Source organism: Grus americana, unplaced genomic scaffold, assembly GCF_028858705.1.
Source record: "Grus americana isolate bGruAme1 unplaced genomic scaffold, bGruAme1.mat scaffold_778, whole genome shotgun sequence".
Classification (NCBI taxonomy): domain Eukaryota; kingdom Metazoa; phylum Chordata; class Aves; order Gruiformes; family Gruidae; genus Grus; species Grus americana.
The window spans coordinates 153,104-207,631 of NW_026561988.1; the positions used below are offsets into that span (position 1 = coordinate 153,104).

At 51.6% G+C, this 54,528-nt stretch overlaps 2 protein-coding genes and 1 pseudogene across 2 annotated transcripts; 2 read left to right on the forward strand and 1 right to left on the reverse strand.

The window, feature by feature from the left end:
* The first annotated feature begins 7,396 nt into the window (after positions 1-7,396).
* Positions 7,397-8,365, forward strand: LOC129201100 (olfactory receptor 14C36-like). Its single transcript, XM_054812265.1, has one exon. It carries the CDS (start codon positions 7,397-7,399, stop codon positions 8,363-8,365), a length of 969 nt encoding a protein of 322 aa, XP_054668240.1.
* Positions 8,366-21,228: 12,863 nt separating this feature from the next.
* LOC129201101 (olfactory receptor 14A16-like) lies at positions 21,229-22,182 on the reverse strand. The gene has a single exon (XM_054812266.1). It carries the CDS (start codon positions 22,180-22,182, stop codon positions 21,229-21,231), a length of 954 nt encoding a protein of 317 aa, XP_054668241.1.
* Positions 22,183-33,268: 11,086 nt separating this feature from the next.
* Positions 33,269-50,460, forward strand: LOC129201102 (olfactory receptor 10AG1-like; annotated as a pseudogene).
* Positions 50,461-54,528: the final 4,068 nt, after the last annotated feature.

Here is a 54,528-nt window from a genome sequence, read left to right on the forward strand (position 1 = left end):
AGGGACGGCACAAAGTCTTTTCCACGTGCCTCCCTCACCTGGCCGTGGTTTCCCTGTTTCTCAGCACTGGCACGTTTGCCTACCTGAAGCCCCCCTCCATCTCCTTCCCATCGTTGGACCTGGTGGTGTCACTTCTGTACTCGGTTGTACCTCCAGCTGTGAACCCCCTCATCTACAGCATGAGGAACAAGGAACTAAAGGATGCCTTGAGGAATCTGTTTGAATACATGCTCCTTCAGCATCCATAAGGTGCCCATCGTCTTCATAGGACTTCCAGGCTATCTCAAGGAAAGCCATGACTATATTTTCTTCATATCTGTAGTTTTTTGCTGTGGATTTTTTTCCTTTGTTTGTACTCCTGATAATATTGTTTCCTTTTCAAGACTTCCATTCCTGGCCTCCTACTTCTTTTCTTCTGACCCAAAGACATCATGTACATGTGGTGTCAGGCTCCCTGTGTAGGCAAACTCAATAAAGAAATCAGCAGAACAATGATTTGTCTCAGCTCCCATCTCTTTTATCTCCTCTGGAGCTGGGGGTGCAGCGCCAATATGCAGGAGGGCTTTTGGAGCCAGGAGCTCAGCTGCTTCATGGAAGAGCAGCCCCAGTGGCCCTTGGGGTTGCTCCTCCCTGCCTCAGTGCACAGACCCTTTCTGCCAGGTGCCAGTCAGGGCTGCTGCTTCCCTGGAGCCACGGCCATGGACAACAGCAGGATGTGATCTTTTCAGTGCGGATCTCTCCTCACTGCCACGTTGTCCTGCTGTGCCCTTGTATTTGTGTTAGCCCTAGAGTCTTGTGTAAGGAGAGACAGTCCTGTTGTCTCCTCAGGGGCATCCCTGTGGCTGCAGGCAGGAGCAGGTAATGTGCACCACTGTGTCAGAGCTGGCGTCCCTACTATCCCCACCGTGACCAGAGGGGCTCCTCAGGGCAGGGTCGGAAGAGCAGGTTCCAAAGCTGGTTCCAGGAATACACCCAAGGAGCTGTTCCCTGAAAAGGCCTCTTCATGTTCTGGGTTTCTTGACAGATACACAAGGACAAACTCAGAGTCCCAGGATGATCTGTTAGGGACCAAGGGCTGGACCCAGAGTTCCCTTCTTGGTGGCACATTGTGCTGGTTTCGCCTGGGGTAGAGTTAATTTTCTCCATAGTAGCTAGGATGGGGCTGTGGTTTGGATTTGTGCTGAAGACAGTGTTGATAATACAGGGATGGTTTTGTTATTGCTGAGCAGGGCTTACATGGAGTCAAGGCCTTTTCTGCTTCTCACACCAGCCCACCAGCGAGTAGGTTGGGGTGCATAAGATGTTGGGAGGGAAGACAGCCGGGACAACTGACCCCGACTGACCAAAGGAATATTCCATATCGTATGACACCATGCTCAACATGTAAACTGGTGGAAGAAGAAGGAGGAAGGGGACATTTGGAGTGATAGTGTTTGTCTTTCCAAGTAACCATTCTGCGTGATGGGGCTCTGCTTTCCTGGAGATGGCTGACCACCTGCCTGCTGATGGGAAGCGGTGAATTAATTCCTTGTTTTGCTTTTCTGGATTGTGCAGCTTTTGCTTTACCTACTAAACTGTCTTTATCTCAACCCACGAGTTTTCTCTTTTACTCTTCATATTGTCTCCCCCATCCCGCCGGGGGAGGTGGGGAGGGAGCAAGCATCTGTATGGGGCTCAGTTGCCGGACAGGGTTAAACCATGGCACACATGCCTAAGCAGACAACAACTGGTCTTCGACTTATCTGCCGGGCACTGTCCCACCTGCAGCGGGGCTGATGGCAGATGCCATCCTGGAGAGGAATCGGGAGCTGCCAGAAGTCAGGGGATCTCCAGGGACAGTGCGTGAGCCTGGGTGGGCAACTCATAAAATGAGTGACCATCCAAGGTAATGTGTCCCACTGGAAAAGGTGAGCCTGAGGAGACCATGGGATGACAAGGGCCCTGCAATGCCAGGAGAGGCTGTGAGGAGCTTGCAGCCAAAGGGACATGGGACTGGAGAGTGGTTCAGGACACTCTCTTGGAAAGCCCATGGGATGGATCTAGTGCAGCCCTCCCCCGCCCTTTGTGCCATTGGAGACACCCACTGGTCCTGCCATCACTTTGGTCAGTTGGGGTCAGCTGTCCCGGCTGTGTCCCCTCCCAAATTCCTCTGCACCCCTAGCCTACCCTCTGGTGGTTTGGTGTGAGAAGCAGAAAAGTCCTTGAATTAATTGCAGAAGAAGAAATCTTGATCTTCCCCTGTACTTGGACTGCCAGTACTTTGTCCGTGATCCTGTGTATTTAATCTCCTGAATCTTGCCACCTCTCCTGACAAAATGACTAGGTCTAAAGGCATTTCTCAGCAGGCTATCTGGACCTATGCCCTTCCTGTTGCTCTCCAGTCTCCCCCTCTCCTTACTCCTTGCTCAGTCAGATCCCTCTCAACTACCCAGGTGCTGCTTTGAGCTTCAGGGAGTTAGAGGCCTGCCCTTGTCTTTCGGCAGTCTAGTTATCTCTTCAGCCCACTCCTTCATTCTCTTTATATCTCTCATTTCGCATCTATCTCTCTAAAATATTTCTCGGGAGGTTACCCCTTTTGGATGATGACCCTCACTGGAGGAGGTTCACCAGGTTGAAGAAACCCACATCCCTCAGCCTCGCCACACAGGGCACATGCTTTAGCCCTGAACCGCAGAAAAGGTTAGGAAAGCCAAAGGCCTGATAGAAATTAGTCTGGCCAGGGACGTCAAGGACAACAAGAAAAGCTTCTATAGGTATGTCAGTGATAAGAGGAGGACGAGGGAAAATGTGGGTCCCCTCCAGAATGAAATGGGTGAACTGGTTACCCAGGATATGGAGAAGGCTGAGGTACCCAACGACTTCTCTGCCTCAGTCTTCACTAGCAAATGCTTGAGCCACACTGCCCAGGTCACAGAAGGCAGGGACTGGGAGAATGAAGAACCACCCACTGTAGGAGAAGATCAGGTTCGAGAATATCTAAGGAACCTGAAGGTGCACAAGTCCATGGGACCTGATGACTTGCATCTTGAGGGAACCGGCAGGTGAAGTGGCCAGGCCACTCTCCCTCATGTTTGAGAAGTCCTGGCAGTCTGGCGAAGTTCCCGCCAACTGGAAGAGGGGCAACATAACCCCCATTTTTAAGAAGGGTAAAGAGGAAGACCCAGAGAACTACAGGCTGGTCAGTCTCATCTCTATGCCTGGCAAGATCATGGAGCAGACCCTCCTGGAGACTATGCTCAGGCACATGGAAAACAAGGAGGTGATTGGTGACAGCCAACATGGCCTTACTAGGGGCAAATTGTGCCTGACAAACTTGGTGACCTTCTATGATGGGGTTACAGCGTCCGTGGATAAGGGAAGGGCAACTGACGTCATCTGCCTGGACTTGGGCAAGGCATTTGACACTGTCCCACACGACATCCTTGTCTCTACATTGGAGAGACACGGATTCGATGGATGGACCACTCGGTGGATAAGGAATTGGCTGGATGGTTGCACTCAAAGAGTTGTGGTCAATGGCTCAATGTCCAAGTGGAGAACGGTGATGAGTGGTGTTCCTCAGGGGTCGGTACTGGGACCGGCACTGTTCAACATCTTTGTCGGTGACATGGACGGTGGGATCGAGTGCACCCTCAACAAGTTTGCGGACGACACCAAGCTGTGTGGTGTGGTCGACACGCTGGAGGGAAGGGATGCCATCCAGAGGGACCTTGACAGGCTGGAGAGATGGGCCCGTGTGAACCGCATGAAGTTCAACAAGGCTAAGGTCCTGCACGTGGGTTGGTGCAATCCCAAGCATGACTATAGGCTGGGCGAGGAATGGATTGAGAGCAGCCCTGAGGAGAAGGACTTGGGGTTGTTGATTGATGAGAAGCTCAACATGAGCCGGCAGTGTGCGCTTGCAGCCCAGAAAGCCAACCGTGTCCTGGGCTGCATCACCAGCAGCGTGACCAGCAGGTCAAGGGAGGTGATCCTGCCCTTCTACTCCGCTCTTGTGAGACCCCACCTGGAGTACTGCGTCCAGCTCTGGGGGCCCCAGTACAGGAGAGACATTGAGCTGTTGGAGTGAGTCCAGAGGAGGGCCACGAAGCTGATCAGAGGGCTGGAGCACCTCTCCTATGAGGACAGGCTGAGAGAGTTGGGATTGTTCAGCCTGGAGAAAAGGCGGCTCCGGGGAGATCTAATTGTGGCTTACCAGGTTCTGAAGGGAGCCTACAGGAAGGATGGTGAGGGACTGTTTATGAGGGAGTGTAGTGACAGGACAAGGGGTAATGGGTTTAAGCTGAAGGAGGGTCGATTTAGATTAGATATTAGAAAGAAATTCTTTACTGTTAGAGTGGTGAGGCACTGGAACAGGTTGCCCAGAGAGGTTGTGGATACCCCATCCCTGGAAGTGTTTAAGACCAGGTTGGATGATGCTTTGGGCAATGTGGTCTAGTGGAGGGTGTCCCTGCCTGCAGCAGGGGGGGTGGAACTAGATGATCTTTGAGGTTCCTTCCAACCCAAACCATGCTATGATTCTATGATTATACTCAGTGGAGATCTAGTAAAGCTGGCTGATGAAAAGGCAGAGAGGAACTTGGCTCTCCCTATGCTACATGACTCCATCTCATCAGAGGAATCCCTGCGTAGGCTGCCCAGGACATAACAAATAGAAACACGTTCTATCATCCTAAACGTGGGCATCTGATGTCATTTCCTTTGGCCAAAGAGATTCCCCTCCAGCCTCCATGATGATGACCCGAGATGCTGCCCTGTCTCTCAGCATGGCCCCACTAGATCTTCCAGCCAGCTCCACGTGTCTTGCACCACCTCTGGCACTTCAAGTGTCACCAGGTCTTTGCCTCTGAACACGTCAGTCCTGGCCTCCGTCCCCATTAATTAGCACGGGAGCTGAGACAAGGAGCTCACAAGCAGGTGCCTATTGTGTGCACTCCTGAACTGAGGCCAGAGGAATCCCACCTCCGGTGGGTTTGTGCTGTGCGTGGGGGGCACCTGGGTCCACTTCTAGCCCCAGGACTAGAAATGTGGAATGGGGACTGAATCCCTTCCCTCGGCAGTGGTGAACGAGATCATTCCCTGTCCCTGCCTGGATGTCCTGTCCAAAGATGGGACAATGAACAGGTGATGCTTGGACATCACTCTTTTTCAGATGGCAGAAATGACACTGCTGGAATGAAGTCTCTCTCCCCAGCTGCAGGAGAGAACATCAGAGATTGCTTCAGCCTGTTTCACAGCAGGTTCCCCTGGAGCCCCAGGGACATTCTCTGAAGGAGCCCAGAGGGGGCAGAGAAAGTGCTGCCTTGGGCTGGTCCTCTGCTGCTGAGCTGGGCTGGGCTCCTGGGATGGAGGGAGCTCATGGCAAGCGGGCAGCGCTGCAGAGAGACAGCTCTGCCCAGGAGCAGGGCTGAGGGCACTGCCTGCAGGCCCCAAGAGGAGACCTGCGAGGCAGAGAGAGCTTAAAGGCAGTTGGGAGCGGGAGGATGCTGAGAGCTCACTGAGGGAGAAATCTTCACAGCCCTCTACGTGGTAAGTCTCTGGCTGCAGGGCAACGCAGCTTCAGTTCCTGGAGGGATCTCCTACAACTGGTACATCTGACAGTTTATGGGCTCTGTCAGGAGGACTCTGTCAGTTTCTCTAATGTAGAGGAGGAGGCTGTGCTCCAGAGCAGGGCTTCCCTGCTGCTCCATCGGAGAGACAGGAGGTAATTGTTGCCTTCTCCTAGGGATGGCTGCAGGGGTGTGAAGCCAGATGTGCAGCCACGGGTGCCCAGGGCTTGGTAGGCTGGTTGGGCAGCAGGAGCCTGGAATTATTTCTCTGTTCTAGAGAGGGCACTGAGACCCCACTTCTTGTTAGCATTTCCTGAGCTGCTCTTTAACAACTGCACACACAGGGATGCCCCTGGGCAGTGCCTGGCTACCAGGAGGTGTCTGCAGGGCAGAGCTGAGCACACAGCCGGTGGCATGGGGACTGTGAGCACTGACAGGGGAGAAGCATGGAGGCAGAGAAGCAGCTCCCAGCAGGGACTACTCCAGGCAGTAGAGAAATGGGCAGGGAGGGAGAGGGAGCTGCTCCCAGAAACACCGTGGGAGGGAGGATTCTGGCACCTCCCTGCCATCCGCTGCAGTGCAGAAGCCTTCACCAGAGAAAACCCTTGCTCTTCTCTCCCACCCAGCATAGCCTCTGCCCTTACAGCCATGGGGACTCCGTCATCTTCTCAATGACCTCAGCCCTGAAGAGGAGAAATTATCACATACCCGACCGTCTGTCCCTGTCCTGCCTCCGTCGGCAGCAGCACTGTGGCATTTGTCCATTTTCCCCCTCCATTCTCTGCTCCTCTTGTTCCTGTCACTGGACTGGGATGGGGGGTGGCATTCAGATGCACCTCAGAGACCAGCCCTGGGGGTCTTGGCACACGGATTTGTCCATGGGAGTACAGTGTCCCAATCCCCTCCTAATCCCCCGGCTCCCAGTGATACAAAAGGGAAAACTCTCCCTTCAGGACACCCCAGCTTCAGGGTTTGTTTCCCTCCTTGTTTCCCTGCTGGGTGGTATCCTGTGCTTGAACAAGGGCACAGCTCTCCTGTGGCAGGTCTGTGTTATGAAGGAGCCCCATGGAGAAGACACCTCAGTGCTAAGGCCATGGGAATGCTGCTGGGCGGTTGTGCACGGGCAGCTGCACTGAGCCCTCTGTGTCCCTGGCCGGGAGGGCAGAGCTGAGATCCTCCTCAGGTACGATGAGACAGGGTGAGGGGTTTGGAGATTGCACTTGGGAACTGGATTCCTCTGCTCTCAGCAACGTCCAGTTCCTGCTCTGGAGAACGTCTGGGGGCAATCATCCCCCAGCTCAAAGAACTGCCCGCACACGGCAGCAGAGACCAGGGCTGATGGACAGACTGACTCTCCTCACTCTGCACAAAGGCACTGTCCCTTTGCCTGCCAAGACCCACAAGATTGCACCTGGAGTGCAGCAGAAGTGGCAGTGCTCACAGGTGCTCCTCAGGTGTGGTGGGGCAACTAGAACAAAATACACAAAGCAAAATCCCCTCAACTCTGCTCTGCGGTCAGGTGAATTGGGAGGGACAATACCGAAAAGTCCTTTGATATCACGAGGGGATTTGATCTTATGTGACCCCGAGTTCCTGTTTAGCTATTGCTGTAGGGATGAACTGATTCCTGCAGAGACCCCAGAAGAGCCCCCAGCTACCTGCGGCACCCTCAGCCAGCACCAACCACAGCTGATGAGAGGGACCTGCCAAAGGTCTTCCTGAAGGAGGGGAGGCAGTTTCAGTGGGCTTTCTATGAGAAATGCACTAGGTTTTGCTCAGAGAAGTCTCATCTAACTTGTCATTGTCTTTTCCCTCTTTAAACAGTTCCCGATTCCCAGAGGAAGCTAATGTCCAACGGCAGCTCCATCATCACTGAGTTCCTCCTCCTGGCATTCGCAGACACACGGGAGCTGCAGCTCTTGCACTTCGGGCTCTTCCTGGGCATCTACCTGGCTGCCCTCCTGGGAAACGGCCTCATCATCACTGCCATAGCCTGTGACCACCACCTCCACACCCCCATGTACTTCTTCCTCCTCAACCTCTCCCTCCTCGACCTGGGCTCCATCTCCACCACTCTCCCCAAAGCCATGGCCAATTCCCTCTGGGACTCCAGGGCCATCTCCCACTCAGGATGTGCTGCACAGGTCATTCTGTTTGTTTTTTTCATTACAGCAGAGTATTTTCTCCTCACCGTCATGGCCTACGACTGCTACGTTGCCATCTGCAAACCCCTGCACTACGGGACCCTCCTGGGCAGCAGAGCTTGTGCCCACATGGCAGCAGCTGCCTGGGGCAGTGGGTTTCTCACTGCTCTGCTGCACACGGCCAATACATTTTCCCTACCCCTCTGCCACGGCAATGCTGTGGACCAGTTCTTCTGTGAAATCCCCCAGATCCTCAAGCTCTCCTGCTCAGATGCCTACCTCAGGGAAGTTGGGCTAATTGTGCTTAGTGTCTGTTTAGCCTTTGGGTGTTTTGTTTTCATTGTGGTGTCCTATGTGCAGATCTTCAGGGCTGTGCTGAGGATCCCCTCTGAGCAGGGACGGCACAAAGTCTTTTCCACGTGCCTCCCTCACCTGGCCGTGGTCTCCCTGTTTCTCAGCACTGCCATGTTTGCCCACCTGAAGCCCCCATCTGTCTCCTCCACAACCCTGAATCTCTTCGTGGCAGTGCTGTACTCAGTGGTGCCTCCAGCCATGAACCCCCTCATCTACAGCATGAGGAACCAGGAGCTCAAGGAAGCCGTGTGGAAACTGATGACTCAATTTTGTCCAGAAGCTGTAAAGTGTCCACCTTCTTCAGCATGTGACTCATAATGTAACTCCTTACAGGCCCAGTCTTTCTGGATTAGTTTTTGTTGTTGTCATTGTTGTTGGGTCAGTTGTTTTCTTTTCTTGCTTTTTTTACTGTGATCATGTTGTCCACAAAGAAACGTGGACACCCCACTTCTACTTATCTACCTCACTCGTGGGACCCAGCAACTGTCTGAACAAGGAGCTCTACTCCTTCTTTAATTATACAAAATACATGTACTTGCAGGGACTTGTCTGTTTGAGACCCAGGCAATGAAAACCAAACCAAATGATCTTCCTTGCAAGTTCCCTGCAAAGTCAGAGAGCAAATGAAGGACCAAAAAACCTCCACAGAGAAAGGGCAATGGGGCAGTCATGGAGTCCCTCATACCTATGGAATGGGGAATGTTCCCAGCCCTTAGACAACTGTCTTCCTCCTCTCTCTCATGACCTGCGTGGTGTTTGTGCCTGGGAAAACCCTCATCATCATGCGGATGGTGGCAAAGCAGCATCTGCACACCCCCATGGGCTTCTTTTTGAGGCATCTGTCTTCCCTGGAGACCTGCTACTGCACCACCCCCCTGCCCCAGCTGATAGCCAGCTTCATGACTGGGCACAGCACCATCTCTGCTCATCACGGTGTTAGTGTACTGTTTTCTGCACCTTTTGCATGTACAGAGTGTTTACTACTGGTGAGCACATCCTACCATCAGTACTGGGCTGTGTGCCACCCCCTGCTCTCTACAAGACTCATGAACTGGCAGGTCTGTCTGCAGAGGGCAGCTGCCCCTTCGCTAGGGTGACTTCTGTCATCTACAGCAAGCAGCTCAGTTGTGTGCCAGATGTAGTTCTGTGGCTGCAGTGGCGCGGACCACTTCTGCTGTGATTTCACCCCCTTGCTGGAGCTCTCACGCAGTGACACTGCGACACTCATGCTCTTTGCTTTCATCGCCTGCTTTTTAGATCCCATCCTTCCCTTCCCGTGTGCACCAGAGCTGCCACCTTGGGGCAGCTCTCCCATCCAACGTGGGCAGCCAGAAAGCCTTCTGCACCTGTTCCTCTCACCTCAATAGTGCCACTGTTTTCTATGAAACTCACTTTCTTGGGTGTGTGATGCCCAGAACAGCCCTCCTGAGACAGTTTGACAAAGCCCTTTTTCTACACCATCCTCACATCCCTGTTCAATCTCTTCATCTACAGCCTGTGGACCAGAGAAGTTGCAGGAGGGAAACACTGAGAAAAACGCTCAGGAAAGCTGTCAGCAGCAGAGAGAACCCATTGGAGTGGTGGGCCTTTAGGAAGAAATCACTTCTGGTTCTCTTTTGAACCCGTCCAGAGGACCTGGACTGGTGTGTGCCATGTCCTGGGAGCTCCCCGGATGTGTTGGCTATGAAGAAGGCTTTTGGTGTGAGAAGGAGCAGAGAGGTGTCATCATGCGGCCTCTCAAGCATCTCGGAAGGTGCAGAGAGATCAGGGAGGTTCCAAGGTCCTCAGAAAAGGCAAATATCAAACCCATCTTCAAGAAGGGCAAGAAGGAGGACTGGGAGTGTTGCAAGTTGGTCAGCTTCACCTCACTTCCTGGGAAGGTGACAGGGCACATGCACTTGCAGCCACCTCCATCACTTGTTGGACAGAAGAGGATTGCTGAGCCCATGTGGGAGGGGAACAAAGGGCATGCTGTGTGCCTGGACTTTTGCACCTCCTTGGATGTGCTTTCCCATAGTCTCCTTAGAGCAGGTTGTTAACATCTGGACTGAAGAAGTGGACGATGCGGTGGGTGGGAAGTTGACTGGCCAGGATCAGGAACAAATTCTGTCAGTGGTAAAAAGTCTGAGGAGGAGCCAGATACTAGCAGCATTGGTCAGCGATCAGTAAAATTTCATAACAAATCATTAAAAGCTGGAAATGAAGACTTTGTCAGCTGTTACATAGATTTCTTTTTCTGCAGAGCCTTCAACTTTTGTCTAACATTTACATTCCGCACTTAATGCAGTTGTCCGCACAGAGGTGGTCACTGCATCCAAGAAGCCCTGTGGTAACTGAAGCACCCCTGTGGGAAAAGTGACGCAGGAACCCTTCGGATGCATGAGCGGGTTTGCAGGCAGGGAACCTCTGGGATGGTGCAGGGCATCACCTTCCCCCAGTGCTGCTGGGTGGGCAGTGAAGAGGCCTCTCAAGCGCAGCAGCACAATGTGCCCCCTTGGATGCTGGCTGTGAGGTCACTTCTGGCTGGTCAGCAGCGGGGAGAGAGATACTCTGAGCTCATGGGTTTCATCAGAAAGAGGCCCCCAACAAGATGACGCATTTGGGGAGGACAGGAGGAGCCTGGGCAAAAGAAATGGGAGACTTGGGGGAAGGAAGACATGCTTGGCCAGTAGACACTAAAGAGTTAAAATAGGTTATGGAGATGTTGCTGTGAAAACATTGACGGTGAAGACATTCATGTTAAGCCCTTCCACTGTGTCTAACCAGTAACCTTAAGCCCTAACTCTACCCCTAAATACTAATCCTCACCCTGACAGTAAACCACTCTTACTGACCTAACTGAGCTTAGGCTATCCCTAACCTCAAACCTAACATCTAACCCAAATCCAAACCCCATAACTCCTTACCCTTACCCTATTGCTTCCCCTAGCCCCTAGCCTCCACCCTTAGCATTTAAACGCTGGCCTTAAGCCTGGCCCTCACCCTAGCCCTAAACAAAACCTTAACCCACAAAGCCAGCCCACAGCCTTCACGCGAACCAGGCACCTTCAGCAGAACACCAAACCCTCTCCCTAAGCCTTTGCCTAATCCCCAGGACTGAAAGGTGAGCTCTAATCCCTAAGCCCGAACCTCAACACCTGACTCCCACAGCCCTCGCTCCTGTGCTCTAAGCCCCTCACCTTCAGCCCCTCCTCACCCTAACTTGCTCTGACTGGCCCCTTGGACAGGGCAGGGATTGAGAGGTCCCAGAAGAGTCGCCTGGTGTTGGAGGAGGAGTGCGAGGTGACCTGTATCTGATGAGCTCATGGGCCACAAAGAGGAGATGGGTGGGAATGCTGTGGTGAGGCCAGCTGTGCTCCAGGATCTCAGGGGCCAGCAGGAGGCACAAGGCTGTGAAGGTGGCTGTGAGGTCACAGCTGGGAGGTCACTTCTGTCTCTGAAGTTGATAGGGCAGCAGCAGGAACATTGCTGGGAAAGGGACCGTGAGGTCACTTCTTTCTGCAGTAGCTGATAGGTCAGCCCCTGACTCATGGCTGGGTTATCTGCTTTTAGGCTCACATCTGCCAGAGTCCCTAGCAGGCCAGCAGAAGGCATGTGGTTGGCAAGTTGATTGTGGAAATCCCTTTCCCTAAGTTGCTGGTAGGCCCATCCAGGAGGAGGGCTTGGATATGGGTTGTCATGTCCTTTCCACCTGAGTACCTGATGGGCCAGCAGCAGGTACGTGGCTTGGCTGCATTTACTGGAGAAGCTGAAAGGCCAGCATCAGGCATGTGGCTTGGAAGATAATGGTGAGGTTCCTTTTGTCTGGTCAGTTGTTAGGCCAAGAGAAGGCTGATGGGTTGGCTATCATTATGACATCAATTATGTCTGAGAAGCTCATATGCCAGCAGGACACACATGGTCATGGAGGTGAGTGTGAGGTCACTGGAACCTCCAGTCACTTGCGGTGACTGGCCATCAGCGGACACATGGCTGTGGTGGTGCCTATGACATCACTTCTGCCTGAGAATCTGACAGCCAGCAGCAGGCATATGACTTGGTCGTTGTTTTGTACCTGGAGGTTCTGGTTTGTTACGTCCCCCATAAGAAAGGCACGCAGACTCGGTGAAGTATCATTTAAAATGCCATTTGATGGAGCAAACATTATAAACAGTGACTGAGGCCAGCTGAACACAGGGCTGTATTAGGAGGACTGTGGCCACCCAGGCAAGGGTGTTATCACCCCCCTTGACGCAGCGCTGGTGTAGCCACATCTGGACTTGTGTGCCTGGGCATGGGGTTGCCAGCCTGGAGGAGTGGGCAAGAACTGGAGCAGCCCCAGAGGACATCTGCCAGGAAAGGGGGTTGGGGCCTCTGTGGAGAAGCTGAGAGACTTGGGTGGAGTGGAGGTTCAGGGCACTACAGTAGCAGCTGAAAACTGCTGGAAGGGTGGTTTCAGAGATGATGGAGCTTTTCTTGGTAGTGGGAAGAGAAGCAAACCGTCACAAAGTGCAGCTTGGAAGGTTCAGACTTGTTGTGTTGAAAAAGAAATGTCACTCAAAGGGTAGCCTTGGGGTGCAAGAGATCACCCAGAGGGTGTCTGGATCAGCCCATGGCTTTGTCTTTCAAGGAAAAGCCAACAAGGCTAGAGAGACATCAGTGAAGGTAACAGAAATGCTGAGGTGAGACCTTGGTGGGAAATAAAGATGGGTGTCTGCAGCCTGAAGGGAAAGAGGTGCAGACATGGAACGTGTAGGACAGACTGCATTAGGGATGGCCAAGGACTCTGGCACAGCTGAAAGGCCCAACAGGACCGAGGTATTTGCCCTCCTGGCTGTGGCAGCTCACTCTGTCACCAGGGCCTACCAGGTAAAACGTTATTTTGATGCTCTGGACTCTGTCTCTTCCTCACCCCTGCCTGGGGAAGCCTGGGGGTGTTGCACAGTTTTCCTACACTGGGCATTGCTCCCCCTTGTAACCGTGGGATAGGGGCCGTGAAACAGAAACTATAGGATCAGGTTGAGATAATTAGTTTGTAACCAAGGTGATAGGTAATGAAGCTAACTGACCGTGGCAAGGTACAATGCTGCTATGTTCCATGCACAGTCCCTACCAAACCAAACAATAGGTTTGGAGATATTAATCTTATGAAGTAAGTTGCTATGGACAGGTGCACCTACAACAAGGATACTGCGCATGCCTGCAAGTAGAGGGTCACCCAGTGGACACGGGTGCGAGACCACTGATGACCACCAGGGACCCTTGAGGACCACCGACTCAAATCACTGAGCATGCGTGACGGGGAGGAGAATATGGAAATGGATTCTAAGAAATGATTATCACAGGACTGCCTTTTCTTGGAAAAATAATGAATATGTATATTTTGATTCTCTACGACTTGTGTGTTGGTGATCACCTGGCATGCACGTTGGGTGGAGCTATCCCCCGTGCATCCAGCACTGCAATAAAGAATGACTGCCTTTTAACACTACATTGGTGTTATGAGGTTTATTCCAGATTTTGGTGACACCCTCACACCCGACTCCCCCCAGGAAGAGCCCTGAGCCACGTGTGAGGGACAGGATCTGCCTTCCCTGGGCCTGGGGGTCAGGCCTTGGCCCTTCTGCTTCATCAAACAAAAGCAGGGCTTTCTCTGCATCTCAGCTGCCTGCACATTACCTTTGCCTACCTGCAGTCGTGGCCTCCAATTATCTGCTCTAACGAGTCCACAGGGAGGCTTTGTCAGTAATGGCCCTCGGTGGGGACCATTAATGCTTCAAGGTACTTTGGGTTTCGCTTCTGACTTTGACTTCTTGAGCAGTCTCTTCAATCTCCTCTCAGTATCTGAGGTTCACAGACTCAACCCCAAATACACCATGGACTCATTAAAATACAGAAAGTCCTAGCAAGCCAATAATCCTCCTGTAATTTTCTTCAAGTCTTCAAGACTTGTACAGGGAATTGTGTAGTTAAGGAGGAAGATTCTAAAGCACTCCTAATAAAAAATACATTTTATTTTAAAGATTGTATTTTATAACTTTTCCGTTTAGAGAAGAGGTGATAGAAGCATTCTGCAATTGATATTGATCCAGATGGTGTCCTCATAAGGTCTGGACACGTAAGATAATCAGTCCCTTGAAGTCTGACACTGTATGGACAGCCTTGTTCCTCATCTCCCCAACCCCTCCGCTTCTCTCATTGTCCCCCTGGGATTTGCGTGACTTTTCCTTACATCAGACTTCTACAGTGCAGTCTCTGCAGCTGGGTGTTACAGCTCCTTTGCACCATCTCCCACCTGTTTTCCTTAGAGAACTGGCCCAGAAGGATTTTTCCTGTTTGCAAGCAAAGCGTGAGAAACGTTCATAAACAGAACACGCTCTGCAAGCATATGCTACGTACAAGTTCTTCTAACGAGGTTGCCTTTCCACAAGGGATAATCTTATGAGAAATGTTGTAGATAGATAGATCCAAAAAGGTAGATATAAACATAATTAAAGAGTTGGCCAAGGAGACAATTAGACTACTGGAAGACAGGCAAACTTTTAACTCCCTGATGACAAAGCAGCAACTGGAGAGGTGACAGGAATCTGAATGAACAAAATGTAAGGGGAAAAGAAACGGGAGAATGGAGGGAAGAGCCAAGCAAAGCAAAGCATGAGAAACGTTCATAAACAGAACATGCTCTGCAAGCGTATGCTACTGACGTGGTTTAGCCCCAGCCGGCAGCTGAGCACCACGCCTCACCCCTCCCTCGGTGGGATGGGGAGGAGAATGGAAAAACAAAGGCAAAGCCTGGTGGGTTGGGATAAGGACAGTTTACTGGGATGGCAAGGGAGAGGGAAACAATCAACAACAGTACTGATAACAGATATTCACAATGGGTGATAACAGATATTCACAATGGGTGATAACAGAAAGCAATTTACTGATCCAACGACCCAACCAACCAGACGCTCAGCCCATCCCAGAGCCACCACGAACCTGCCCCTCCCTGACTAGCCCCTTTTTATGGTGAGCATGATGTCACACGGTACGGAATAGCCCCTGGCCAGCTTGGCTCACCTGTCCTGGCTCCTTGTGAAATTAACTCTATCCTCGCCAGAACCAGGACATTATCCACCCCTTATTCCATACCATCTACGTCATGACCAGATTATTTCACAGATCTCATTCCCTTACTCTACGGGCCATTGCTCTAAAATATCTGTCGAGTTCATTTAGTCCATGGCTTTGGGTTCCATCTGCCATTACAGTCTCTCAGGGCAGGAGCAATGGTGTGTGCTGCTGGATTGTTGCACACTGCATCCGGAGTTTTCATGGCTGGTGTATCTGGTATGGTCCATGCTCACAGTCTGGATGTCAAAGATGTGATTTTCAATGAAGTTCCTGGGCACCAGTTGAAGTCAGTGCTAGTTCCATCATCGTGGCACTTTGTTCAGTTTCAAAGTCCACCCTTCATTAGTTTTGGGTGATTCTTATGGTCATACCATTGATACACTATATAGCTATTAACATCATACAATTTAATTCATTGGCTATTTTCACCCCAAATCAAATCCCCCTGGGGCACACATCGGACTTCCCCATCCTTTCTCATCACCCACCAAGTGCACCCTGGTCCCTGAGCAAAAGCAATCCCGCAGATGGGCTTGCCTTTGCCTGAAGCAGGGATAACCCAAACTGTCTTTCCCAACATATTTTTCATAGGCACTACATAAACTTTATCCCCTTCTACTGGGCGTGGAAATTTTGATTGGGCAGGGCCAGCTCGATTGGCAGATCCCCTAGTGTTAACCAACCAGGTGGCCTTTGCTAAATGTGTGTCCCAGTGTTTGAGGGTCCCACCACCCATTGCTCTCAGGGTAGTTTTTAGCAGTCCATTGTACCTTTCAATTTTCCCAGAGGCTGGTGCATGACAGGGGGTGTGATACACCCACTCAATACCATGCTCTTTGGCCCAGGTGTCTATGAGGTTGTTCCGAAAATGAGTCCCATTGTCTGACTCAATTCTCTCTGGGGTGCCATGTCGCCACAGGACTTGCTTTTCAAGACCCAGGATGGTGTTCCGGGCAGTGGCATGGGGCACAGGATATGTTTCCAGCCATCCAGTGGTTGCTTCCACCATTGTAAGAATGTAACGCTTGCCTTGGTGGGTTTGTGGGAGTGTGATGTAGTCAATTTGCCATGCTTCCCCATATTTATATTTCAATCATTGTCCTCCATACCACAGAGGCTTTACCCACTTGGTTTACCTGATTGCAGCACATGCTTCACATTGATGGATGACCTGTGAGATGGCGTCCATGCTCAAGTCCACCCCTTGATCACGGGCCCATCTATATGTCGCATCTCTTCCTTGATGGCCTGAGGTGTCATGGGCCCACCGAGCTATAAATAATTCACCCTTACGCTGCCAGTCCAAATCCACCTGAGCCACTTCAATCTTGGCAGCCTGATCCACCTGCTGGCTGTTCTGATGTTCCTCAGTGGCCCGACTCTTGGGTACGTGGGCATCTACATGACGTACCTTTACAACCAGCTTCTCTAGCCGGGCAGCGATATCTTGCCACAATGGGGCAGCCCAGATGGGTTTGCCTCTGCGTTGCCAGTTGTTTCACTTCCACTGCTGTACCCACCCCCACAGGGCATTGGCCACCATCCATGAGTCAGTATAGAGGTACGGTGTTGGCCACTTTTCTCTTTCAGCAATATCTAAAGCCAGCTGGACGGCTTTCACCTCTGCAAACTGGCTCGATTCACCTTCTCCTTCAGCAGCTTCTGCAACTCCCCGTGTAGGACTCCATACAGCGGCCTTCCACCTTCGATGCTTTCCCACAATGCGACAGGACCCATCAGTGAAGAGGGCATATGGCTTCTCATCTTCTGTTAGTTTATTATACGGTGGGGCTTCTTCAGCACGTGTCACCTCCTCCTCTGGCGACATTCCAAAATCTTTCCCTTCTGGCCAGTCCATGATCACTTCCAGAATTCCTGGATGATTGGGGTTTCCTGTTCGAGCCCGCTGTGTAATCAGTGCGACCCACTTACTCCACATAGCATCGGTTGCATGGTGTGTAGAGGGGGCCCTCTCTTTGAACATCCAGCCCGGCACTGGCAGTCAGGGTGCCAAGAGGAGCTGTGCTTCAGTGCCAATCACCTCTGAAGCAGCTCGAACCCCTTCATAGGCTGCCAATATCTCCTTTTCCATTGGAGTGTAGCGGGCCTTGGATCCTCTGTATCCCCGACTCCAAAACCCCAGGGGTCGACCTCGAGTCTCCCCTGGTGCTTTCTGCCAGAGGCTCCAGGTAGGGCCATTCTCCCCGGCTGCGGTGTACAGCACATTTTGTACATCTGGTCCTGCCCGGACTGGCCCAAGAGCTACGGCATGAACTATTTCCTGTTTAATTTGTTCAAAAGCTTGTCGTTGCTCAGGGCCCCATTTGAAATCATTCTTCTTCCAGGTTACGTGGTAGAGAGGGCTTACACTCAGACTGTAATTCGGAATGTGCATTCTCCAGAAACCCACAACACCTAACACTGTGTCTCCTTTTTGTTGGTTGGTGGAGACATGGCTGCTATTTTGTTGATAATATCCATTGGGATCTGACGCCACCCATCGTGCCACCTTATTCCTAAAAACTGGATTTCCTGCGCAGGCCCCTTCACCTTACTTTGTTTTATGGCAAAGCCAGCCTGCAGCAGGATTTGGATTATTTTCTTCCCTTTCTCAGAAACTTCCTCTGCTGAGCTGCCCCATACAATGATGTCATCAATGTATTGCAGGTGCTCTGGGGCTTCACCCTTTTCCAGTGCAGTCTGGATCAGTCCATGGCAAATGGTGGGGCTGTGTTTCCACCCCTGGGGCAGTCGATTCCAGGTGTACTGGACACCCCTCCAAGTGAAGGCAAACTGTGGCCTGCACTCTGCTGCCAAAGGGATCGAGAAAAATGCATTAGCTATATCAGTTGTGGCATACCATTTGGCTGCCTTTGACTCCAGTTCGTACTGGAGTTCCAACATGTCTGGCACGGCAGCACTCATCAGTGGTGTGACTTCATTCAGGCCACGATAGTCTACTGTTAGCCTCCACTCTCCATTGGACTTCCGCACTGGCCATATGGGACTGTTAAAGGGTGAGCGGGTTCTGCTGATCACTCCCTGACCCTCCAGTTGACGAATTAGCTCATGGATGGGAACCAGGGAGTCTCTGTTGGTGCGGTATTGCCGCCGGTGCACAGTTGTGGTAGCAATCGGCTCCTGTTGCTCTTCAACCCTCAGCAACCCTACAACAGAAGGTTCCTCCGAGAGGCCGGGCAAACTAGACAATGGTTCAATTTCCTCCGCTTCCAAAGCAGCTATTCCAAAAGCCCACCGGTAGCATGTTGGGTCTTTGAAATACCCTTTCCGGAGGTAATCTATGCCCAGGATGCACAGAGCCTCTGGCCCAGTCACAATGGGGTGCTTTTGCCACTCATTCCCAGTTAGACTTACTTCAGCCTCCAACAGAGTCAACTGTTGGGATCCCCCCGTCACACCAGAAATAGATATCGGTTCCACCCCTTCCTAGCTCGATGGCATTAGGGTACACTGTGCACCAGTGTCCACTAGGGCTTTGTACTCTTGTGGGTCCGATGTGCCAGGCCATCGGATCCACAGTCCAATAAACCCTATTGTCCCTTTCCTCCACCTGGCTGGAGGCAGGGCCCCTCTAATCCTGCTCATCATAGTCACTATTCACCTCTTGCAAAAAGGACTTAGAAGTCCCTTCAAGAGGATCATAAGTGCGATCGGGCCTTTCACTTGGTCTGGGGGGCTGCCGGGTGGAAACTGGAGCGGCATTCTTTCTGGAAGAGTCCCTTTGTACAGCTGTCTTGCCTTGTAACTCATGTACTCGTGCCCGCAGGGTTGAGGTAGGCTTCCCATCCCATTTCCTCATGTCTTCTAAGTGGTCACGCAGATAAAACCACAGGATATCTCGTGGTGTGTATGCTCCATATCCCCTCTCTGGAGCAGAAAAACGCTTACTCCTAACAGCTGCAATACGGGTCTGCACAGGTGGGGAGTAAGATATATCCTCTTTGAGTTGCCGGACGTCCTGGGACAGTTTCTCCACAGCCGAGATGAGGGAGGAAGAAAGGGTCTCTTCATATTGCCGGAGTCGGCCAGCGACTTCGTCCACTGTGGGTGCCTCTTCACTTTTCCAGTCGATGACTGCCAGTGAGTTGGTGTACGATGATGGTGCACTTCGTACAAATTTTCGCCACATGGGTCGGGTACACTGGACTTCATCGGAGTCTGTGGGCAACTGTGCATTGTCCGGATCATAATAAAGCATCTCCCGCACAGCTAATTCCCTCAGATATTGGATACCTCTCTCCATAGTGGTCCACTTGCCTGGCCGACATACAACATCTTCGCTGAAAGGATACCTTTCCCTCACACTTGACAGGAGTCGCCTCCAGAGGCTGAGGGCCTGTGCCTTCTTCCCAATTGCCTTGTCAATTCCCCCTTCCCTAGACAAGGATCCCAGCTGCTTGGCCTCCCTGCCCTCCAGTTCCAGGCTACTGGCCCCGTTATCCCAGCAGCGGAGCAGCCAGGTAATAATGTGCTCCCCTGGAAGGCGGCTGAAATCTTTCCGCATATCTCGCACGTTCATCGCACTTTCTCTCTGCTGCTCCATCCTCCTCACTTTTTTCCCCTGCTCCAACGGGGGGTCTTTCCCATCAGGGACAGTCCTTCATGAACTTCTCCAATGTGGGTCCTTCCCATGGGCCGCATTTCTTCATGACCTGCTCCAGCGTGGGTGCCTTCATCAGGGTGCAGTCCTTCAGGAGCAGACTGCTCCAGCATGGGTCCCCCGTGGGGTCACAAGTCCTGCCAATAAAACTGCTACAACGTGGGCTCCTCTCTCCATGGGGTCACAGGTTCTGCCAGGAGCCTGCTCCAGCGCGGGCTTCCCATGGGGTCACAGCCTCCTTCAGGTGTCTCATTCATGCTGGAAGGCACCTCGGGAGGTGTCTGAACCTCCTGCTCAAAGAAGGCTCAGACCAAACTACTCACAGCTTTATCGAAACACATCCTGTTTGCTTTCTGGGGCAGAGACAGTGCACACTCCCTGGGAAATGGCTTCCAGCATTTGACTATCCTCATGCTGGAAAACTCTCTCCCTATATGCAGCCTGACCCTCTCTTGTTCCGGGCCATTGCCTCTTGTCCTTACGTCTCGTATCACGCACATAAGCCTGACTCGGACTTCCTGGGAATGGTGCAATGCTTCTGCAAGAACTTCCCTTCTCCAGGCAGGACAAGCCCAGCTCCTTCAACCTCTCCTCATAGGCAGCGTCCTGACATTCTTGAGGGCCCTTTGCTCAACCTGCTACAGCTTGCCAACGTCCTTCCTCTACTGGGGATCTGAAATTGGGATGCAGTAACCTGGAAAATCCCTTCCCCCAATTTCCTGGCCGTGCTCCTGCTCTGACAGCCCAGGATGCTGGTGGCCTCCCTTGCTGCCAGGGCACACAGCCGCCTCCTGTCCAGCTCCCTGCCCACCGAGACCTTTCCCACACGGCTGCTCCCAGCTAGGCAGCCCCCAGGCTGTGCCATTGCCAGGGTGAGTCCCCTGCAGGGGCAGAAACTGCCACTTGCCCTTGCTGGAGTTCAGGAGGTTCTTGCCCATAGATGCTCTTCTCCTCCTTGAACCATTTCCCTGAGCACAGAGGCCTGGAGACCTTTTCAGTAAAGACTCAGGCACAGAAGGCATTGAGTCCCTCAGCCCCACCTGTGCCTGCTGTTATTAAATCACCCTCCCTGTTCAGCAGCAGCAGCAGGCTGGCATTTCAGTTGTGCAGCCTAAAGGTCATCTCTAACAGGTCTCTAACAGGTGATCAAAGCTCATCTTTTCACTCTTGACTTTCCCAGGTGACCTTTGCCTTTCCTGAAATCCTACCTGCACAATGAAGTTAAGGCTCAAAATTTTCTCGTTTGTGGAAGGATCTCAGAAAGGCACTGCAGGGACCTTTTATTTATTTTTTATTGTAACACAGAGAGAGCAAGGCTCTCCATATACACAGCCACTCAGTCAGAAAAGAAAGCAGACAGTGAATGAGAGAGGGGATGACAACATCATTACAAGTAAAACACCACCCCAAAAAACAAAAAATACAGACAGACTGGACCTGTAATAAGTTACATCATAAATAAATGCTATGCAGAAGAGGGGCAGTTTTTTGCTTCTGAATAACATCCGGTCATCAGTTTCCACACTGCATCCTTGAGCTCCTTGTTCCTCATGCTGTAGATGAGGGGGTTTATGGCTGGAGGTACCACCGAGTACAGAAGTGACACCACGAGATCCAGGGTTGCGGAGGAGACAGACAGGGGCTTCAGGTGGGCAAATGATCCAGTGCTGAGAAACAAGGAGACCACGGCCAGGTGAGGGAGGCACGTGGAAAAGGCTTTGTGCCGTCCCTGCTCAGAGGGGATCCTCAGCACAGCCCTGAAGATCTGCACATAGGACACCACAATGAAAACAAAACACCCAAATGCTAAACAGGCACTAACCACAAGAAGGCCAACTTCCCTGAGGTAGGCATCTGAGCAGGAGAGCTTGAGGATCTGGGGGATTTCACAGAAGAACTGGTCCACAGCATTGCCGTGGCAGAGGGGTAGGGAAAATGTATTGGCCGTGTGCAGCAGAGCATAGAGAAACCCACTGCCCCAGGCAGCTGCTGCCATGTGGGCACAAGCTCTGCTGCCCAGGAGGGTCCCATAGTGCAGGGGTTTGCAGATGGCAACGTAGCGGTCGTAGGCCATGACGGTGAGGAGAAAATACTCTGCTGAAATGAAAAAAACAAACAGAAAGAGCTGTGCAGCACATCCTGAGAAGGAAATGAACCTGGTGTCCCAGAGGGAATTGGCCATGGCTTTGGGGAGAGTGGTGGAGATGGATCCCAGGTCGAGGAGGGAGAGGCTGAGGAGGAAGAAGTACATGGGGGTGTGGAGGTGGTGGTCACAGGCTATGGCAGTGATGATGAGGCTGTTTCCCAGGAGGGCAGCCAGGTAGATGCCCAGGAAGAGCCCGAAGTGCAAGAGCTGCAGCTCCCGTGTGTCTCCAAATGCCAGGAGGAGGAACTGGGTGATGGAGCTGCTGTTGGACATTTGTTCACTCTGGGCTTGGGGAACTGTTCAAGGAGGAAAACACAGTCAGTTAGCGGAGACTTCTCTGAGCAAAATGAAATCCATTACCCATAGACTCTGCCCCTACTGCATACAGCCCTTCTCATTTCCCAGGAGACCTCCTACACTTCCATGGGTGCAGCTCTGGTTGGTGCTGGCTGATTTTGCTGTGAGGAGCAGAGCCTCTGCCCGTTGGCTGCCGAGGAGTCAGCCCTGCTCTGCAGCAGTGGGTTCATGGGAACCAGGGGGGGACAGGGGCCAGTCCTGGGGTTTGGCTTTGTCAGGTGAATCCGCTCCTAACGAAAAAGGGCTGTCAGCATCTGCACTCTGCGGACTAAGGAACTAGGATGGCCGAAGGCAGTTTGAGACATTCTGGAGGTGTTCTTGGATGTCAGAAACCCTCAGCATTTCTGCTGCACTCAGGGAGCACAGAGTGAGTCGTGTGAGGCAAGAGGATTGCCTGTGGCTTAGAGCAGAGTGAGGGGAGCTGGTCTGTCCCTCCGTCTTGTTCCCAGCTTGTACCTTCATGAGGTGGAGAGTGACCACACTCTTAGGTTATGTCATACAACCAGACACTGCTGAGAATAGAGGCATCCAGCGCAGACCACAAAATGTCTCACCCTTTCTCAAGGTCTCAGCACCCCACTTCTAGACAAGAAGAAACGCGGCTCATTTCACCAACCCAACAGCTTTTCCTTGGTTGTAGCATCTCGGCATTTCTCCATGGGGCTTTCAGATAACACAAAGGTGCTATGGGGCAGGCTTGCATCCTGGAGGGCAGCTCACACCTTGGAGGGACACCCCAAGGACTTAGCCAAGTGTCCTAACGACAGCATCTGATTAAGGGAAATCCAGCTCATTCTCCAGCCCCACAGACTCCATTGCCCACAGCCCCACACGTCAGAGGAAAGCTGGGACACTTGTTCCCAAGGACATGCCCACATGAATGGATGAACAAGATCAGCCCGTGACTCTGCAGCTGAACCTCCCACCCCCAGGGAGTCTGACCACAATAAAAAGATAACTTTAATAAAACTTAATAAGATAACTTTAATAAAAAGATACTCCCCTACAATAAAGAAGAGAAAGAAAAAGAGCTGGGCAGCACATCCTGAGTAGGAGATGGCCCTGGTGTCCCAGAGGGAATTGGCCATGGCTTTGGGGAGAGTGGTGGAGATGGATCCCAGGTCGAGGAGGGAGAGGTTGAGGAGGAAGAAGTACATGGGGGTGTGGAGGTGGTGGTCACAGGCTATGGCGGTGATGATGAGGCCGTTTCCCAGGAGGGCAGCCAGGTAGATGCCCAGGAAGAGCCCGAAGTGCAAGAGCTGCAGCTCCCGTGTGTCTGCGAATGCCAGGAGGAGGAACTGGGTGATGGAGCTGCCGTTGGACATTTGTTCACTCTGGGCTTGGGGAACTGTTGAAAGAAGAGAATACATTGACAAGTCAGGGCAGACTTCTTTGAGCCTGTCCTATGCTGTTTCTCAAAAAAATCCCCTCAAAATTACTTTTCATTTTTGGGAGGGAACTTTGTTCAATTCCTTTTTCTGAGCTCACCTTTGTGCTGCTGAGTGAGGGCACTTTCCTTGAAGGGGCAGAAATCCTCATCTTTCACCTTGCTCTCAGCCTGGACACTGGTGAGCCCTGAGGGACTAAAGGGCTCCCTGATCCCTAATGCAGAGTCAGGAGAGCTGGTCTGCCCACGAGTGACCTGATGGTCACCATGCAGGTGCCCTGTGGTTATTGCACCTTTCTTCATCAGAGGTGATCTCACGCACAATATACTTGAAGAAGAAACTGGATGTTTTTGAGCTCAGAAGAATTCAGTTTCAAAGTCCATTTCTCCAAGCTCTTCTCTCTTTCTCTAAGCAGCTGAGCAGAGAGTGATGCCGAGGGGTGGCCTGGCTCTCTGCTCCCTGGAGTTGTCCCTGCTGGGAGCCGTTTCTCTGTCTCCAAGTCTCCTCCCTGTCAGTGCTCACAGACCCCATCCCACCTGCTCTGTGCTCAGCTCTGCCCTGAAGACACCTCCTGGCAGCAGGGCTCTGCCCAGGGCATCTCCCTGTTAGCAGCTCCGCAGGAGTAGGTCAGAGAAGCACTGATGCTGCAAGCAAAGGTGATGGTGGTGCTGTCTGCTGGTAGAGGAGTGGGTGAAGGCACTTAGAGGGCTTCTGGCAGCTGTGTTGATCCCTCAGTGTAAGGGTTCAGGAGTCTCAGTGACTTCTTCAAACTTGACAGCTCCTCTCCCCTCTCCCTTAGAAGAAAGCTGAGAAGGTAGTCCCTGCCTTGACCTTCCTCTTGAAATGCTCCTTCTCCCAATGTCCAGAGTGTAATCTTTGAACAGCCCTGCCCACGCAGCACCGTCTCACCACCAAAAGGACCCTACCCTGCCCTGTCTTTCCACCCACAGCTTCTCCCCACAGCACCATAGGGATCTCCCCAGGCAGGCTGAGTGCTGACCTTGGCAAGGACTCTGCTCTGAAGGACAGCCCTGGGCACCCCTGGCTGACCACCCACCTGCACACCTCTGCCGCTCTCCCTCTCATGCCCTGTCCCTCTGATGGTGCAGCAGGGAAGCCCTGCTCTGGAGCACAGCCTCCTCCTCCTCTATAGAAGAGAGAGATCCCATAGGCTGTGGGTTATTTCAGCTTTAGGAGATCCCTCCACGAACTGCAGCTGCATTTCTCTGCACCCAGAGCCTTACCTTGTCAAGGGCTGTGTTGATTTCTCCTCTTCTGAGCTCTCAGCATCCTCCCAGCCCCATCTGCCTTTAACCCCTCTCTCACTACACTTGATGCCGTCACTGTCTGCAGGCAGTGCCCTCAGCCCTGCTGCTCTTTGCAGAGGAGCTGCTCCTGAGCAGAGCTGTCTCTCTGCAGCACTGCCTGCTCACCATGAGCTCCCTCCGTCCCAGGAGCCCAGCCCAGCTCAGCAGCAGAGCATCAGCCCAAGGTGGCACGTTCTCTGCCCTCCCAGGCTCCCTGGAGATGTCCCTGGGGCTCCCAGAGCTTACAGCTCTTGAAAGGCAGCAGGACCTCTCCTGGGGTAGACTCAGGCTGAAGTAATCACTAATTGGACGCTGAACACTGGAAAGACTGATTTTAGAAGTGGCATTTGTCCTGCCATGGATTTGACCTCTACGGCAGGTGTAAATGTTCCCCTCCCTTTACCCTTCTCCCTGTCCCATTGCCAGGCAGGACAGCGCAGCAGTGAAAGGCAGGGATCATTCCCCCCTTCCACGGAGGGCAGGGATTCAGCTGAGTACATCAGGCTTCTCCTCTCTGCTGAGTAGCCTGGAGAGCGGAGTGGGGTTGAGCTCTCCCTCATGCACCCCACAGACTCACAGGAGGTAGGATTCCTCTTGCTTCAGCTCCATGGGCACAAAATAGGTGCCTGCAGGCCAGCTCCTTCCCTGAGCTCCCACGGGGATCCATGGCGATGAAGGGTGGCAGGCAGCTGGTCACACACAAACAGCTGGTGGCATTTGAGGTGCCAGGGGTACTCCAAGACTCGTGGATGTGTTTGTGGGCTCTGATGGAGCACACCTGGGACACCCACACCTGCCTGAGCATCAGCTGTGGGGTCTTGGGGACGGGTCCCTTGGTCGCCTCAGCCTACACCAGATGTTTAGGGCATCTGAAAGCCTGCGTCATGGTTTAACCCACGCAGCTAAAGTAACCACACAGCTGGTTGCTCACTCTCCCCTAGTGGGATGGGGGAGAGAATCAAAAAGAGACAAAAAAGGTAAAATATGGGCATTGAGAAAATCTTTTATAGGACAGAAAAGGAAGAATATAACAATAATGATAATAATAATAGAATAATATACAAACCAAGTGATGCACAGCACAATTGCTCACCAACCGAAGCCGATATTCAGTTAGTCCTCAAGCCGAACTCCCTCCTGGCCCACTCCTCAGTTATACACGGAGCATGATGTCATAGGGTATGGAATATTGTTTGGGTCAGCTGTCCTGGCTCTGTCCCTTCCCAGCTTGTTGGGCACCCCCGCCTTCTCGTTGGCAGGCCAGCATGAGAAGCTGAAAAGTCCTTGACTGCCTGGCAACAACTAAAACCATCCGTGTGTTACCAACATTGTTCTCATCCTAAATCCCAAACACAGCACTATCCCAGCTGCTAGGAAGAAAATTAACTCTATCTCAGCCAAAACCAGGACAGTCCGTGGGACTCACATTTCTGTGGTGGCTGCTGCACTTTCAGCTGACCAAATGGAAGAGTGCGCCAGAAGGAGGGTCAGATCTTTCTGTAGGCGCTCTCCAGTGCACTCACTAGAGCTCAGCTCACTGCCAAACTCAGGCCCAAGCCCATCCCTGCGTTGCAGGCACCTACATGATTTCAAGGAAATAATTGCAGTGGGGGATGGGCAGACACAGCATGGCCTCCCAAAGGGGTCGGGTGTGCCAGAACCTGAATGCCAGCATCACGGCAAGATGGCAAGGTCCACCTTGTCTATGCACCCAGGTGTGCCGCATGACTGGGAGGCACAACACACCAGGGTCTCCACTCATGTCGCTATGCTCTCAGCCCCTAATGGTCCTCCTCTCCATTGTCCTCTACCCACCTCCCTGATGATATGAAGAAAAGCCATGCCACTGATGTCCACGGTCTGGCTGGATTGCAAGCTGACCTCACCCAGGGCCTTTCTCAGTGGTACCTTGTGTTCCTGGAGATTGGCACAAGGTGCTGCAGAGTCATCTCAGTCAGCAAATTCACAGATTCACAGATTCACAGATTGGTCGGGGTTGGAAGGGACCTCTGGAGATCAGCTAGTCCAACCCAACGGCTAAAGCAGGATCACTTAGAGCAGGTTGCACAGGATTCCGTCCAGGTTGCACAGGATTCCGTCCAGGTGGGTTTTGAATTTCTCCAGAGAAGGAGACTCCACAACCTCTCTGGGCAGCCTCTTCCAGTGCTCGGTCACTCTCAAAGTGAAGATGCTTTTCCTCATATTCAGGTGGAACTTGCTGTGTTCCAGTTTGTGCCCGTTGCCCCTTGCATGGGCACTGGGCACCATTGAAAAGAGACTGGCCCATCCTCTTGACATCCACCCTTTAGATATTTAGAAGTACTGATCAGATCCCCGGCAGCTCCTGGCAGCACCAGGCCGCACGCTGCTGCAGTGCCCCGGGGCAGCTCAGTCTGGGCAGTACAGGAGCAATTCCACCTCAAATGCACGACACATTTTGCATTTGGGGTATCACCTGTATTCTATCTGTTTCAACATTGTGAAACTGTCTCAGTGAAAGGCCTTTGGGGGCTCCGACTAGCAAACGTTGACTCTGACATGTGGCTATATAGTTAATCCTTTAGACATAAACCGTTGGTCAAGTCTGAGCCTAAGACTGGACCCAGCTGAATAAGGGAAACTGATTAGTGTAGAACAATTTTAAAACAGAATATATAGTTTGGCAACACTTGAGTCAGGCCCCACAAACTCAGGCTTCGCCTGTCTCATGCTCCAGTACGAAAGAAAACAATTAGTAAAAGAGTTGGAATGTAGAAACAGGATAAGAGAAGCCATATATTAGGGAACAGTTCTTGGGTATGAACTAGAAAAAGACACAAAGTTTGAGGCATCCTGATAAAGGGGGCCCAATATGCCAAGAAGTCTGGGACCATCTGGGCAGGACGGATAACAAGGTTGCTGAGCTTGCAAAACGGAGATAATGAAGAAGAGGTCACCGAACTGTGTACACTGAAGAAGAGGAGAAAAAGGGGACTATTGTCTCCTCACCATCATGGCCTACGACCGCTACGTTGCCATCTGCAAACCCCTGCACTACGGGACCCTCCTGGGCAGCAGAGCTTGTGCCCACATGGCAGCAGCTGCCTGGGGCAGTGGGTTTCTCACTGCTCTGCTGCACACGGCCAATACATTTTCCCTACCCCTCTGCCACGGCAATGCTGTGGGCCAGTTCTTCTGTGAAATCCCCCAGATCCTCAAGCTCTCCTGCTCAGATGCCTACCTCAGGGAAGTTGGGCTTCTTGTGCTTAGTGCCTGTTTAGCATTTGGGTGTTTTTTGTTTTCATTGTGGTGTCCTATGTGCAGATCTTCAGGGCCGTGCTGAGGATCCCCTCTGAGCAGGGACAGCACAAAGTCTTTTCCACATGCCTCCCTCACCTGGCCGTGGTCTCCCTGTTTATCAGCACTGCCATGTTTGCCTGCCTGGAGACCCCCTCCATGTCCTCTCCATCCCTGGATCTGGTAATGGCAGTTCTGTACTCAGTGGTACCTCCAGCCATGAACCCCCTCATCTACAGCATGAGGAACCAGGAGCTCAAGGATGCACTGTGGAAACTGAGGACTGGATGATTTTCAGAAGCAATAAACTCTTCATCATCCTCTGCATATCTCATAGAATCATAGAATCATAGAATGGTTAGGGTTCGAAGGGACCTTAAAGATCATCTAGTTCCAACCCCCCTGCCATGGGCAGGGACACCCTCCACTAGGCCACGTTGCCCAAAACCTCATCCAACCTGGCCTTAAACACTTCCAGGGATGGGGCATCCACAGCCTCTCTGGGCAACCTGTTCCAGTGCCTCACCGCTCTAACAGGAAAGAATTTCCTTCTAACATCTAATTGTCCTGGTTCTGGCAAGGACAGAGTTAATTTCACAAGGAGCCAGGACAGGTGAGCCAAGCTGGCCGGGGGCTATTCCATACCATGTGACATCATGCTCATCATAAAAGGGGGGCTAGTCAGGCAGGGGAGGGGTGGCGCGGTTTTCGGCGTGGTTCCGGGACAGCCTGAGTGTCTGGTGGGTCGGTGGGTCGGTCGTCGGATCGGTAAATTGTTCACCCATTGTTAATATCTGTTATCAGTACTGTTGTTGATTGTTTCCCTCTCCCTTGCTGTCCCAGTAAACTGCCCTTATCCCAACCCTCGAGGCTTTGCCGTTGTTTTTCCGTTCTCCTCCCCAGCCCGCCGGGGGAGGGGTGATTGAGCGGCGCGTGGCACTCAGCTGCCGGCTGGGGCCGAACCACGTCACCATATCTTCTTGGAGATCAGGAAGAAAATGGAGCCAGGTCCTTCACAGTTGTGTATGATGGGAGGATGAGGGACAATTGGCATCAGCTGAAACAAGAGAGGAAAAACTGTCTCCCCATCAAGACAGTCAAGCACTGGAGCACATTTCCCAGAGAGTTTGTCTCATCTGCATTCTTGCAGCTTTTCAAGCCCCACATGAAGAAAGGCCTGAGCAATCTGCTCTGGCCCAATCTGATCTGACCCTGCTGTGATCAGGAGGTTGGCCTCCAGACCTCCTGAAGTCCTCTCCAGCATGAATGATTCTGCATTTCCATCCACAACGGATCTTCCCTTCATGATGGGAGGCAAAGCACTCAGGTTCCTGGTGACCACTCAAGTCAGACAGATAGAAGTTTGGTCAGATGGTCTGTGGCTTTCTTGTCCCACTCCAGGCATTGTTGCTCAGACACAGGACTGCTTGGCAGCTACCCCCAAACAGCCCTGATCCTTTCCTTTCCTTCACCTTTTCTTTCCTTTCCCCCTCTTTTCCCTCTCACAATTTCTTCCCCTTGACCATGCTTGTACCTTCCCATGCAAACAGCACATCTCTGTTGACCCTTTCCTCCCTGGCCCTACTTTGGCTTCCTTTGTACCTTCATTTGGTGTTTCTGAGCTTGTCACCATGGGAGTTCCTACCTTGGGTAGCAATTCCATGAAACTAGTACCTCCATCCGTTGTCTGTAGTGTCCTGCAATTTCTCATGCTGTTATGTTGGCAGAGGCACCACAAATCCAGTGGGCCATCTGTACGCACACACGAACAGCTGTCCAAACAGAGCTTCACTCCAGAGGGACCTTGAGCAACTCTGGGATTTGGCAAGAGAAACCTCATGAAGTTTTGCAAGGAGAAGTTGCATGTTCTTTTTGGGGGGGCACGATAACCCCAAACATGAGGGCAGGCTGGGACCTGAACAGCCCAGGAGTGACCCTGAGGAGAAAGGCCTGGATGTTCCAGGAAAAAGGCCTGGATGTTCCAGGATATGGTTGGCTTTCTGGGCCGCAAGTGCTCATTGCCAGCTCATGTCGAGCTCATCACTCAACAGCCCCAAGTCCTTCTCCTCAGGACTGCTTTCAGTCCATTCTCCACCCAGCCTGGAGTTGTGCTTGGGATTGCAGCACCTTGCACTTGGCCTTGTTGAACTTCATGTGGTTTGCATGGGCCCACCACTCAAGCCTGTCAAGATGGAGGAAAAGAGGACACAGAGGATCTCAGACCTGTCTACACCTGCTCTGACTAAATTCAGCAGTGGCCACCGAGTATCTTTGTTTCTTCTTTAACTGTTCCTGCAGTAGTAAACACTCACTATGGTGCCCTTGAATTGCCTTGCAGGTTTAGATTGCGTTTTGATCTGGACCACTGCTGAGCTTGGAGGATGCTGTCCTTGAACACCAGCAGTATCGAGCTCTTCCACCACGCTTTAGCAGTGTATCCCATCAGTGTCACGGCTTGTTCTTCAACCGTTCCTGCTCCAGATCATCCTTTCTGTGCCCCTGCCTGAGGACCTTACTGCACATTTGGGCTGAAACACCCCATCTGTGGCACCAGGCAAGCTCTGACTTGCCATTAGGAAACCTGGTACCAAGTGTCCAAGACCTCATGTGTGCAAAGGCTTTGCTTCAGAGCAGAGACATGGTATTTACAAAAGAGAGCTGGACGTCTTTCTAGCCCTAGGACTACACACCCAGAATGAAACGCCTGAATTCACTCAACTGAAGACATCCCTCCAGCTTGGAGAACTTGGATCCTTTGCTGTAACCTTCCTCGTGTCCTGTCTAGTGATGAGACAAGAAAATGGGATTGTCATGCCCAAATCTTTTTGAATAGGAGAAATGCTACTGCTGGAACTAAGTGTGTCTGCAGAGGTGAGGGAGGGAACATCAGTGATTGCTTCAGCCTGTTTCTCAGCAGGTTCCCCCAGAGCCCCAGGGACACCTGGAGGGAGCCCAGAGGGGGCAGAGAAAGTGCTGCCTTGGGCTGGTCCTCTGCTGCTGAGCTGGGCTGGGCTCCTGGGATGGAGGGAGCTCATGGCAAGCGGGCAGCGCTGCAGAGAGACAGCTCTGCCCAGGAGCAGCTCCTCTGCAAAGCGCAGCAGGGCTGAGGGCACTGCCTGCAGGCAGCGAGGGCAGAGGGGGAAACGGCAGAGATATTACAGGCACTGTGGAGTGGGCTAATGCTGAGAGTTCGCTGTTGGAGAAATCTACACAGGCCTTGACACGGTAAGTGTCTGGCTCCAGGTCGATACACAAATGTCCTGGAGGGGCTTCCTAGAGCTCACACATCTTGCTGCAGCTAAGATCTGGCAGGATGGCAATCAGGGTTTCTTTACTGTGGAGAAGGACATGCTCCAGAGCAGGGCTTCTGCGTAGCACCATCAGAGGGACAGCACACAAAGTTTCCCTTCTCCTGGGGCTGGCTGCAAGGGTGTGCAGCCAGGTGTACAGCCAGGGGTGCCCAGGGCTGTCCTTCAGAGTGGGGTCCCTGCACCCCAGGGGCTGTGTGCTGGAGCAGGGACTCTGCTGCCTGCCAGGGTCAGCACTCAGCCTGCCTGGGGAGCTCCCCACAGCACCTGGGGATAAGCTCTGGGTGGAAGGGGTGATGCCTGGCAGGGCAGAGGCCTTCTGGAGTCAAGAGGGTGTTGCATGGGTCAGAGGTGCTCACAGGTTCAGATCCCCCGCCAGGGCATTTGCAGAGGGTCCTTTTGAAGCAGGACATCAAGGCAACATGTACCTGAAAGTGCAGGAACCTGTGCTTTCAGTTTTGCGCTCTTCATTGGCTGGGGGGCAGTGGGAGATGGGAATTTATTTCTCTGCTCTGGTGAAGGCACGGAGACCCTAGTTCTAATTCAGACTTCTCTGAACTGCTGCTGAGCCCCCGCACACACAGAGATGTCCCTGCTTCCAGGAGGGGTCTGCAGGGCAGAGCTGAGCACACAGTGGGTGCGATGGGGTCTGTGAGCACTGACAGGGAGGAGATGTGGGGACAGAGAAACAAATCCCGGCAGGAACAGCTCCAGGCTGCAGAGATATGGGCAGGGAGTGAGAAGAAGCTGCTGCCAGAAATGCCAGGGGAGGGGGGGGAATTCAGGCACCTCTGTGCCATTTGCTACAGCGCCGACGCCTTCCCCAGAGCAAGCCCCTGATCTCTTCTGCCACACAGCAGAGCCTTCACCTTGAAGGCCATGTGCTCCACGGCATGAGTTACCTCCTCGGCAGATGGACCCCTGATGAGGGGAATCTCCCAAGTGCTCATCCGTTTGTCCCCGTACTGCCTCCATCAACAGGGGCATTGGGGAATTTCTCCAGTTCCCCCCTCCTCTTCATGCTGCCTTTCTTCCCACCTAAGGTGGGAGCTCCGGGCAATGCTGCTTGCAGGGCTCAGTGAGCCAACTCACTGTTCCGGACAGGTGATCTTGAGGACATTTGGTTATTTCCCTGGGCCATCCTGCTGTGCTGCAGGCTGTCTTCCAGAAGGGCACAGCCTTCCCGTTCCGTCTGTGTGTTACGTAGCAGCCCCTCAGTACTAAGGCCATGGAAATGCTGCTGGCAGGGTGTATGCAAGCACCTGTGATGAGCCCCCTGCGTCCCTGGCTGGGAGGGGAGGGCTGAGCTGAGACAATGTGAGGAGTTTGGAGATGGGCACTTGGGAACTGCATTCACCCCATTGTCCATTTTCTTCTCAGGGGGGTCTGGGTGCAATCGCTCTCCAGCTCAAGGAGGTGACAGCCTAGGGTAACTGAGACCGGGTCTGACGGACAGACTGTCAGTCTGCACAAAGGGACAGTCCCTTTACCACACAGGACCCACAAGGTTTCTCTCAGCGACAAGCAGAAGTGCCACTTGGGGGATCCTCAGCCAGCTCCCACCCGAATTCACTAAATGGACCAGCAAAAGGTCTTTCTGAAAGGAAAGAGGCGGTTTGGGGGGTTTCCATGAGAACCGGAAGAAATACTTCTCTGAGATGTCTACCCTAACTTGTCACTACTTCTTCCTCCTTTGACAGGTCCCAATGCCCAGAGACAGCAAATGTCCAATGACAGCTCCATCACTGAGTTCCTCCTCCTGGCATTCGCAGACACACGGGAGCTGCAGCTCTTGCACTTCGGGCTCTTCCTGGGCATCTACCTGGCTGCCCTCCTGGGAAACGGCCTCATCATCACTGTCATAGCCTGTGACCACCACCTCCACACCCCCATGTACTTCTTCCTCCTCAACCTCTCCCTCCTTGACTTGGGCTCCATCTCCACCACTCTCCCCAAAGCCATGGCCAACTCCCTCTGGGACACCAGGGCCATCTCCTATGCAGGATGTGCTGCCCAGCTCTTTTTCTTTCTCTTCTTTATTGTAGGGGAGTATTGTCTTCTCACCATCATGGCCTACGACCGCTACGTTGCCATCTGCAAACCCCTGCACTATGGGACCCTCCTGGGCAGCAGAGCTTGTGCCCACATGGCAGCAGCTGCCTGGGGCAGTGGGTTTCTCTATGCTCTGCTGCACATGGCCAATACATTTTCCCTACCCCTCTGCCACGGCAATGCTGTGGACCAGTTCTTCTGTGAAATCCCCCAGATCCTCAAGCTCTCCTGCTCAGATGCCTACCTCAGGGAAGTTGGGCTTCTTGTGCTTAGTGCCTGTTTAGCATTTGGGTGTTTTGTTTTCATTGTGGTGTCCTATGTGCAGATCTTCAGGGCCGTGCTGAGGATCCCCTCTGAGCAGGGACGGCACAAAGCCTTTTCCACATGCCTCCTTCACCTGGCCGTGGTCTCCCTGTTTATCAGCACTTGCATATTTGCCTACCTGAAGACCCCCTCCATGTCCTCCCCATCCCTGGATCTGGTAATGGCAGTTCTTTACTCAGTGGTGCCTCCAGCCGTGAATCCTCTCATCTACAGCATGAGGAACCAGGAGCTCAAGGATGCAGTGTGGAAACTGAGGATGGGATGATTTTCAGAAGCAATAAACTGTTCATCATCATCTCCATATCACTCATAATATAACTCATTGCAGCCCCAACCTGTCTTCTGAAGTTTTTGTTGCTTTTGTTTTGGGGGGGATTTTGTTTTTTTTCTTTTGTTTTACTGATGATAATGTGGTCCACAAAGCAATGTCATTATTCATGCCACTTCTGCATCAGGATCTACCTTTCCTGTGTGATCCAGAGAGTGTGTTAATGAGAAGCAAGACTGTCTGTACATTTAAAGAAATCAAAGGACCCTGCAGTGACTGGTTTGTTTGAGATCCTTCCTGAGAGACCTTTCTGGAGCTGCAGGTCAGTGCCTGTGTGCACAGGTGGAGGGGAAAAGAGTCCCAGCACAGGAGCACTGCCAAGCAGCACCAGCGCTTGGTCTTTCCTGAGCTGCTCTCTTTTCACTTCCACACTCTCTTTCTGAGCTCTTCTTTTGGTGCAAGGCCTGAGAGCACTGGCAGCTTGGTCAGAGTCCTGCTGCGTGGCAGTCCTGTGATCATAGGCAGGGACAGGCAATGGGCACTACTATGACAGAGTTTGCCCCCATAACAGTGTTTCCGTCAGACAAGGGGACCTCCTGAGGCAGTGCCTGAAGGCGTAGGTCTTCCTTCAAAGTGGCTGTGAAGAACAAGCTCAAGAAAGTGCCCTGGTGAGGAAAACACCAGTGAACAGACCAAGTGTTTGAATGTGCAGGGTGGGGGAACGCACGCAGCAGTGTCCTCGCACAGCCAGTCCTCCTGGGATAGCCTTGAAGGACCAGCAGAGCAGGGTCTGGTCTGTGCCTGTGGTCACTGGACACCCCAAGGAAAGTGCCCCAGGGCAATCATCACAGGCCAGCCCCTTGCAACCACCATTCCCAACACTGGCTTCTCACTCCAGCTCAGAGAGGTGGTTTGTCCCTCCTGTTCAGAAGGAGGACACTGCATGACTAGGTCAGAAGTCCACGTCTACATTTTACAGACGAGATAGAAGCATGCACATCATGTGCATGTGGGGACACGAACCTGAGTGAGCATGAATGCCATCAGCTGTTCCTCAGAGGTGCCATGAAGGCTCGAGGGACAGACAGTGTCTTGAGGTCACTTCACTGGGAGAGTAACTTCCCCTGGGAAACCACCTGAATGCAGCACTGGGATGGGCTTCCTTGGACCTAAGTCCCGGTGTCCATTCCTCATGCAGTGGGGCATCTCAGATGAGTGCAGGGCAGGGCGACACACTGCAGGGCTGAGGTGCCTCCCAGCCTCCTCCGGGAGTGGCAACAAGAGGCCAGAGAGACACTGTGACTGCTGCGATGCACTGCCTCTGTGTCTGCAAGGGAAGGACTCATGGCTCTGAACACCCCTGTGTATATGAGGAGTCAATGAGGCCAGCTCAGGTGCGGACATCTCACAGGGCCTTGACGTTTCTATTTGTGACTGCAGGAACAACCCCCAACTTCCCCTTGAGATTCCTCTCAGCCGCCTTGGACAGGCTCATTGCAAATACTCCTGTCTGCTCGCGTCACCCTTTCTGGATTGTGCCCTCAAATGTGTCAGAGCAATCAGAGAGGTTTTGGGATCCTCAGAAAGGGCAGACATCAAACATTTCTTCAAGAAGGGCAAGGAGGAGGACTGGGAGAATTACAGGCTGGTCAACCTCACCTTAGTCCCTGAGAAGGTGATGGGCCAAATACACCTGCAGGGATTCACAGGCACATGAAGGAGAAGGAAGGGACTGCCAAACCCACATGGGTAGGGGCAAGAAGGGCATGTTTCATACCTGGACCTTAGCAAGGGCTTTGACATGGTCTCCATAGTCTCTATACAGTCGGATTGGGCCAACCCTGTTGAATGTCTTTATTAACTCCCTGTACAATGTGACAGAGGGCATTTTCAGCTCCTTTGTGGATGATGCCAAACTGGGCAGAGCCTCTGAGCGACCTCATCAGGTTAACCCTGCCTTGAGCAGGATAGCCGGACAAGAGGAACTTCAGGGCTCTCTTCCAACCTGAGTTATTTGATGATTCCATGAGTCTCTCCCTTGGAGAGCTTTTGGAGACAGAATCGACAGAGGAAGAAGACAAAACAAAGAGGCCGAAGTAGAGATAGAAAATGCAGCAGTAGAAATACAGCAGTTCCTCTGAGGAACATTTCTCCACTCAAATTGTTGGTAGGAAATCTACTGGATAAATTTGATGAAAGCAGCTTACTTTTACCTGCTCAGGTACTGGGCCACAAAGAGGGTGATGGTTGGGCATGGTATGATGTGGTCAATTGTGTATAAGTACCTCATAATCCAGTAGGAAGCAAATGGGGAGGTGAGGTCAGTTCTGCCTCTGGAGGTGATAGGCCAGCAGCAGGAACGTGGCTGAGAAAGGGACTCTGAGGTCACTTCATTCTGAAATAGCTGACAGGCCAGACCTTGGCCCATGGCTGGGATATGTGCTTTAAAGCTCACATCTGACAGCGTCTCTGACAGGCCAGCAGAAGGCACCTGGTTGGCACATTGTCTGTGAGATCCCATCTGCCAAAGGACCTAGGCTTAGTCCAGGAAGGGGGCTTATATCTTGGTGGTCAGGTCTGTTCTGCCTGAGAACATGATGGGACAGCAGCAGGCACACGGCTTGGTCGTGTCTATCTGAGAACCTGAAAGGCTAGCAGCCTTGGGAGATCATGGTGAGGTTACTTCTGTCTGCTCAGCTGAAAGGCCTCAAGAAGACTGGTGGGTTGGGATGCCTGCCTGAAGGGTTGTTTCTCAGATGGTGGAGCTTTCCTTGGAGGTAGGAAACAACAGGAGAGAGAAATGCTGCCACACAGTGCAGCGTGGAAGGTGGAGACTGGACGTGAGGAGGAAGAACTGTCACTCCAAGGGTAGTGCTGTGGTACAAGAAGTCATCCCGAAGGAGTGTGAGATCAGTCCATCTCTTTGTGTTTCAAGGAACAGAGCGTGAGGGTGGACAGATGTCCGTGAATGTATGGAAATGCCAGGGTGAGAGCAAGGTGAGGTAGTAAGAGGGGTGTCTACAGTGTGCAGGGAAAAGAAGCAGCTGTGGGACAGCATAGGACAACGTGTGGTGGAGATGGCAAAGGGCGCTGGCAAGGCTGGAAGTCACCAAGAGAACCCAAGTCTGTGTCCCCTTGGCAATCATCTCTGCCACCAAGGCCTGTGAGGAGACATGTTGTCCTAAGGCACTGGGGGGCGCTCGTTGCCTCCTTGCACACCCCCAGTAAGGCTGGGAACTGCCATCCCGTTGTCCTTCACTCAGCATGACACCCCCCACATCCCACTGCCCCAGGAAGAGCCCTGAGCAAGGCGTGAAGGACAGGATCTGCCTTCCCAGGGGCTGGGGGTCAGGCCTTGGCCCTTCTGCTTCATCAGACAAAAGCAGGGCTTCCTCTGCATCTCAGCTGCCTGCACATTACCTTTGCCTGCCTGCAATCATGGCCTCCAATTATCCCTTCTAACGAGTCCTCGGGGAGCCTTTGCTGGTCATGGTGCTCAGTGGGACTCAATGCTTCAAGGTACTCTGGGTTTTTTCCTTTTACACTGAGTCTTTGAGAGGTTTGTGCAATCTCCTCTCAGTACCTGAGGTTTGTTACTCAGCACCAAATACACCATGGGACTCATTAAAATAAAGTAAGCCCTAACGAGCCATCTCTCTCCCTGTGATTTTCTTCAAGTCTTCAAGAGTTGTACAGATAATTGGAGTTGTTTCCCAGTGTAGTTATGGAGAAAGATTTCAAAGAACTGCTAATAAAGAGGAGGTTTTATTTCCAAGGGTGTATTTTACTACTTTTCAGTTTAGAGAAGAGGTGATGGCAGCATTCCCCAGTAGATCTTGCTCCAGGGTCTCTCCTAAGGACGCCTGGACAGGAGGAAAAGCAGTCCCTTGAGGTCTGACACAGCATGGACAGCCTCCACCTCAGCTCCCCAGCCCCACCATTTCTCTCATTGGCCACCGGGGACTTTCCCTTACATCAGACTTCTCCACTGAATTCTGCAGCTGGATGTTACAGCTCCTTTGTACCAACCCACACTTGCTTTCCTTAGAGAAATGGCTGCACATATTATTTTTTTTTTGCCTATTTGCAAGCAAAGAAAAGTCAAGCACGATAAAGTTTCATCGACAATAAAACACACTCTGCACCATATGCTTACTACAAGCTGCCTCTAATGACGTTGCATTTCTACAAGGGATAATCATATGAGGAATGTTTTAGACAGGTAGGTGCCAAAAGCTAGCTATAAACACAGCTAAAGAGTTGGCTAAAGAGCAAATTGGACTAGTGTCGTGATTTAATCTGGTCGGCACCTAAACCAACCCCACAGCTGTTCTCTAACTCCCCTTCCTGGGATGGGGGAGAGGACTGAAAATGGAAAAAAAGTAAATCTCTATGGGTTGAGATAAAGACAGTTTGATAGGACAGAAAGGGATGATGATGATGTTAATAATAACAACAATAATAACAGACTATACAAAACAAGTGATGAACAGCACAATTTCTCACCACCTGAAGTCGATGCTCAGCAAGATCCCAACCTGCCCCGTCTCCTGGCAAGCCCCCAGTTCTATATGGAGCATGATGTCATAAGGTATGGAATATCCCTTTGGTCAGTTTGGGTCAGCTGTCCTGGCTGTCTCCCCTCCCAGCTTCTTGGTGCCCCCCAACTTCTCGCTGGCAGGCCATATGAGAAGATGAAAAGTCCTTGACTGCTTGGCAACAACTAAAACCATCAGTGTGTTATCAACAATACTCTCCAAAACACAGCACTATCCCAACAGCTAGGAAGAAAATTAACTCTATCCCTGCTGAAACCAGGACAGCTACTTAATCACAGGGCAAGCATTTAACTCCCTGATGTCAAAACAGCAGCTTGGGGTGGGTGACAGGAATGTGAAGGAACAAAGAGTAAGGGGAGGCGAAAACTGGAGCATAATCGAAAAGGCCTTTGTCTAGACAGTCTGCTGGAAAGATGACTTTAGAAATGGTTGTTGTTATCAGGAGAGGTGAAAATATAGGAAAGATCAGGGAAATTAAAAACTCCATATAATGGGCAGAGTAGTGATGATGAAGGTACAGGGGAAGATCAATATTTCTTTTGAATATCCCTTTTCAAAGTTCACAGGCTTGGTAGAGGTCTCTTGTGAGTGAGGACGTGCAAAAACTGCACCCATCTTGGAAAGTGGCCAACATTGCAACCCAGGGAACCCCAGGCTGCACCAGCTCACTTTGGTGAGGAGTGTGCCATCAGGTAGAGTCTTCTCAGGTGACATATCTGGGCACCCAGATGAGAAGAACGTGTCCACAAGCTGTCAGCATGGACTTCCCAAGGGTATATCATGCCTCACCAACCTGGTTGCCTTCATGACAAACTAACTGCAGTTATGCATGAGGCGAGAAGAGGGGCCATCGTTTACGTCAGCTTCAGCAAGACACATGGCATGATCTCCCTCACTATTCTTGCTCCCACATTAGGCCATTACAGTCTGGAGGGGTAGACAAACAGATGGGTAAAACACCAGCTGGATGATCAGGCTGAGAGCGCAGTGGTGAAGGGGTCATACCCTACGTGGAGGCCAGTGAGACATCCTGGGGCATCGTGGGGCAGCACAGGGGATGCTCCTGGGCCCTGTGCAGTTTATCACCTGCATCCATGACCTGGAGGAGGCAACTCTCACCACGTGTGTCAATGACACTAAATGGGGGGGGGGGGATCGTTCCTGTGCAAAGCCGTTCAGGGGAAACGTGCCAGGCAGAAGGGCTGTCCTGTCAGGAACTTCATGACAGAGAAGACAGACAAAGGCCAGGTCCTGCACCTGGGACAGACTGACACCAGCAGTGGCCGGGGCTGAGGAATGCCTGGCTGGGGATCAGCCCTGCCTCAAAGGCCCTGGTGGTGCTGGGGGACAAACGACAACGATCGATCCCACCGTGCGACCTGCTAGCAGGTAGTAGTGGAGTGTGTGAACTGGAGTGTCAGCAGGAGAGTGAGGGAAGCGACTGTGTCCCCCTGCTTATCGCTGGATAAAGCCTTGAGCAACGCTGTCTGACTCCATACCTGATTCTGTTGTGAGCAGGACGCCAGAGCAGAGACCTCCTGAAATCCCAGGTGGTTTCCAGGGCAATGACGGAGAGAAAAAGAGGTCACCGCTGCCTCCTGCAGCATCAGGGACTGAGGAGTGTGCTCCTGCCTCTTGGCTCCTGACAACGGTAAGTGCCTTTTGGCCTGCCCTGAAATGCGGAGATAGTGTGGCAGCACAGACACCGCCAGCAGCAGCTGCAGGCATCTGTCCAGCTTGGCCGGGCTCACTGGAACGGGCTTCCTTCAGCTCTGAGAAATGCCGCCTGTGAGACAGTCACCGTATGAGAAGTTCTCTGGCAGTTTCCCGTCAGCAAAGCTGGCCGGAACTCTGCTCTACCTGTGATCTTGCGAAGCGCTGAGACATCGGAGAGTTACAAAGAATTGGCTGTATGTCTGAGGGCATTTTGAAATGACAAGGAAATGCTGGCATGTGGATAACCTGCATACAAATGGGTGCTTTGAGTTAAAGCCTTAATTTAACATACATGTGGGTATCTCACAGTTTTTTCAGAAAACAAAGGTATTTCTTTTTTTCGGTACACTTACATGAATCAGTAGGTAGATTAGAAAACAGCCATGGTGACTTTTCCCTCACACCAACCCCAATGTTGTCTTGGAAACAAAGGTAACAAAGGAACAAACCTCTGTGAGATACATAAAACTCACAGGAAAAAGGCAGGAATGCCTTGGAAAAAGAATCAAACTACTAGGACCACATGTTTTTGTGAATCCAGATTTTTCTCGTGAGAAAACCCTTCTGTGTTTTTCATTTGGCTAATCTGAATGCTTTAATTACATGTTTTATGACCTGCTGTTCTCCTCAGTAATGCATCAGAGTTTAAGAAGACTTTGCAAAGGGAGTTAGCGATGGCTGGGGAGACACCGCCAGCATCCTCAGTCCTCTGCCTGGAAGAGCATATTCCTTCCCCATGTCAAACTGAGCTTCTTAAACATCTTTCAGCTGAGTCTCTTCTTCATAGGAAGACACCTGCTACTGCAGTGCTGCTTGCTTGGAGCTCACATCCTGCAAGTGCGCCCCGCAAGAAGTCTTGATGCTCTGGGAAGGTGGGAAATGCAAAGGGAAGGCTCAGTTCCCCAGGCAGCAAGAGCATTGCTCTCCTTCTGCGAGGGCTTGCAGGGGAGAGGGAAGCATTGCAGGGCTGGGATCAGAGCGAATGGGCCCTCGGCTGGATTTGTAAGCTGTCAGAAATCCAAGTGACAGAGCAGGAAACTTAGGAAAGCTGAATAATTCAGGACTCATGGAGAAGTTACAAGTGTCTGACCTGTTCAGAAAAAGTGGGTATCGTCAGGACATGACCCAATTTTAATCACCTTCTTCTCTGTATGACTGAAAACTGCATGAAGCCGTTTGATTGCTTGCATAAACGTGTCTTTTAGCACCCTGAAAACTTGTGGTTGATGCAGAGACTGCTGCTCATCTGTCTTGTTAAGAAGTCCCATGGATGCATCAGTATTACTCGATTCCTTGACGGATAGAAGCCTGTTTTAATTTTGATGGGATTCACCCTTCGCCACGTAAAAATGAATGATTCAGATCTAAATATATTCTCCCAGATCTTTGTGTGTGGACACAGTATCAAGAGATGAGCTCTTACACGTGAGGAAAGCTGGGATTAATGTCTCTCACTAAGGTCTAAGAATCAAGCCATGCCTTGCCTTGCTTTGTTTTGATTGCCTCTCCGTGCCCAGCCCAGCCTTGCTTTCTCTTCCCCTTTTTCGTCCCTCTCCTCCTTTTCACCCTATGTCTTCTTAATGTTCTTACATTCAATGCAGCTCCTACAAGATCTGGACAAGGAACGTAAGCAAGACTGTTCTTAAAGGGGCTAGTATTGATCCATCCTCTTCCTTTTCTCTCATCTCTCACCAGATATTCTAGGTAATAAAATCACCTCTAAAAAAAGAAAGTCAAGTTTCTGTTATCCATGTGACAAAACCCAGACATTCAGGCTCAAGGATTCTGTTCTCTCCTCCCTTTACAAACCTCCCTGCAGCAAGCAACCCATGTTAGATTGCCAAACGTTCATGCATATCTTGGTCAAGCTTGCCTAACCCTGCAATCACGTGTCTGCTGATGTTTGTAATCTTTCTCCAGGCTTGGAGTGTACGTGATGGTGGACAAGCCATCAGCATCCTCTAAGAGCCTGTGGTTTGGCTTGCTCTGCATAGGGAAAATGCCCCAAAGAAAAGGCTTGGAGAACCACACCGTTGGATCTGGATTCATTCTCCTGGGATTTTCTGAGCACTCCAGCCTGCAGGGCCTGTGCTTCACCATATTCCTGCTCATCTACCTCGTGGCTCTCACAGGGAACAGCCTGATTGCACTCATCACAGTGCTGGACTCAAGCCTCCACAGCCCCATGTATTTCTTCCTGAGGAACCTGTCCTTCCTGGAGATCTGCTCCACGTCAGTCACTCTGCCAAAAATGCTGGTGGGTTTCCTGATGGAAGACGGCAGGATCTCCTTCCTTGGCTGTGCTGCCCAGCTCTATTTCCTGGTTTTGCTGGGCAGCATCGAATGCCTTCTCCTGGCTGCCATGGCCTACGACCGCTACATAGCCATCTGTGACCCCCTGCACTACACCCTCATCATGAGCAGGGGTGTCTGCATCAGACTGCTGGTGGGGTCGTGGGTGGTCGTCGTACCAGTGCAAGTAGGACAGACCTACCAGGTGTTCACTTTGCCCTTCTGTGCATCCCGGGACCTTCGCCACTTTTTCTGGGATGTCCCCCCTCTGCTGGAACTGGCCTGTGCAGACACTTTCTGGAACCAAGTGATGCTGTACACCATCATCCTGGTCTTTGCGATCCTTCCCTTCTCCTTCATAGTTATTTCTTACATTAAAATTATCAGGGCAATTCTGAGAATACCTTCAGTTCTGGGCAGACACAAAGCCTTTTCCACCTGCTCTTCACACCTCGCGGTGGTGACGCTCTTCTATGGCTCAGCCACAATCGTCTACTTAAAGCGATGGTCAAGGGATTCTGTAGACCCTGACAAGTACCTTGCCCTGTTCTACACAATTGTGACCCCCATGTTTAACCCTGTCACCTATAGCCTGAGGAACAAGGAAGTGAGAATTGCCTTGAAGAGACTCCTATGGACAAAGTGATACTACAGAATATGTAAAATAGCCCCAAATAGTCCCAAATGCCCCACTGGGGTACGTGGTTGTCTGAAAAAAGGCATCCCACATTTGCCCCAAAAAACCCCACATGTCCAGCTTGGCTTCCATCCTCCTCAAGAAGGGGGAAGGTGGCCTGAGGCATTCCTGGTATGTCATGCCCCACCATGATTAATGCAAACAGCTCCTTCAAGCTCTGTCTGACCAATGTAAAGTTAAAGGGAAATAGCCGAATTGTGGTCAGCAGTCAATGAGGCCCAAAGGTGACACAACCGATGAAGAGATGACTACCCTCAGGTTTGAGAAATCACTTGCTAGACCCCATGGACTGTCTAGAGTGTCACTGCATGGAATCAACCTAAAAACATTAAAAGACATGAAGGTCATCTTCCCCTGCTATGATGTCTTGCACTGAGTTGTGTAATGTTTCACTAACTTGACAGAAAGAATAAAAAAAAAAGTCACCGGGGGGAAAGTCCAGCACTGGGATAGAGTTCCAGGGACCCATGGAGTGTCTTTTTGCCATGGTTTAATACCAGTCGGCAACTAAGCACCACACAGCAGCTTGCTCACTCCCCACCCTGGTGGGAAAGGAGAGACTCGGAAGGGTAAAAGTGAGAAAACTGGGGGGCTGAGATAAAGGCAGTTTATTAGGTAAAGCAAAAGCCGTGCACACAAGCAAAGCAAAACAAGGAATTCCTCCATCACTTCCCATCAGCAGGCAGGTGTTCAGCCATCTCCAGGAAAGCAGGGCTCCATCACGCGCAATGGTTACTTGGGAAGACACACACCGTCACTCCCAATGCCCTCTCCTTCCTTCTTTTTCCACCAGCTTTTATGGCTCAACACGATGTCATATGGTATGGAATATCCCTTGGTCAGGTGAGGTCAGCTGTCCCAGCCGTGTCCCCTCCAAACTTCTCGCTGGTGGGATGGTGCGAGAAGCAGAAAAGGCCTTGACATCGTGCAAGCACTGCTCAGCAGTAACTAAACCATCCCTGTGTTATCAACACTGTTTTCAGCACACATCCAAAACACAGCCCCATGCAAGCTACTATGGAGAAAATTAACTCTGTCCCAGCCAAAACCAGCACACGCATTTATGTACTGAATCTGCTTTGCCAGTCTGAAACTGTCTCTTTAAAAAATGAGCCAGTGGGGGGTTGTAGCCCAAATGCCTATGCAGCATGAAGTGGGTTTCCCCAAACGGAGCAGCTTTGCACAATGTCTGCTCCACGAGGGGAAATATCTCAGCCTGCAATTGCAAATGGCTGATGCTGTGGAGGACAAATGTGTTTCCTGAGACAATATTCGATAAGCAAACAATACAAAAAGATTGGGAAGGTGAATGGGTAGGACAGAAACAGGAAAATTGCCCATCCACTGGAGCTCTGCAGAAGGAGGCTGGAGTGGTGCCCAGCATGAGGTGCTACAGTGGGATCAGCACCTAGACAAGACTTTTGTAGGGAAGGCTTTGCAAAGGAATAGCCTGACCTCACCCACCTGAAAAATAGACCCCGGGCAGCGTATTGAAGTGATGGTGAGATATGTCCCGGGGTAAAAGACCTTTGATGAGAGAAGGCTGGAGAGCTTTGGGTTGCAGAGATTGGAGGTAGTCCTCTGGCAATCTGAGTAGACTAAGCTTTGGAAAGGAGGAAAATAAAGACGCTCTCAAGGATGTTTAAGGAATTAGTGGTACTGTCACTAATAACACGATTCCAATTTTGTTTGTTTGTTTGTTGTGAGGTTGTTTTTGTTGATTTGGTTTGGTTTGGTTTCCTTTGGTTTAAATTATAATTATCATTATTGCTGTTGTTATTTTTCATTCATGGTTTTTATGTTTCTTTCTTCACAAATATTTGCATTCACGTCACTATATCTGAGTCACGTACTGACTTTGCATGTATAAGTGAGCCTGGCTGCCTTTATAAAAGTATGTTCAACACTGCTCAGAGTTAGCGTGACTCGTAGCATCTCCATAATACAGTGGGATCTCCCCGGTGCAGTGCTTTCTGTCTGGGCTCTTTCTCCAAAGAGGCATGAGGAACTGCCCCACTGAAATTCCTCTTCCTCCATGTGTTTGGGAGCAAAAAGCTCAGCGTCTGTTTGTGACCTTTTAGAGACGAGACGTCGGACGGGATTTATCCGTCACCAGTTGGTGTCTGATGACAGGTAAGATGGTGAGTGTAACTGAGGGGTGTGCCCAGGGCTCTCACACAGGTGACATTAAGGACACCCATCGTCTAGGAGAGGAATCTGGAGCTGCCTGGAGGGCGCAGTGGTTCTCCAGGAGCGGCATGTTCCCAGGGTTGAGTGGGTATGGAAGAGGTCGGCAAAGATGGGGTTGAGGCCTAAAGTACAGGACATGTGCAGACCTCCTCGGGGCACTCTCCAGTTCCTCCCCACCTCTCGACAGCAGCAATTCCCACAGAGGGACACACCGGTCCAGATGTCACCACACCACGGCTCACTGCAGGGGGATGAAAACTCAAGATGTCTGGGGTGGCAGAGCTTCTCCTACCACGGCCTCAGATGCAGTTGACCTTGTTCACGCTGAGCACGCACCACTGGCTGGTATGGTGTCCCTTGTAGTGCCTACAGCACAGAGGACCCAAATCCTTGCCTGCTAGCCAAATCATTGTATTCCCTTCCCTGCATGCAGTAGTCATGCCACTCTCCTCGAGCTGCATTTCCCTCTGGACACCTATCAGACAACTTAATGCAATTTCTGGTGCAATGATTGTGAGGCTTTTGGGGAGTCAGCAGTCCTAGGATGAAAGCAAGCACACATTCAAAATTCACCAGGATTCACACGATTTTGAAGGCTTTTGTAAGATGCTGGTATGAACATGTATCACAGTTTCTGCAGGGGCTATGGGAAAGCCCATACGTACAGTAGTAATGTCTCCAGGAGCTGATCTTAAACTCTCCATCTATCCAGGAGCTGGCCCTGGGATTCCCTCATCCTTCCAGTTATCCCATGGAGAAACACATACACACAAACACACACACACACACAGACAAACACACACACACACAGAGTCATGTATTTGGTAGCGGGAGGGCTACAGGGGTGGCTTCTGCGAGAAGCTGCTAGAAGCTTCCCCTGTGTCCGATAGAGCTGATGCCAGCCGGCTCCAAGACAGACCCAATGCTGGCCAAGGCCAAGCCTATCAGCAACTGTGGCAGTGCCTCTGTGATAACATATTTAAGAAGGAAGATAAAGAGAGCGACTGAGACTATTTGAGAGGAACAACTCTGCAGACACCAAGGTCAGTGCAGAAGGAGGGGGAGGAGGTGCTCCAGGCACCAGAGCAGATTCCTTTGCAGCCCATGGAGGTTGATGGTGGAGCAGATATCCACCTGCAGCCCACGGACGACCCCACACTGGGGCAGGTGGAGACACCTGAAGGAGGCTGTGACCCTGTGGGAAGCCAGCGCTGGAGCAGGCTCCTGGCAGGACCTGTGGACCCATGAAGAGAGGAGCCAGCGCTGGAGCGGTTATTCTGTCAGGACTTGTGACTCCGCTGGGGGACCCATGCTGGAGCAGTCTGTTCCTGAAGGATTGTACCTCGTGGAAGGGACCCACGCTGGAGCAGGTCATGAAGAAATGTAGCCTGTGGGAAGGACTCAAGCTGGAGAAGTTCACGGAGGACTGTCTCCTAGGAGAGGGACCCCACGCTGGAGCGGGGAAAGTGTGAGGAGTCCTCCGTGAGGAGAAAGGAGGGGCAGAGACAATGTGTGATGAACTGACCACAACCCCCATTCTCCGTCCCCCCGTTCTGCTGAGGGGGAGGAGGTAGAGAAATCAGGACACTGAGTCTTTGAGAGGTTTGTGCAATCTCCTCTCAGTACCTGAGGTTTGTTACTCAGCACCAAATACACCATGGGACTCATTAAAATAAAGCAAGCCCTAACGAGCCATCTCTCTCCCTGTGATTTTCTTCAAGTCTTCAAGAGTTGTACAGATAATTGGAGCTGTTTCCCAGTGTAGTTGTGGAGAAAGATTTCAGAGAACTTCTAATAAAGAGGAGGTTTTATTTCCAAGGGTGTATTTTACTACTTTTCAGTTTAGAGAAGAGGTGATGGCAGCATTCCCCAGTAGATCTTGCTCCAGGGTCTCTCCTAAGGATGCCTGGACAGGAGGAAAAGCAGTCCCTTGAGGTCTGACACAGTATGGACAACCTTCACCTCAGCTCCCCAGCCCCACCATTTCTCTCATTGGCCACCGGGGACTTTCCCTTACATCAGACTTCTCCACTGAATTCTGCAGCTGGATGTTACAGCTCCTTTGTACCAACCCGCACTTGCTTTCCTTAGAGAAGTGGCTGCACATATATTTTTTTTTCCTATTTGCAAGCAAAGAAAAGTCAAGCACGATAAAGTTTCATCGACAATAAAACACACTCTGCACCATATGCTTACTACAAGCTGCCTCTAATGACGTTGCATTTCTACAAGGGATAATCTTATGAGAAATGTTTTAGATAGGTAGGTAGGTAGGTCAGTAGATATATAGATATATAGATATAAACATAACTAAAGAGTTGGCTAAAGAGACAATTAGACTACTTAATGACAGGGCAAGCTTTTAACTCCCTGATGTCAAAGCAGCAGCTTTGGGTGGGTGACAGGAATGTGAGTGAACAAAGAGCAGGGAGAGGAGAAAACTGGAGTACAATGGAAAGGGCCTTTGTCTAGACAGTCTGCTGAAAAGATGACTTTAGAAAGGGTCATTGTATAATAGACAATAGTTAGATGATGAAATAAGGAAGGTTCAGCACAGAGATAAGGAAAATCTTTTTCTCCATGAGGACATCCAAGCATTGGAACAGGTTTCACACAGACGTTGTGCAGTCTCTGCCCTTGGGTGTTTTCCAGCCCCCAAGGGATAAAGCCTCGAGCAAAGTGGCCTGACTCCACATCTGATTCTGCTGCGAGCAGAAGGCCAGAACAGACACCTCCTGAAATCCCATTTAAGAAAGTCGAAACCAAAATGATGCAGCAGTTTCTTGTCCTCAAGGTCTGCATTTGATGACAGCAGGGAAAGTTCTCAGGTTCCCTGTGACCATGGAAGTAAGTCAGGTCCTTAGTTTAGTCAGAGCAGCTGCAGCTGTCATGCCTTGCTCCAGGCACTGCTGCTCAGGTGCAGGCCTGCTTGACAGGTATCCCCAAACTGTCCTGACCATTTCCTTTGCTTCACCATTCATTCCCTTTTCACTCCCTTCCCACCTCTCCAGCCCTACTCCTTATCCCCTCCCATGCAAAAAGACAACCCCTTTTATCCATTTCCTCACAGGCCCTGCACGTGCTCCCTTTGAGCCCTTATTTGGTGTTTCTGAGGTGGTTATAACGTTGCTTTCTGCCTTGATTAGCAACTACACTACACTAGTACTCTTTTTCTCATCTGTAGTGTCCTGTAGCTACCTAAGTTATCACCTTGTTAGAGGCACCATGGCTCAGGATGAACATCAGCACAGGTACTTTCAATGTTGGAGGTTCATTCCGGAGGGACCTTGACACACCTGGGGATTTGGCCAGCCGAAACTTGAAGATTTAGAAGGAAAAGCTGCAGAACAACTCCGTGCAGCAGCATGGGCAGTGACCACGCAGGCCAAGGAGTGCCTGGAGGAGAAGGGCCTGTGAGTCATGATGGCTGCCGTAGGAGCCAGTGGGCTTCACATTCCAAAAGGAAAATGGAGAAAATGGAGAGTGTCCGGGGGAGGTCTGCCAAAATGGAGTGAGGAGCCTAAAGCCTGAGCTGTAGGAGAGTCTGAGGGAACTGGGCCTCTCTAGCTGGCTGAAGGGAAGGCATTGGGCAACCTCATAAGAGCCTGCACCTACCTACCTTGAGAGATGAGGGAGCCGAGCTCTCTTCTGCAGTGGCCAATGAACTGACAGAGGAAACAGCCACAAAGTGCCTCTTGGGAGTTTTGGGCTGAGTCTTAGAAAAAATAACATGGACTAGAAGGAGCACTGCTGTGACCTCCACCTTTGGAGCTCTTCAGGTTTCAGCTCTGCAAAGTCACAGCTACGTGGAGGATGGACTAGAGTCCCCCAGCAGTCTCCTCCTGCCAAGCCTTCCAAGAGCTTGTTCCTTGGCACGTGCTGTACAGGAAGAGATTAAGCTGGAGGTGAGGCTCTCTACATCATAGGATAATTCAGGGTGGAAGGGAGCTCTGGAGGTCTCAAGTGCAATGCCCAGCTCAAAGCAGGGCCAGCTCTGAGATCAGACCAGGTTGCTCAGGAAATGTCAGCATCCACAGAGAGAATTTACACACAAACCAGGTCACCATTACAGAACTGGAGACGAGGCATTTGACCAGCTCCCTGAACACCGCTATCGGTAGGCCATGCCTCCTGAGATTCCTGGGAACATGCACCTTCTTTTCCAAGGAGTGGGTTCCTTATGCAAGTTTCCTGGCATATCTCCAGACCATGGAGTGCTTTAGACTGTAAACAGAATTGAAAGAAAGCCTCTGACTTGGGTACTATCAACCTCATTGCTCAAAGAGAGGGATATGGAGGCATCTCAGAGCTTCCACGTTCCTGCTACAGATTCAATGCCTCATAGGAAGGAGCTGAAGAAAACACTTTTGAACTGGTATAGCCTTTAGATCATTTCACATGTGAAGGCTCTGCTCTCTGCTTTCAATCGTTGGCACCCTGCTTTTCCTCACCTGCTTTTCCTTGCTCTCCTGCCAAAACCTGACCAAGTGATGAGAAGAAAGGCAGCAGAAAGGCCCTAGGCCTCCATGAATCAGCTGTGGTCTGGCAGCTGGAGGGCGATGGTGTCATTTCATTGTACACCCCACAAAGAATCCAGCTAGGAAGTGACTCTGCAAGTCTGAATCGACAAGGTCCATGGACAGCCCAGGCTGTGTCTATGGCTGTGACTGGAGACCCATACACCTGCAGTGCAGATCAAGCTGGGGCTGAAAGTGGGCTTCAATGGGCTCCTGGGCCCATGGACAGGGATGCAGGTGGAGGCTGCAGGTTATGCTGGTCAGGGCCATGAAGGCCGATGGATGCTCTCAGGGCCCTGACACTGCCCCCATGGCATCCCACCTGCCAGTGCCCGCAGGAGGCCAAAGTCTCATTCCCTCATGTGCAGGGTCTGTGCTCTGCTAATCTCCTTCCCCTCGTCCCTGGGGATGTGGGAGACCACATGGTCACTGCAGACCAGGCTGACACTGGTCTTCACAGCCCTCACCAGTTCTTCCTCTTTTGGGAGTACCCCATCCAGGTGAGCAGAAGACTGGATGGCCCATTTAGAAGCTGACACACACCCCCCCACGCCTCCATTTAACCTGTTGCGTGTTCCATAGAGAATGTCCATTTATCTGAGCTGCCCTGACATCCCACAGGGCATCCCCCACTTCTCATCTTCCCTGCTGGTCTCTCCTAAATATGTTCTATCTCCACCTACCACAAAAGCCCTGGGAGGTGTCCATCCCCACCTCGGCTCTTCTTCCATTGACATCACATCTCTGTGAAAAAGTGTGACGAAGAAGGAGTGGCAGAGAGGTTCTGTGCTGACCGTAACCCCTCATTCACCATCCCCCCTGCACCTCTCAGGGTTGGGGCAGGTAGAAGAATTGGGAATGAAGGAGTAATCTGAGCCTGGGGAAAAGGAGTGTGGTGGGGGAATGGTCTTTCATATTTTTGTCATATCAAAAGTCTGTTTTAATTGACAATAAATTAAATTGATCTTTCGGAAGTCAGCTCTTCTTTGCCAATGACAGTAATTAGTAAGTGATCTTCTGGTCTTTATCTTGACCTGTGAGCTAATCTATCTTATTGTCTCCCTTTGTCTTTTTGAGTTGGGGCTGTGAATGAGCATCTGAGTGGGTGTCTGGCTGCTGGCCAAGGCTAAGCCACTGCAGAACCACCACATCAGGAGTGCTGTGTCCAGTTTGCAGCTCCCCAGCACAAGAAAGACCTTGACAGATTGGAGCAAGTCCTGCAAAGGCAAGAAGGATGGTTGGGGCCTGGAGACCATCATGGACAAGGAAAAGTGGAAAGAGTTGGGGTTTTTTTTTGAGAAATCCCTCGGAGTCAAACACTAGAAGAAAGACCCAGGCCAGTTGGTGGGATCTCAAACAATGGATTTTTTCAATATCTCTTGAGACAAGACCATGAACCCCTGATCTAGCTGGACCTGCCTGAGAATGGGCTTGGCTGAGAGACCAGCTGTGGCAAGAGCTATGGGACTTGGATTGTAATGAGTGTCAGTAGGAAACTCGTTTTCTTTTTATTAATAATGGCAGTGGAGTTGGGTATCATGAAGGCCCGGAGGAGGACAGAGGTGGCCATGCAGCAAAGGTCCCTCCTCAGGACTGAGGTGTATGGCCAGAGATGGAAATGGCCAGTGTGTGGGGCAGCCAGGGAAAATTGCCCTGCTGGGGCAGCGTCCCTAGGGCGTCCAGGGAAAAAGGCACAGACTGGGCCCCTCTCTTCTGCACCTTTGCTCCTTGCTTCCTTCACCATGACCCTTGGCTCTGCACCGTGATCTGCACCCTGCCGCATGCCCCCACCCTGCACACTCACACAGCTTAGCTCTACACTGTGTTTGTTCTCTCCTGGGCACATTTCAACCCAGCCCAACCCCTCCCCAGCAATCCCTAATTCTCCTCGCCTCTTCCCAGTACAGTGGCCAAGTCTGGGCTGGCCCACGGCAGTGCCCACAGCAGGGTGCTGCAGAGCTCTGGGCACTCAGCCCACAGCCCCAGCCCCTCTGAAGGGCACAGCAGGTCCTGGGGGGCAGAGCAGGGGGTTCCGGCTCCCCGTCGGTCCCAGGGCTTGACCTGGCCGCAAGGGCATGAGGAAACAGAGGCCACTCACCCTCTGGCTCTCCTCTGTTCCTACTGCAGGTGACCCTCCATGCTGACTGCATTTGCCCCCTTCTCTGCCCCCACCAGCCCCACTCTCCAGGACAGCATGGCAATCCTGGCGCTGGAGCTCCTCAGCTAACAGCTCTCCAGTCTCCCTTCCCTGTGCCAGCGGGGCTCCCGCTGCCTCTCCTGTGATCGCAGAGTCCTCATTTTCCTGTGAATGCCTGGAATTAACACTTTACTTTAAAAGGTAGAAGGGGACGTTCAGATTGATGGCATTTGTCTTCCCAAGTAACCGTTACACGTGATGGAGCTCTGCTTTCCTGGAGATGGCTGAACACCTGCCTGCTGATGGGAAATGGTGAAGGAGTTCCTTATTTTACTTTGCTTGCATGCACGACTTTTACCTATTAAACTGTCTTTATCTCAACCCACAAGTCTTTGCACTTTTACCCTTATGATTTTCTCCCCCATGCTGCCATGGTTGGAGTGAGCGAACGGCTGTGTAGGGCTTGGTTGCTGCTTGGGATTAAACCACGGGACAAAAGTGCTTTTATTTCTCATTCATTCCTGCCCCCCTAAGGGTTGACTTCAGACAAAAAGATGCTGCCGGTTAATTTATTTTGCTTAAATGCAGAGAGAGTCTGGCTCCTCATTTACACAGACACTGTGGGTCACACAAGACGGGTGGATACCTAGGACGGAGGGGATGAATAAAGACATTTCTTTGCAGACAACATCATCAAAAGTGGAAAAGGAAAAAAAGAGAGAAAATAAAAAAGAATAAACGAAGAGAAGGAAAGACAGGCTTAGACTGTCAAGATATATATTGGGAATGATTTGCAGAGGAAGGTACACAGTCTCTGGCTGTTAAATACCATCTAATCAGTTTCCTCAGGGCATCCTTGAGCTCCAGGTTCCTCATGCTGTAGATGAGGGGGTTCACTGTTGGATGTAGAACCATGAACAGAACTGCCATCGCCAGATACAGGAATGGGGAGGAGATGGAATGGGGCTTCAGGTAGGCCATCATCATAGTGTTGATAAACAGGGAGACCACGGCCAGGTGAGGGAGGCACGTGGAAAAGGCTTTGTGCCGTCCCTGCTCAGAGGGGATCCTCAGCACGGCCCTGAAGATCTGCACATAGGACACCACAATGAAAACAAAACATCCCCAAACAAGAAAACCACTAACCACAAGAAGCCCAACTTCCCTGAGGTAGGCATCTGAGCAGGAGAGCTTGAGGATCTGGGGGATTTCACAGAAGAACTGGTCCAGGGTATATCCTTGGCAGAGAGGTATTAAAAATGTATTGGCCGTGTGCACACTGGCATAGAGAAACCCACTGCCCCAGGCAGCTGCTGCCATGTGGGCACAAGCTCTGCTGCCCAGGAGGGTCCCGTAGTGCAGGGGTTTGCAGATGGCAACGTAGCGGTCGTAGGCCATGACAGTGAGAAGAAAACACTGCTACAACTAAAAAGAGAAACCAAAATATTTGAGCAGCGCATCCCAAGAAAGAAATTGCACTCTTGTCTCAGAGGTAATTGGCCATGGATCGATGATGCCATGATGGAAGAGCAGTGGAGACAGAGCCCAGGTCGAGGAGGAAGAAGTACATGGGGGTCTGAAGGCACTGGTCACAAGCTATGGTGGTGATGGTGAGGCCATTGGAATAGCTGATGGCATTTGTGCTCACTTGGGTTCATCTCCCCACACACACACACTGTGCATGCTTATGTCTCGTCTGAAGCATGCAAACTTGGACTTCTGACCTTGTCATTCAATGTCCCTCTGGGGAGGGAAGAACAGCCTCTCTGAGCTGGGCTGAGAGGCCAGTGCTGGAAATGGTGCTTGTTATTGGCTGCTCTGTGATGGCTGCCGTGGGGCAACTTCCCCGGGATGTCCAGCGAATAAGGGCCCAGAGCAGACTCTGCTCTGCCGGTCCTCCTTCTCTCTCTCAGGAGACCTGGCTGTGCAAGGACACTGCCGTGTGCCCCCAACCTCCGCACTCACGCACTGTAGCTGATCACTGGTGTTTTCCTTTCCCTGGCACTTCCCATCCCAGCCCCTCCCCAGCTCTCCCCATCTGCCTGCCCTTGCCCCAGCACAGCCCAGCACAGCAGCCCAGGTTGGGACTGGTCCCACAGCAGGAAATGGAGGTCGGTGACTGTGTCTCTGGCTGGCATGCTGACAAGATCCCCACCCCAGACAGCCTGCAGCCCCCCGTGCCAGTCCCAGAGTCCTGGCCCTGCGGCTCCTCAGGCAGCTCCTGCTGTGGC

Excerpts from the sequence above, each read along its gene's own strand:
- LOC129201100 (XM_054812265.1), top strand. The coding sequence starts at position 7,397 with ATGTCCAACGGCAGCTCCATCATCACTGAGTTCCTCCTCCTGGCATTC.
- LOC129201101 (XM_054812266.1), bottom strand. The coding sequence starts at position 22,182 with ATGTCCAACAGCAGCTCCATCACCCAGTTCCTCCTCCTGGCATTTGGA.